At 45.3% G+C, this 71,163-nt stretch overlaps 3 protein-coding genes across 3 annotated transcripts; 1 reads left to right on the forward strand and 2 right to left on the reverse strand.

Annotated features, from left to right (window-relative positions):
• Positions 1 to 8,735: 8,735 nt before the first annotated feature.
• On the reverse strand, positions 8,736 to 27,053 carry EIF4E3 (eukaryotic translation initiation factor 4E family member 3). The gene is made up of 7 exons (XM_030458667.1): positions 26,929 to 27,053; positions 17,246 to 17,318; positions 15,197 to 15,291; positions 13,845 to 13,905; positions 11,770 to 11,836; positions 9,300 to 9,455; positions 8,736 to 8,782 (listed from the first exon to the last, which is right to left on the reverse strand). The coding sequence occupies exons 1-7, from the start codon at positions 27,051 to 27,053 to the stop codon at positions 8,736 to 8,738; spliced, it is 624 nt and encodes a 207-aa protein (XP_030314527.1).
• Positions 27,054 to 40,947: 13,894 nt separating this feature from the next.
• On the forward strand, positions 40,948 to 43,032 carry GPR27 (G protein-coupled receptor 27). The gene has a single exon (XM_008499660.2). The coding sequence runs from the start codon at positions 41,002 to 41,004 to the stop codon at positions 42,142 to 42,144; it is 1,143 nt and encodes a 380-aa protein (XP_008497882.2). The 5' UTR covers positions 40,948 to 41,001; the 3' UTR covers positions 42,145 to 43,032.
• Positions 43,033 to 53,625: 10,593 nt separating this feature from the next.
• PROK2 (prokineticin 2) lies at positions 53,626 to 61,261 on the reverse strand. Its single transcript, XM_030458511.1, has 3 exons — positions 61,174 to 61,261; positions 57,513 to 57,638; positions 53,626 to 54,453 (listed from the first exon to the last, which is right to left on the reverse strand). The coding sequence occupies exons 1-3, from the start codon at positions 61,246 to 61,248 to the stop codon at positions 54,328 to 54,330; spliced, it is 327 nt and encodes a 108-aa protein (XP_030314371.1). The 5' UTR covers positions 61,249 to 61,261; the 3' UTR covers positions 53,626 to 54,327.
• Between the last annotated feature and the right edge of the window lie 9,902 nt (positions 61,262 to 71,163).

Raw genomic sequence — 71,163 nt, forward strand, 5'->3', positions numbered from 1 at the left:
GGTTTTGTGGAGTCAGAAGTAGGAATTTTGTTCCTGAACCCATTCCATGGTCAGGTTCATTGAGGTTTTTTAGTAAAAGAATCTCCTTGAAGAACTTAATCCCATTGATTTCCCTGGACCTCTGTTCATAGGGACCCCCAAGATCTTGCAGATGAGGAGCAGGAATGTCAGGCAGGATGGATTATTAAGAACCAACAGAACATTCAGCAGATTATTAAAAACCAAGGGCAGACACATGTCCTCTAGAAGAAAAGCCATTTTATCTCCTTGTTCCTGGTAAGACCAGGAAGATGTTTCATGGTCATTTTAAGTGTTAGGATTGAATAATATTTGGCTGCATTAATCTGTAGTGCACAGCAGGAAATAAGATAATTTTTCCATCCTTCTGACTATATGTAAAAATTTTATATGAGCTTTTTGTGGATTTGCTTGCAGCAACTTGGGATGCTTCCCAATTTCCTCCTCTCCCAGGACAGTTTTTTTTCTGGATCAGCTGCTAGCAAGCCCTCATGGAACACATGCTACAAAAATATTTGTTGCTTAAAGATTTTAAACAACCTAGAGAGAGAGAGAAGCTCCCACTCTCCTGGCCCTGTGCAGTGGCTTCACTGTCCCTGAGGCCCTTCTTTAACATCTGCTGCAGGGACAGATGTGCAAGGAGACAGACAGACAGACATCCATCCATCCATCCTGCCCTGGCACTCTCCAGCTGACAGCCTTTCAGTTTGGGGAAGGCTGAGAACAGATTTCTGCCCCTCTAACCTGCAGCCCAGGTGAGTCACTTGGTTACTTAAAGGCTGAATTCCTTTATTAGAGGAGATGCTGGAAAATAAGGTTGGCTGCTGCAGACTGCAGTGCCCGATCAATGAGGGACACAGCACTCAATTACCCTTCCACTTTCTGATTGTCCCCAGCAATCAGCCCGGATCAATACCTTCAATCTCAATTGATAGCAGATATCAAATGTGAAATAATTTGTTTCCTTCTTTTGGGACAGGTTGGAGAGGCAGCTGCTGCTGCTGCATTGATTTAACCATTCCTTGCACTTCCAACTGATCCAGGGGATGTGCTCATCCAAATGGCTGGAGCATCCTTGCAGCCCAAGCTCCATCCCTCCAGGCTGAGGGGAAGGAAGCAGCACCTGAAGCTCATTGCCACGGGGCATCTTCAGTGCAGAAGGAGATACCTGAGTGGGAAAGCAAAAAGTTCAGGCTATAGCAGCAGGGCCAAAGCATGAAAATCAGGAAATTAGGTGCTGAAGCAAAGAAGATGGGTCACAAGGTGCTGCTCCATGGCAGAACTGTGTGAGAGGAGAAGCTAGGAGATAGCCTGAGTGGAGCAGCCCCAGCCCTTGCTGTTATCCCAGGTAGGTTTTGGCTTCTCTGTCCCTTGTCCACCACTCCTGTCACCCAGTTACTGCTCCAGCAGCCTCTGGCAGGCACTGGCAGAGCCCTGGGCTTGGCAGGGAGGGTGCTGGAGGAGCAGGAGGTTGGGCTTGCCCTTGTTTCAGGAGAGTTAGCAAAGCTTCCAAATATTTGAAGAAGCACGGTGCCAGGAGCTCTTTCAGAGTTTCCTTTAAAGATGCCAGTTCACACAGGCTTTTGTAATTGAGAAGGATCATTTACATTTGTAATGGTTTAAACAAAAAACCATACCCACCGATGGGGGGGGTGGTGAGCCAGGGCCCTCCTGTGGCTGCAGGGACAGGACTGACAGGGATGGAAACAGTCTGAAGGAAGGGAAAGCTGCTCTGCACTTTTGCCCTCCCATCCAAAAGCCTCGAGGGCTTCAATTTTGGTGTTCCCTGAGCATCCCTGCAACCGCGGGATGCATGGCATCTCTCTGCCTTTGGCACCCATCTATGCCAGACCTATCCTCTTGGTGGCCCTTCCACACCTGACCTTTGTGCAGCGGCATAAGCTGCTCCACAGGATGGTCACAGGGGCCAGAAATCCCCATGCCAACTTCTGGTGCATGGCAGAGGGAACATGCAATGCAGGCAGCTTGGCTGTGGAGCAAAAGATCTCTTGTGTGCAGCAACTGCTCCCCAGGGGTGAATCCCAGCCCCACAACTTGCCACCAGCATGCTGGGGCATCACCAAGCTTCTAGAGGCTTCTCTGCAGGTAAATGGCTTCTTTAAAATACCATGTCCTGAGCTCAGATGGCCAAGAGTCTTTGGCTGCCCCTTAAATAGACTTGGGAGGGGTGGTGAAAACTTAAGAGGGTTACCTGCTGCATCCTTGGAGTCGTGGAGAAAGAGCTTGAAAACAAACTCAGGAGCTCAGGGAGTAGGCAGCAAAAAACTCACCCTCTTAAAAAAACTCCTGGGGTAAGAGGTCTGAGGTGTGGGTCCCACCACCCTCAGCTCCCTGCACCATCAGGAGGTCCCAGCAGATACTTCAGGATGCTTTGCACGAGCAAACACTGCCAGGACTGTGTCTGGCTGCTTGTATGGGAAGGAAGGGAGAAATATTCAATTAATCCATTCACCAGAGGGGAGAAATATTCACTTAATCCATTCACCAGAGGGGTGAGAAGGACACAACTCCAGCACCATCCTGGAGGATGCTCCTCACAGCCCTGTGAGCCCACCCTGCTCTTTACAATCCCTAAATAAAAAACTCCTCCCAGGAAAATTCAGACACTCAGGGCGTTCCCTCAGCCCTTGCAGCCCAGCTCCTGACCTTCCAGCATCCTGCCCTGCTCTCCCCCAGGCCCTACTTGCAGGCTACCATTTTTAGAGAACCACCTAATGAAATAGATCCTGATTAGCTGGCCACGAGTTACTTCATTTCAGTGTCCACATGCAACGGAGGCAGGAGAGCAGTCAGAAGATAAATGGAGATAAAGCATTAGCCAGCATGGCCAGCAGCCAAGGTGCTCCCTTTTTGTGTTAAAACACAATACTTGTTATAAGATTGAATATCCATTTGGGGGCAGAATTCACCTACTTTCCTTCTCGCACTCCCTCCTGAAAGCATTGTAATGCTTTACTTAGTGGCAATTTTATTTTGATGAATAGGCTGCAACTGGTGCAAAAATATCCTGAATGGCATTTAGGAGGCTCAGCCATGTGCCCACTAGCCCATTTGCACTAAGTACCATCAGTCAAAGTTCCTATTCCTTCCAGGAGGCTTAAGCCAGCACATTTTCCTACTGTCCTCTAAAGGTAGTGTTAAGTGTGTTGGAGACTTCTTTGAAGTAGCATAAAAGGGTAATTATCCCCAAAATCCTATTTGAAAAACACCCTGAAACACGAAGTTTTGTGCCTTTGGAGAGGAAAAAAAAAAACCCAACAAAAACCCCACAACAACCAAGCCCCAAAGCTGTTGCCTGCCTGGCTGCTCATCAGAGCAGTGCCCAGAGGAGCCAGCCCAGTGCTGGCTGCTAGGTTGGAAGGAGAAGTGGCCTCAGAAAATACAGAAATGCAGGTATTGGGGACAAGAGACCTTGAAAAGAATGTGGGTCAAGTACAAGAGGCTGCTTTTATTTGCTGCATTTTGTGCAACAGGCAGGAATGACACAGGTCATGGTGCCTGGGAAAAGCAGATCTGAGGCAGCCTTTACAGCACCAAAATCCCTGAGGACAGGTGGATTTCTGTAACCTGCTATAGCCACTATATTCCTTCCCTGCTGACAAGTTCCTGTACTGGGCTACACCTTCCTACAGCCCTTTTCACATCAGGAGCCAAGAAAAATGCAGGTCCCTGGGGTGGGCTGCGTGGGTGCCCCTTGGTGGGTGTCTCAGGGTGGGTGTTTGGGGTGGGTGTTGCTGGGCTGTGTGAGGTGGAGGGGTCTGCCTGGCACCATGGAGCAGGCAGCAGCCTGGGAGAGATGCTGAAGATGTAACCACATTATAAAACATTCATGCAACATGTCTGGCTGCCCACCCAAGCACTGCTGATTCCCCAGGAAGGACAGTAGGTAATTAACACCACCAGCTAATCAGTGTTGTTATGGTTGGAAAAGACCTTTAAGATAACTGGGTCCAACCCTAACTTAACTCCACCAACCATCAACCAAGTGATTAAACCCCATCCCTCAGCACCACATCCAAACAGCTTTTAAACACCTCCAGGGATGGCAATTCAACCACCTCTCTGGGCATCCTGTTCCAAAAATTACCTTTTTGGTGAAGAAGTTTCTTCTAATATCCAATCAAAAACACGAGACCATTCTCCTCTTGGCCTGGAATGAGAATTTAACAGAGAAGCAGGGAAAAATCCCACTGCTATCCCCAGTCACCAAACCCCCAGGTGCCATGGGACAGGAAAAGGGCATCACCACCCTTAGCCCACTCACATGTGGGGTTTGCTGGTTTCTTCCAGAATGGTTCCTGCCCTCATCAGTGCCATGGGGAAGCCATGGAGATGCAGCCTGTTTTACTCACTGATTGCAGAAATGCAGTTGCTGTGCTGCCGTTTACTCTCCAAGAGTCAGAGCATATTTCTCAGTGAGGGAAAAAAGGGGGAGAAAGCTCAGGAAAGGAAAAAAATCTGCTTAGAGAGGCTCCCTCCGTGGTTTAGTGTTCCTAATTAGAATTAATTAGAAATTGGTGCATGCTCCATCCCATGCATTCTGTCTGGCTTGGAGCAAAACTCTTGGCAAAAGGTTTTTTTCAAAAAGAGTGCCTCATTTACAGTGTCAGAGATGTCCCCAGAGTGATGGAGCTTTGGCAGCCAGGGGTTCCAGGGTACTTTATGATGAGGAGGCTGCTTTGCTTCTGCCCTCCAGTTTGCTTTAAACTTTGTGTGGGCTCAAAGCAGTGGAGAAACACCCAACCCTGGTGAGAAGTTAAACCCTGAGGATTTTTTACCTTCAGTTAGAAACTCCTCAGAAATCAAAGACTTTCTGGATTGACCAGCACCAGTTGAAGAAAACCCATTTCCTCACTGCTCTTTATAATTTAGTCTCCCCCCATCCCTCACCCCCTTTGCATTGTTTATCCATGAATTCCTGCAGCATTAGGCACTTCAGGGAAGCAGGAAAAGTCCAGTCCAGACACAGCTCCCCCTGACTAATAGCAGAATTATCCTTACACAAGTCCTTTCTCTTCCTTGGCATTTTATTTCCCCAGCAGGAAGGGTGCTCCCCTGCCCGCCTGCCCGGGATGGGATGGGATGGGAGAAATCCAGCAGATCCCGAGCTTGCTCCATGCTTTGTGTTGCAGTGCCATCTCCTGGCAGCTCCATGCCAACCTTGCACAGGAAATAAATTTTCTACCCACCTTTTCCAGGTATTTTCTTGTCGAGCTGTTAAGGTTTTAGCTTTTGAAGACACACACGAAATTAAATAAGTTTCTAATTGCCAAAAGCTCTAGGTCCGAAACTAAAGAGTCTTCAAAGGGAGCTCCGGGATAGAGCACAATCAGCTAAAAAGATAATTAATTTTCCTAGAAAATGATCAGTTCTCCAGTCCAGACTGCTGCTTTGTAAAGGGTAACCCTACCCAAACATGTGTCCTCCATAGCCCAGACTCCATCTCTAATGGCTCCATCATTTCAACAGGAAAAAAAAAACAAAACACAAAAAACCCACAAGATAAAAAGTGTACCTAAATCTGGAAGCCATTGCAGGCTTTGAACAGTAAAACTATTGCAAATGTTGAACATCCCCTCCCACCTCCTCCTCAGGGCTCTGAGAAGCTTCCAGCAGTAAAAGCCTGGGGGTACCAAACCCCAAGAACAACCCCAGCTCCATCCACACCTTTGGGTGCACAGCAGGAGCAATTCCATCCAGGCAGCTGGGAACAGCAGGAAAAGCAGGATAAGACCACACCAGAATCAGGCTGTTCCCTGCCCTGGGGAATGCCAGCAAGCCCAGCAGATCTGCCAGCAAAGCCACTCTTTGAAAAGCCCTTTTCTTCCAGGGTTCTGCCCACCCTGTGCTTGCAGGAGGATCAGAGGGAGAGCCTAATCCCGAAGGTAAAGGTCTGGGAAGGGTTCTGTTCCTTGGAGCAGCAGCCACGTTGCTCCCCACAGACCTCAGACTGACTCCAGAAATGTGTAGGATTGGGAGAGGGGGATGCTGGTGGGGGGATGAAGGCTGTGAGCAGCTAGAAAAAGGAGAAGGAAGGATGGATGCAAGGGCAATGAGGATGCTCACACCTTGGGCTATTCCTAGAATGAGGAAAATCACCTTGATTGCCTTCAAAAACACCAAGATGAGGCTGCCCCTGGCCCTTCCAGTTGGGTGTCCAGCTGGGAAAATCCTAGGAGAGGTACCTGGTCCCACAGCACAGGGAGAAGGTGGGTGATCCAGGGGACACAAGGCAGAAGACACAAAGGCTGCTGCAGGGTATACAGAGACTGACAAGAGTTGGGTAATACTAAAAGCAAATGAAACAAAGTCTCCAAAAAATACCCCACAGGAAGAAAGAGGGGAAAAAAACCCAGCAGGCCATGACTGCACCACACAATATGGGATCATTTCATATTTTACCTGGCAGACCAGCTTCTCCTTCTACAAGAAAATATTACTTTTAAAGGCTGCTAAGAGCCAGCAGTGTTAATGCATTTGAGTCAGGATTTTCCCTCTCCCAAAACCCCATTTTGTGACCATGACACTCAGAGAAGGAAAAAAAAAAATTAAAAATCCCTTCTACCTTAGATTGCATTTATGATGTGATCCATCCCATGCTTTGGAAGCTGCAGGAGGCAGGAATATCAGATGCCAGGCTGGATGGGAACAGGCTGGCACAATGGGAAGCAATTGGCAGCCCAAGGAGAGCAGAGCATTGCAGAGGTTTCCATGCCCTGTCCATCACTTGCTGACCCTGTTGTTTTCTCTTTCAAACACTTGCATGGACACTTAATTACAAAACATTCCTACAAACTGTTCCCTGATGTGCAAACACAGCTTTGGATGACTTCTCTAGGAAAGAATCCTCACTATTTTATACAAATAGTCTTGCATGTTTATTACACAGGCCCAAGATCCAGAAAGAAGGGGATTCATCCCATGCCTATTTAAAACATCACTCTCCCTTACACACCATGAGCTGGAATATACTCCAGGCTGCCCTGCATGATGAATGACACCTACTTTGCTTTTTCTTTTCAGGATGCTCCAATTTGCTTATTTATGGAGCCTGAGTGCACAGATGCACCAGTGGTCACCAGATGAAGTCCAAGGACACAGGCCCAATGTGGGCAGGTATTAGCCAGGGATGGTCAGTTCTGGTCAGTTCTGGTTGCCTTCTTTCTGATTTAATTAAAAAAAAAAAAATTAAAAAAAAGAATCTGTGAACAAAAGATAGATAACTTCTGAGAAAAAAAAAGTTATACTGAAAAACAGACGTTCAGAAAAGCAGGTCTGCTAACACTTCATCTCAGAAAGCAAGTACAGAAGGCAAGACACTCAGATTTTAGAAAATGTGTTTAATTAATAATGCTAATGAGCTAAATTAAAACCGCAGTTTTAATTTATAAATACAGATAAAATTGTAAAAAGTCACAAACATGCTATTCTTATTTTTAAACTTAATGGCTGCCTCTTAAAGCAAGATGTGGAAAATCAGTGCAACTCAGAGAGTTGCCAAACAAAAAAACCTCTGAATAAAGAAGGAATGCTCAGGGGAGTGCATGTTCCTCTTTACTTTGCAGCTGCTTCTTGTAAAAGGAAGTACAGCAATCTTTGGCAGTCTATTAAACCAAACTAACACCTCAAATAATTCACATAGGCAAATAAAAACTAACAGGTTTTGTGTTGGTATATATGCTGCAACACAAAATATGTATCTGTAGGTTTTGTGGGGGTTTTTTTAAGTAAAAAAAAGGTCATTTAGGAAGTCATGATGGCTTGAAACCACTTTTGATGGGATCTCTTTCCTGGCACTGCAGGCAACAGCAGCTCTGCCACTGATGTTTGTGGGTGCAGGCACTGGCCTGAAGTGCTCACAGGAACAGGAGGGATGGATCCAGTTAGCTCAAGGCATTAGCAATGATTCATGACACTACCATGTACACACAGAAAAATACCAGGAGGATATTTATCACACAACATTTAAAAAAAAAATACCAAAACCATCTCCACTTTAAAAAAAAAAGAGGTGTGGAGGTCTGGAAAAACCTGAGCAAGGGCTCTTTGGTAACCAATATAATTAAACCAGGTTTAAACATCACCCCACAGAGGGTTAGGTCCAATACCAAAGTGTTTTTTTCAGTCACTCATCTAGTGAGCACTTGGCACTTACAGCACGTGTTCTGTTGTCAGTGCAAGACCAGATTACACTGAGTATTAGAATAAATGCAATGCAATTTCTTTCTCTCTTGGGTCAAAACCACTGAATAAGTCTTAACACGATAGGAATGGTTCAAAAATGAAAATTGAAAGCACATTTCACCAAGCCAGGAGTCCTCTGCATGCAGCACATCCAGGGAAAGCAGCAGCACACCCTCTGGGTGCTCACTTGCTTTTAATCCAGTACAGATGAAATGAGAGCCTGTTGCCTCCATGACATAGGAACAACCAGACCCTGATTGAAAAAAAAAAAAAAAAAAGTGGCCAAAATGCCTTTTTAAAGAAAGAAGAATTAAAAAAAAAATAAAATAAAAACACCAACACAACCAACCAAACAAGAAGCAATGAATTTAGTGGTCGTGGTGACTCTTTTTCCTCATTTTCCAGTTTGAAATGTTAGAAACTTGCAAGGGCTTCCCCCATCCTTCTCCTTTTCTTCTCCAGAGCACCTCAAAACTCCAAATAACAAGCAAGGAGCTTGGCAGAGGCTCCACTCAGCATCTCCCCAGTTGGCCTTCAAAAGCATGACGTTCTCTGTGTGCTAAGGAAGAAAGAATTAAAATAAAGACCAAAAAGAACATGTAAACCCTGCCAAAGAGTAGAAAAGATTAAAAAAAATAGATAAGACAGTGATGTATAAAGCAACAGGGCAAACGTGCCATGCCAGTGAGTGATCTTTGGGAATACACTATTCTGATAATACATTTATACAGAGCTAAAGGAAGAGATCCCTTAAAATTCTGACTGCAAATGGTTCCTCTGAATGAATACTTAAATTAAATAGCATGTTGTCTTGAGAGTTACAGAGATTCCTCTCACTCATTTTACACATCAGGCAGATTAAACACCAAATCCAATCCATTCTACAATTCAACTAAAAATATCTCATCTTTTGAATGGTAGCTAACTTTTAGATTGAAGGGCTATAATTTTAACAGTGAGAGATGCTCCATTTCCAGATGGCTAATGATGAATCAGCCCAGTTACTCCCATGGAAATACCCTGCCAGCATTTTGCTGCTCTAATGAAGATGGAAATGAACAGCCCAAACCACTCACATTTATAAAAGACTGCTTTAAAAGGTGTGTGTGGCAGAAGTTGCTGGATCTTTTCTAAAACTTTGGCTTCACTTGCTAAGGAGGCATTCACATTCCAGACTTGCACAGCATCTTCACACTCACGAACGCTGATGCTCACCCCTATGACTTCATCATCTGCACAGAAGAGGAAGCAAGGAAGCAGCATTAAAGGAATACTTACAAAATGAGACATGTCTAATTTAATCCTTACATCTGAGAAAACAGTGCCCAAAAGCTGAACTAACTGATGAAAAAAAAAAGAAAAAAAAGAAAAAAAAAGCAATCTCCGGTGAGGAGAGAACCAAGGTTCAAACCAGACAAAATAGTTACCAGAAAGAAATAAACTCTGTATTTATATTGGGAATATTACCTCATAGTGGTTTTAACAAAATGCCATAGGATTGTGCCTCTTTGCTATTAGCACTCTTATCCTTGATTAGGAAGGAATCACAAGATTCCCTTCAAAGGGAAACTACAAACTACTAAAGGCAATTTACCCACAATAATGTCCAGAAGCAAAACTGGGGGGTGAGGGTGAAAAAACTAAAACCCCAGGAACAGTACCTCGGGGAGATGAGACACCAGCTTTTCCAGCCTTTTCCCTCTTTTTCCTTTCCATATTTCATGTATTTCTTTTTGGTGTGAAATTCTCAGGATGAAGCTTTAGGGAGAGCTCAGCCTAAAGCCATCCCTCTGCCTCCAGCAGTGACCTCCTGGATGCAGCTGCACTGCTAATTCCAGGGAATGGGATCACCAACCTTCATGGAAAGGTGGGGTTCAAGGGCAGGGAGCCAGAGAACCCAAGAAATGTCCTGAACCCAAGAAATGTCTTTCTTTCCTCTGGAATGCTAAAGCAAGGCAGGAACATCATAGAATGATAGAATCACAGAATCATAGAATCATAGGGGTTGGAAGGGACCTCGAAAGATCATCTAGTCCAATCCCCCCTGCCAGAGCAGGGCCACCTAGAGTACATCACATAGGAACGTGTCCAGGCGGGTTTTGAATGTCTCCAGTGAAGGAGACTCCACGACCCCCCTGGGCAGCCTGTTCCAGGGCTCTGTCACCCTTACAGGAAAAAAAATTTTCCGGATATTCAACTTGAACCTCCTGTGCTCCAATTTACACCCATTACCCCTTGTCCTATCACTGGTCACCACTGAGAAAAGCCTAACTCCATCTCCCTGACACTCACCCCTTACATATTTGAAAACATTGATGAGGTCACCCCTCAGTCTCCTTTTCTCCAGACTAAAGAGACCCAGCTCCCTCAGCCTTTCCTCATAAGGGAGATGTTCCACTCCCTTAATCATCTTAGTAGCTCTGCACTGGACTCTTTTAAGCACTTCCTTGTCCTTCTTGAACTGAGGGGCCCAGAACTGGACACAATACTCCAGGTGTGGCCTCACCAATGCAGAATATCCCTAATGGGATATTTACCAGCACTGCAACAGCCAGTTTAATCAGATTTTCACACTTAGGTAAAGGAAATATGGTCCAAAAAATTATAGAAAAGTGCCATTTGGACTGAAAAGTGAGTTCAGTAACACCTTCCCTCCATGTCAATGGATCCTCAGGCTCATTATTTGCTTCACCCAGAAGTAAAAAGCAGTTCTGTAACAAATTAAAAGGCCAGAGACTCATACTTGCTTTTCCTGACTAGGAAGCAGCATTTGCTGATTTATCTTAAGCCAGTGGAGCATTCACACTCCCTTCCCAGAGTCCATTTCCAAATGGAATGGGCAGGCCCAGAGAAGGTATTTATTCTGAAAGCCACTTCATTAAATTATTCCCTCTGACCAAAGTCCCACGTGAGCTTCTGGATGATTCATATCTGTTTTCCAGTAAACCCACAAGGTATTTTAAGATGATTTATGTAAATACAATCACACAAAAGATCACTTTGACCCAAGCAGCACTTCTAAGTGAAAATTAAAATATTGCCTCTGGGTAGAGGTCTAACCTGGGATCCAGGAGAGCCAGGTTTGTGTTATGGGTTTTTTATGTCACCAGAGGGGAATCATACAGATTCCCTTTTTGTCACTGCTTTCCCTGCCAGCTCCTAACCCTGTCAGAGGGACCAGAAGGGACCATGAGGGCTCATGGGGGCTTCCAGCTAATTTATATGCTTCCAACTGTGCTGGTATGAACAATCCAGTATGGAAATGTAATTTGGGGATTCAGAATCCTGGCATGGTAGAACTAATATTAATTATTTAAATGTTGGCTACCAGATAGACATTCAGTAATTAGAAAACCTGCTGGCTTCCCAGGGATGCAAGCTGCTGATCTTGAGTCTTGGGCTAAGACAGTCACAATGCCTTGTCCTCTTCTTAATCAGAAGTATAAATCTGATTTCCAGCCCTGGGCCCTATTTATAGCAGCGTTTCAATGTTCTGCATTCAACTCAGTGTTTGTCATGCCAGCCTCAATCATTTTTTAAAGTTACCTGCAGCACAACAGCCTGCAAACTGCTCTCCAATAGTTGCTAACAGTAGCTCCTTCCAAACTGCAGCCTAAAGAAGGGAAAAAAAAAAAAAGTAACATTTGCATCATTATTTTTTAAGTTAGGTTTGTGAGCTGCTCGGTTTTGAATGCATTTCCTTTCTGAAGTTGTGTAGATAAAAAAGAATATTTTAAGTACACTGTGTTACAGAATTCATTTCTACCATACAGCTGAAGCAAGAATACACATTCACACAGATTTTTCTCTAATAAATACTTTAAATATTTAACGATGAGTTTACCTTCTCTGCTTCTGTGTCCATGACTCATAAATGTAGCAGCTTATGCAAAGCCTGAAAGTTGATTTCTCCTAAGAATTTCCCACGATAAAAGAGCAGAAGGCTCCACTTGTGAGCATTTGTTTTTACAGAAAGGAATTACTATCCACTTTAAGAAAAGTGCCTGAAAAACCCACCAGTAAATTAAATAGACTTAAACATCATCTCTGATTTGCCTCGACTAGGAATTAAGTCCATCTCCCAGCAAATTCAAATGCTCACTGGAGAATTAAAATGGGGAAAAGCTCTCAGCCACTTTTCTTCATCTGTTAGACTAATTACACTGTTATTTGCTTTTAACACTTGTTATCACCTCAGCCAAAACCCAAACAAAACCTGCAAATGTACCTGGACCAGCAGATTCAGGAACGTGCTCCCAGGTGTGGCTTTACAGGGACAGAGTATTTTTATGTATTTATTTCAAAAGAACAAATCAACATGTGTATTTATCCACATCACCATGATTTTTTTCCTATACTTCTTTTAAGGAATGTCTTTTCTGCTTCTTGAATAGGTTGATTTTTAGTAGTATTAAAAGCCTCAACCTCAAAAGTCACCTTTTTGAGTTAGGTCTGCATGTGATGCTGCTTCTTAGCCATGGAGATGTGGTGGGCACAGAAGCCAAAAATCAGAAGCAGGCATATTATTTAGGCTACTTACAGAAGCAGTAAAAAGTGACAGAATTTGACCTAGAATTAAACCTTTCAGAAGTGACCTGGGACATGCAGGATGTAGTTTTGATAGATCAAAAAGTACCTTCCTATCAAAAAAGGGCTTCCTATCATTTAGCCTCTGAAAAATGAGGCCTCTGAGGTCCCTAAATTCACCACCCAATAATGAAAGCTTCCCAAACCACTTGTCACTTCTGACAATCTTCACACCTTGGATTATGAGAGGAAAAAGAAAATTTCACTCTTGTGATCCCTTGGGACTGCAGGGGAGGAAAGCTGCAATTCGCATGCAGGGAAAAAGCCCACAGGCAAAAATCAATTAACTTTTGGCTGAGATTTCAAGTAACATCTTTCAGCATTTAATGCCTTCTGCAAGGCTGTCACATTTTTCTGACACTTCACTTCTCATGTTTAGAGGCCTGATCCAGAACACACTCAGACACATAAACACCACGTGTGACGAGGTCAAGCCCTTCGCTCTGATGGTTCCCAGGAAAAGTTGCTCACGTGCATTTGATTAAGGGCACAAAGAGAAAGCAAAGTGTTTCAGCAAGGCTGGAACAATGGCATGCCTGAATCAATTTTGTCCTTCACATTTTTAAATTAAAAAAAAAAAAAAAAAAAAAAAAAAGAGAGAGAGAGAGGGAGAGAGAGAGAGGAAAAACTGAGCAGCGCTACGGCTTCCCCAAGATACACACAAGGTGATCTGACACTCTTGCCAAAGGGGATGGTACAACTCTGCTTTTCTCCTTTGCCCCCTTAACTCATCAAAAAAATATCCTGGTCATATACTTGAATTAAAAATAGAATAAATAGGAGACTCTTCTGACACCAGAGTGCATTAAGCTGGCTCAAAAAGCAGTCTAGAGAGCACCACAGCCAGTGCAAAAGTTATCGGGAGAAAATGGGCAAGATCTTCCCCTTTTCAGTGGGAGTATAAAAGTTTAAATAGTTTTTGGTTGTTGAATTGGGTTACCTCAGAACTAAAAAGCTTTACAACAGCTCTATTGGATGGAGTTTAAAGAAACCCCCTTAGTGAACAGTCTAAAAATGAAATCAATATAACATACCGTGCTATCTTTAGGGACCTTCATTTTCCATATACCTCCTTTGGCATTGCTTTCTTCTTCCCTGGTTATAGGATAGATCAGGAAAACATTCAAATCCACTTCTAGATAAAGCCATGTTTGTAGTTGAACTTTCCCACCAAAATCCCATTTGGAAGGCAATTACAAACTCCAGGTAGCAGGACCCAGGCTCTGACTTCAGACACCAGAAGCAATTCTTTCACTGTTCATATCAAGTGTCTCTCAACACCTAATCCCTTTCCTAAGTTTTGTGTATTGGAAAATACACTTCCCTGACTACAGACCATCTTTGAAGTGACTGCACACCATAGGGGAACAAGCCACAAAGCAATTTTGTGTTTTACTATGGTAACCTTTTATTTTGGAAAAACTCTGGCATATTTTTACAGAACCAGCTTATTACTCTCAAGTTTATCCAGCTTAACAAAAGAACATGAGAGCACTTCCCTTCAGTTCTGTGACAGCTTGGAATTAATTGCCCTTATTAAAAGAAAGGCTGAAGGTGCCAAGGTCGGGGCAGACAGAACCATTAAATTGCTTCCTAATGATAAAGGCATGATGTAGAAAGCTGTGAGCTTCCAGTTTATTCTGTCACCATTCTTTTTGTAATATTTTAATGAAGAGCTCTAGTTCCCTGTTAACTCTTATTCAGTCACATTCCACACAAATGATGCCAAAAGAAAGATCAAAACTCCTCAGAAAGTGCTGAGGCTCTCTAATAAAAATGTGATGGAACTGCACCTGGAAGAAGGTATGCAAAACTTCTGAAAGGAAACCTCCATTTATACTTTTTTCCATTATTGTCCTACAATCAAGTAGGAATTTTCTGTAATAAAACACTTTTAAATGCTTTAAGTTGGTTTTTATCCAGGGTATATGTGCATTTGTATGCATGAAGCATATTTTACATAGGTGAAGAACAGTTCAAGTCCATCAAGTTCACATCATGATTACACTTTCTATAGTGGGAAGAAAAAAAATTAAAGTTATAATAATTCAAGAACAAGTAACATGTTCTGAGTATTCTTGAACTGAAATTCAGAGTGATGTTTTAATTTCTTAACTTCTACTTCATAATTTAATTTCTCACATTTATGTTCAGAGGGGGACATTTACAGTCCCTGTTTTTAATTAAGATTCCTTAGGGCAAGTCCCTTTTAAGCTTAACAAGATCCTCAGGGTATTTCTTTCTAAGTCTTTGAGTCCAGGCATTTGCAGACAAGAGCAGCAAGACACTGAGGTCTCACATCTGCCTCTTGTCAGGTTGTTTCAGGTTGTTTCTTCAGGTTGTTTCAGTGCCCATTCCCAGAGGGGTCCCATGACAACACACGTACCACAGCGGCCGCCTCTCTCCCCGCATCAGGTGGTAGCTACACCTCAGAGGCAGATTTGTCACAGGAGGAATATTGTTGTAGACACTCCAGAAATCCTTAAAATGAAAAAAAAACACCAAAAAAACTAGCTGCATTAATGCAAGAGAGTAAGTTTAATATAGAGTCTCTTCCTTGTTTGTTGTTTTTTCTTTTTTTTTTAATTGCTACAAAAGCTGTTCCTACAGAACTGGCACCTTCTCCAGGGAAGGAGGAAAGTGTGGTGAAAAGAAATTATTGCAATTTCACATCTACTTTTTTTTTTTTCTTTTCAGATGACATTTCTACAGAAAGCAGAGGTAGAAAGAACTACTTTAGTCCTTAGGAATAGAGAGGAAAAAGTTCATCATAATGACAGTCACACTAAGTATATCCCAAACCCAAACATAAAAGTTTCTTAATAAATTCTGAATTTTTAATAAATAAATGTATAAAATATCCACCTTGGTTGGCTTAAGACTAGGCTAAAGATTGTTATGATTACCTTGAGTTAAATAAAACCACACAAACATCAGTTCTATTCTCCTAACTGCCTATTTATCAATCCACTACTTTTCTAGATCACAGCGAAGTTTCCAGCAGCTGCAAAAAGCCTGGAGATGCTCACATCAACACAGGAATGGGGGAGAAATTAGAATCATCAGATTCTAATTCTTCTGCAAAAGCAGAAGTTTTCATACATGTTTTGGGTGGATAAAAGATACCTAAAAGTTGTGGTGAGCAACAGGGAAGGATGACTGAAAAGACTGCAGCCTCCTTTCTTCTTTATCCAACAACTGTGAATATGAAAGGCTTTTTAAAGGCTTATGTTGCATCAACATGCAATGATGCAATATTAAGCATTAGCACAACTTTTTCAGTATTATCTAATACTTAACCAGTATCATAAATTCAGAAAGATTGCAACACTGCGTGACAAAAAACTGTGGATGAAAAATATTTGGGAAGAAACAGCTCATGCTGTGGAAGAACTTGTGCAGAATTAATGAAAAAGCCTTATTTAAAGCTTCAGCAGATCACTGCAACTGAGCTCCTTCAAAGAGAAGGTTTTTGGCATTCCCTTAGAATTTCAGAGCCTTTGGTGAACTGAAGCAAACTTAGCATCAAAGGTGAAACAAACAGCAATTCACTGCATTTCATGCTGACTGTGGTATTCAAAACAGAAACACAATTTTACTTGCAAGCCCACTGCTCAGCACTGGCAGATGACACAGACTGGCAGAATTTCTCATTGCTGCAAGTACTGCATGATTTAAATTATTTTAATTCAGTGTGCTAGAGTATTTGTTTCTGAAGAAATAAAAAAAAAACCCCTCAAACTGTAATTTTTAGTCTCTCTCCATTATTAAAAATGGAAAAAAGACAGGAAGACTATTTAAAGTACATAATATAAATTATTTATACTATCCATAGAATCATAGAATTGGCTGGGTTGGAAGGGACCTCAGAGATCATCGAGTCCAACCCTTGAACCACCGTTGCGGTTCCCAGCCCATGGCACTGAGTGCCACATCCAGTCTCTTTTGAAATATCTCCAGACACGGAGAATCCACTACTTCCCTGGGCAGCCCATTCCAATGCCTGATCACCCTCTCCAGAAAGAAATTCTTTCTAATCTCCAACCTAAGCCTCCCCTGGCACAACTTGAGACCCTGCCCTCTTGTCTTGCTGAGAGTTGCCTGGGAAAAGAGCCCAACCCCCCCCTGGCTCCAACCTCCTTTCAGGGAGTTGTAGAGAGCAAAATAATATACCCATAATATAAACTATTTAAAATACATGAAGTATAATAATCTAATGGAGGCACAAGTGGGATGGTAAAGAAGAGGGGTTTGCCTGATCAGTCCAGTAGGCTTCCTCATTCCCTGGGCTGGAAAGCCAAATGGAATTGAAACAATGACTGAGTGAAACCACACAAACCCAACAAAACTCAGATTTCTTACCACAGGTAAGCAAAGCCATAAGTGGGACCCATTCATATGAAGAAAACCCAAAGAAGAGGAAAATCCACCTCACCTGCACTGTCTGCACTGTATAAATCTTCTTCAAGTTTGAGGCACATTCAGCTGCTGTCGTCCCAGGGAGTGACCTTGAAAGCAAAGTAGAGAACTGTAAAAATATTGATTTTTATCAAGGCAAGAAAGGGAAAGAGGAGTTGAAATATCAGAGTTGTGCAATGAACTCCACTGCCAATTCCCAGGGATCAGATAGAGACAGGAACTCGCCTGCTTTTACATTTTTGAGCAGCTTAAGATTCAACAGGTGTTCCCTATAATATTTTGATCAGAATTGGGAGATTTAAACCAGGAATAACAGTATTCCTTCCACTGGCCACCCCACACCCTTTCGGGGCACCCAAACACGTTCTTGTGGGGGACCAACACACTCCTACCACGGGCTACTTTTTAAACACACGACCCAGAACCTTCCCTGAGCGTTTTAAGATACTCCTAAGTGTTCCATATCATCAAAAATCCAGTGTTTTCGGGTCGTTTCCCCAGCAGCCGCCGGACGGAGCGGGGGCCACCAGGTGGCAGCGGCGGGCGAGCTGCCGGGGCCAGGGACGGGGCCACCCCCGGCACAGCCTCCGCCGTGTCCCCGGGAGGATGGGACACGGGTTTGGGCTGGGATAGGGTTAATTCTCCTGGCAGCAGTCGGTCTGGGGCTGTGTTGTAGCTTTGTGCTGCAAACAGAGCTGATAAGGCTGGGATGTTTTGGTTACTGCCCAGCGCCGAGGCCTTGGAAGGAGCTGACCCCGAGGGATGTCCCGGGATATGTGATGGGATGCTGAAGGACAGAAGAAGGAAGTGGGGGGAATATTTGGAGTGACGGCATTTGACTTGCCAAGGCACCTGGAGATGGCCAAGCACCTGCAAGCTGATGGCAAGGAGTGGATGAATTGTTTTTGGCTTTTGCTTTACCTGCTGAACCGTCTGCAAGTTGTCCCACTGTCACCCTTCCAATCTAGACTAGATTTAGGCAGATTTAGATTAGATCTGAGGAAGAAATTCTTCAGTGTGAGGGTTATGAGACACCCACCCAGGTTGTCCAAGAAACTAGGGGCTGCTCCAACCCTGGAAGTGCTCAAGGAGAGACTGGAGGGGACTTGGAGCAACACAGTCCGGTTGGAGATGTTCCTGCCCATGCAGGGGGCTTGGAACTAGAGGAGCTTTAGGATCCCATCCAAACCAAACCATTCTAGGATTCTCTCCCCCATTCCATCAGGGAGAAGCTGTGTGGGGCCACGTTGCTGGCTGGGATTAAACCACAAGCAGCACACATATGGGCTGGTCAGAAGACCAAGTCCCCAAGTCCCCTCTTTATGCTGGTGCAGTGATCCATTTAACCCAACATATCCAGCATCCTTGAAGACTTCAGGCAGCTTTTCCTCCACCAGAATTTATTTCTTCAAGCCATGACTACTATGAGCACTTTCCATAAAGCCAAGAGGTCCATGGGCTAGTTTCATTGCCAGACCTCAGTGATACACATCAGGCACAGTTTAGTTTCTGTAACTCCCTCACACTGCCTATTGCCCTTCAGAGCTGCTCCCCTTTTTTGCATCACCTTAAAGGTCTTTTCCAACCTAAGTGGCTGTATGAGTTGTTTTACAGCCTTCATCACAACTCTTCAGGGCACGAGCCATGAGATGGCTGGACATTTACCTGGACAGACTGGAGAGTTGGGCTGATTCCAATGGGATGAGGTTCAACACGGCCAAGTGCCAGGTCCTGCACTTTGGCCACAACAACCCCATGGGGAGCTCCAGGCTGGGCACAGAGTGGCAGAAAGGGACCTGGGAGTCTGGATTGTCAGGAAGCTGAACAGGAGCCAGCAGTGTGCCCAGGTGGCCAAGAAGGCCAATGGCATCCTGGCCTGGATCAGGAACAGCGTGGCCAGCAGGTCCAAGGAAGTGACTCTGCCCCTGTACTCAGCCCTGGTGAGGCCACAGTTTGAGTCCTGTGTCCAGTTCTGGGCCCCTCAGCTCAGGAAGGATATCGAGGTGCTGGAGCAGGTCCAAAGGAGGGCAACCAGGCTGGTGAAGGGACTCGAGCACAGATCCTATGAGGAGAGGCTGAGGGAGCTGGGGGTGTTGAGGCTGGAGAAGAGGAGGCTCAGGGGAGACCTCATCACTCTCTACAACTCCCTGAAAGGAGGTTGGAGCCAGGGGGGGGTTGGGCTCTTTTCCCAGGCAACTCTCAGCAAGACAAGAGGGCAGGGTCTCAAGTTGTGCCAGGGGAGGTTTAGGTTGGAGATTAGAAAGAATTTCTTTACAGAGAGGGTGATCAGACATTGGAATGGGCTGCCCAGGGAAGCAGTGGATTCTCCATGTCTGGAGATATTTCAAAAGAGACTGGATGTGGCACTCAGTGCCATGGTCTAGCAACTGCAACGGTGGTTCAAGGGTTGGACTCGATGATCTCTGAGGTGCCTTCCAACCCAGCCAATTCTATGATTCTATGATTCTATGGTACAGCCACATGCCCAGGCACCACTTGGCTCCTGCCACTACAATAACAGCAGATGGTAACACCCATTGTACAATTCTCAGCACACATCCTCACAGCCACAATCTGGGGGTAATGACATCAAAATTGCTAAGCTATATTTATTAATTTTTTTTAGAGCTGGAAACATTTTTTCCCCCCTTCAGTATCTGATTTCTAAAGAAAAATTAAGATCAAAGACAAAGCAACCTCCCACTGCATCTTGCAAGAGGAAACAAATGTGCAGAATTACTAAATCTGGAAACAGAAAGAGAAATTTTAAGGAAACAAAGGGAAAAAAAAATAGCCGTTGCTCAGGTACCTGCTGAAGAAAGGATAAGAGCAAACCAGATCTCAGACACCTCCCATTAATGTGGCTGTTTGCCCCAAAACATCTCATCAGCATGAAATAAGTCCAGAAAAACAGTGCAGTAACTCAGTTGTTACAGATACAATTCAGGCTCCAGGACAAAAACCAGATACTTGTGTCAAGGAAGAAATTTCCTATGCAAGACCACTGAAACAGCATCACATCTTGGAAACTTCAGTAATAGCTCCAAGGTTTTTTGAAGGCTCCTATCAAAATAAATTACTTTAAAGATCCATAGAAAAACAGCAGAGAAATCCCTCTCAACTTTTTTAGTATATAACAAACTAACATATACTTTACAATCTGCCTGTTCACTAGACATAGGAGTACTCTGCAAAGGTGGATCTGATGAGAAAATCTTACACATTCAAATTGCAAGAATCACACTAACTGAAGGCTTCAAAACCAAACAAAAACGACCAAAAAAAAATCACCAGGATGTGGGTTCTAGCCCTGTAGCTCATGAACTGTGAAAGCTCCCATGGGAAAGCTGATAATGGGAAAACAACAACAAAATAAGCATTCAACAAAACAGACAGATGCATTAAAAAAAGCAACTTAAATCAGACAGAAAACTTCAGAGGTGATTGAACTGTGTGTGTCAGCAGAGAGTAGTGGATTCCCAACAGCTACTTGTTGGTTTTAGCTTCTTGCTGACAGAAATAGCACCCCTCTGTTTAGCTTTTTTTTTCATGTATTACAGAATTCAAACGAGCAAACCTTGAGATAAAATTGCCTTTTGGTCTCCCACACCATTGTCCAAGAAATTTCTTCTCTTGGTCGCTGCTTCTGCCAGTTGCTAACTTAGCTGTTACCAACACATGAGATTAACTTTGATGTCCAGTATTTAGTATCATCCCTCCCTAAATTCACACTGATCCTGCCACAAAGACTCTGGGATAGTCAGGTCTATTCAAATACAAGATTAAAAATCTAATCTCTAATTACAGCCTTCAAAAATTATCTTAATAATCACAGCAACCATTTAGCAAAGTCAAAGCCATTTAAAAGAGCACCTAAAAACAGACAGAATATTCCACTCCTAGGTCATAAAGTGGTTCATTTTGATAGTTGCAGGTAACATTTGCCAGATAAACTATGAGCTGGCACAAAACACCAACTGGCAACAAATTCTGTGTTTTCAAAGTTAAGGTGAGTGGCCATTTATTCCCAGTAATGTCCCTGGCAAGTGCTTCGTGCCCACGAGATCCCACAGCATCTTATTCCAGCCTTTCATCCCCCTTTGGAAAGTGTCATTGATTTATAGGTATGAGCACGAAGCCACAAACTTTTTAATTGAAAAAAAAATGACTGAAGGGCCTGCAAATGAGAAAATGATGATGTGCATCGATTCAAAAGTTCAGGATCATTTGCTGCTGCAATTACACCTGCACAAATTTGCTTTAATGGATAAGGCAGAGATGGTATTTTAATCAGTGCCAGCCAGCCAGAAGGAAAAATCTCAGGATTTCCAGCAAAATTACAAATTCCTGACAAATCTGAACCACAGTGATTCTGCAATAGCCACTCAAACTCAGCAGATAGGCACAAATGGCAACTGAATGGGGTTTGTGCCTTGAAAATCTATGAAATGGAGATTTTTTACTTTTTTTTAACTGAGTACACAGAATAAATTTTGCTGAAGTTCACAGAAATGGCAGATGAATTCCAAGTGAAGGAATCTACAGGAATTCTTGGTTCTGTAACTCTTCCAACTAACACACTGTGAGCCAGGAGTACCAAGACCATTGTATATTTTGCTGACTACACCACACGTGCCACCACGTAAGAGGAACCCTGCAAATACTGATTCTTTTGGATAATTTCACTATCATTAACAATAAAATTAACCCGATTAATTTCTAACAATGAAATTAATTAACTATGAGCCCCATCCAACCTACCAGCCCATTAACAGGAGGGGACAGGGCCTCCCAAATGGGTCACAGCATCTTCCAGGCCTTAGAAATCCGACTTAAGATATTGAAGGGGGGAAAAAATGTTTCCAGTTCTCAAAAAAATTAATATATCTTAGCAATTTTGATGTCATGGGGGATGGACACTCCTGATCTGTCACAACACCTACCAAGGCACATCTAGGTTTCCCTTGGAGGGTCTGCATATAAAATACTCCACAGATTTCCTGGCCCATCTGGTTCTGTACCCTGTGATGCCCCTTTGCTGCATCTTCAGAATCTCTGAGTGCAGTATCAGGAATAATCAAATTCAATCAAAATAACCAAAATAAGCAAATAATCAAAAAAAAGAGCCATCATACCACACCTCACAGTAAACTGTAGGGGCATCAGATAAAACTGGGATGTGGAAGCAGGAATAACTTACACCAACTGGTTTATTTCACTCCTCCATCTGCATCCCAGCACAAATCAAAAGACAAAGGGTACAAAAATAAATTCCATTGTTTTATCCATGAATAAACCTCCAGGTGGTTGTGCTTATGGTAATGTCTGAGGCTGAACTGTAGCTCTTCTGTTTCCCTGGGAAGAATTAAGGATAGAAGGTTTTTCATATGTGCTCACACTGGGCTTTGTTTCCCAGAGGGAATCTCATCCCAGCTTTAGCAGGAGCTTTAAAAGCTGCTGAGCACTTTTGAAAACACTCCTCTAAGTACTTAGCCACAACTGCTTTTGGTATAAATAAGCAAAATATTTACTTAGAAAGCATAAACTCAAAAACATGCTCTGGCAACGAAATAAATCTGGTAATCCATTCGGAATACAAGGACTGATTTCAAGCCATCAAAGCCTGTCAAAATGCATTTACTGAGCTGAACATTCTTATAACATTAACCATCATTTTTCACTGTAAGCCACCTACTCCTGAGCTTTAATAGATTAAATAGATGAGCCTTGTAAATATGATTTTGCTGCAGGGAAGATGAGAAATTATGAAGCTTAGTTTCAAACATCCAGTGTGCTCGGTTATGAAGATTCACAATTACTATGAAAATGGTTCTCTTATCAGAATTTATCTACCAAACCTTATTTATAATGGAACTCATCAGTGTGCAGAGAGAAAAATCAGCACATAAAGATATGTTTATGCAAGAATATTGTTGCTTTCCTGGAACAGACTAATAACTTTGTATTATCTTTGACAATGTTTATTAGCATATTCTTCTCCTCACAAAGACACAGAGGAGTTAAACTATTCTTGCATTAGAAATGACCTTAAAAAACACTTAGAAGTCAAGCAAGAAGACAAGGCAGGCAGGATCCTGCAAGGAGATCCACACTGCTGCACACCCAGGCTCCCATGGATGCAAGAGAATCTTTGACAAGGTTTATCTGGAAATAAAACTTCTGGGCTTTCATGTGACCTGGGCTCAATTTCTGATAGTGCTGATTTGTATAGAGGGGAATTGAGATTTTTTCCCTCCTGTTGACTAAAAGCAGTCTGTCAGCAAGGCTGGCAGCTGAGATGCAGTTAGCTCTGTAAAGGAGGCCTTTTTGCAAGGCCAGGCAACATCTTCATCGCTGTGTCAAGAAGATGACAGAGACAGAAGACTGACAAAACCTCAGGCTTCCCATTGTGAGGCTGAAAAATCAGCTGCTGGTAGGGAAAGGTGGAGCATTAAACATGGGATACAGTGCACAGGTTAAATGACTGTTCTGATTTGTAGGGTTTATGAAGCAGGATGCTTGGATCATGCCTAAACCTAAATCAAAAAGCACAATCAGCTTCACAGACACAAAGATTGCACACATCCCAAATCCCATTTAGGGATGGTTTTAAGGGCCTAACATGGCTTGTTATCCAGGACATCCCTGCCTTTGATGGTCATCTCACTTGACTTCTCCTTTTGTAATCAGTGTTGAATGCACTGTGGTGCATGACTATAGTGACCAGATTTGTAATCAGTGTTTTTAATGCTATCCAGTGATGTGTACTGACACAGTTGTAAAAAACAAATGACTGGACAGTGTACTAGCAAAATCTAGAGAAGCACCTTTCATTTCAAAGCCAGAGGCCATGATAAGCAGGACTCTGCACTCAGTAAGAGCCTCACTGAGTTAGAGGTGAGGCAGAAGAGCCACCAGCCTGGATCACCTTCCCCAGGTGGCACCAAAGGCAAATATATGCAGAAGGCAAATATGCAAAAATACTGTGAATGAGAAATGCAGGGATGGACTGGGAAACTGCAGAATGGGCAAAGGAAACTGCAGCTCTAAAGCCCTGGTTTCAAAACTTTTACCACATGACCTTAGAACTTTTTAAAAGAGGAAATCTCATTTCTCCTAAGAGAAAATACCTGAGAGCTCCCTCTGTCTTCTCCTAGGAAACTGCTGACCTGCAAGTATCTGAAGATCACAGATGAGACCTTATTTGTCAGATTGGTGTCTGACATCCTCCCAAACATTTCCATCATGCTCAATTTCCTAAAGCACACACACAAGGGTAAGACACAGGAGAGTGGCACCAGGGGGTGACTATTTCACACACATACCCAGAACTCCTTAGCACGTAAGGGAAATGCAGATGCCCCGTGACACACATGGGATAATGGCAATGAACCAGAACCTGGGCACAGAATCTCAGGTTCCAGATGTGAAGCCTTTGCCATGGCATTTACAGAAACAAGTGATGATGTAGATAAAGGCATTTCCTCCAAGGCAGGAGATGCATCAAGTGACAGGATGATAAAAGCAAGGTCATGGACCCCAAGGGGATCCCTTGGTAGCATATCACTTGTTGTTATAGAAAGTGCAGCTTAGCTAATAGATATTATTTTAACAGTGTGACTAAATGAAAAGATACATTCTGGAGATGTTAGAATGTATTTCATGGATGTCTCTGCCAGTAAATTAATAGGAAAAAATAACTATATATCCATCTCGACATCTATTTATCCTTAAGCATTACTTCTTCCCAATTTGAAGTCCAAGTAAAATGTGGCAGCAGTCAAAAATCAATACCATCTCACAAGGAAACATCACTGCTCCACACTACATGATCCTGAAGTGATAGTGCCCACACTAATGTCCTATAGAATGTTCACCCTATGTGAGCCTAAACCATAAGCCCTCCATCAAACCTGCCTGGGTGTACCAATAAATGTCACAGCCACTTTTGTGAGACTCAGGAGAAGCCTGAACCTCCTCACACTGCAGTAAATAAAGTTCATGGTTGCATCTCTTGTGTGCTCTTTAATGGCTTAAATGGTTTGCAAGTGTATAATCTGTTTGCTGCCCTTCTTCTCTGCTGCTCTTGTGCCACTTTTGCTGATAAACAAGACAGTGTTTTGAGAATACATGGTCCCACTTTTTTTTTTTTCCTTGGGCATTCACTACTAGGTTTATAAGTGAAGGAACAGCAATGCTGTCTAATTAAATGCACTTATAAGTGATCAGAAAGAAGACAAAAAATGGAATAACTGAATTTTAAGAGGCTTAAGTGGAACCAAGATGGTGTTTTTTAAAAACAGCAGAAAATGCAGCTCAGATCCTGAACCCAACCCTAACTATGCCATGAGTTCAAAAGATCAGCCAGCAATATTTTGTGGGGTTATTTGTAAGAATTGATTTGCAGGACCTGACAATATTTGAGAGCTTTCAACAGTTTCTTGCTATTTCTCTGAAAAGTTAAGAGGGAGACTGGGGGAAGAGGAGAATGTTAGTAATAGTCTGGAGTAGTTTGTTCAGTGGTTTATAAAGGAGAAAACTTTCCTTCTGGGGCAGGGGGAGAGGAGAAACACAGCAGAAAATGGAGAAGAGAGATGTAAAAATTTAAAAACAGGATAGCAGAAAATACACACTAGAAAAACCCGCCTCAAATTCTGGTTTTAAACTTCCTATTTCAGTTTGCTGGTCCTTCTCCCCTCTGTCGCCCTGCAGGCAGGAGAGGTTCAGCTCCCTTTGCCATCAGCCCTCCAGGGCCCAGACAAACACTTCCAGCACATGAAATGCAAACATGCACATGGCATCGAATTAATAAACTGTTCCTAACCCTCCACATCACATCGCTTGGGATTTTAAGGACTGACTATCCACAGGATTCAAACCCGAGATGCACAAACACCGCAGCAGCCAAGCACAACTTTCAGCTTTCTATTCCTGGGGCTGGCAAGAGTCACGGCTAAATTTAGATTTTTTTTGTTTAAACCACTATCGCTGTGGCTCCAAACAATGTGCCAGCTCCCAAACCGAAACCGTTTCCCGGCCGGATCTCACCCGCCGAATCCCAGCAGAAGCCGCGGCTCCCCCGGGGCGGTGCTGCCGCTCCCCGAGCCCCCTTCCCGATTCCTCTTCTCCAACCTGTGCCACGGGGAATCCGAGGAAGCACGAAGACCCTTTCCGCAGACTGACTTTTATATATATATAAATGTATTTTAATTTTTTTTAGAGTCCCCTCCCTCTTTTTTTTTTCTCCCTTTTTTTTTCTTTTTTTTCTCCTTTTTTCCCGTTTTTTTCCTTTTTTTTTTTTCTTTTTGTTTTATTTTTTCTCCTTTCTTTTTTTTTCTTTTTTCTTTTTTTCCTTTTTGTCCTTTTTTTCTTTTATCTTTTTTTCCTTTTCTCCTTTTTTTTTCTTTTTTCCTCCTTTCTTTTCTTTTTTTTTTCTTTTTCTTTTCTCTTTTCTTTTTCCTTTTTCTCCTGTCTTTTTCTTTTTTTCTCCTGTCTTCTTTTTCTTTTTCTCCTTTTTTCTCCTGTCTTTTTCTTTTTCTCCCTTTTTTCCCCCCTCTTTTTCTTTTTCTCCTTTTTTTTTTTCTTTTTTTTTTTTTCTCTTTTTTTTTTTTTTTTCTTTTCTTTTTCTTCTTTTTTTTTCCTGAGCTCCCCACCCGCCTCTCAACATCCCCCTCCTCGCCCCCCCCCGGCCCCACTCACTTGTCCAGCCAGAAGGTCCATGGCGAGTGAAGCCGCAGCCCCCCGGGCTCGGTCGCCCTCCCGCCCCGTTGCCATCCCCCGGTCCCTGCCGCCTCCCGCCCGGGGGGGCTGAGCGCCATGGCCATGACCGTGGGGGGGGGGGGGACAGGGGCGGACCGGGGGCGGGGAGGGGACAGGGAAGGACGGGACAGGGAGCAGGGCAAGGGGAGGGACGCTGGATGAGTGGGACTGAGGGGCGAGGGACATCCTCCGGCGGGGGATGGGATAGGTGGGTGAGAGGGGATGGGTTTAAAGTAAAGAGGGGAGGTTGAGCCGGGATAAAAGGAATAAATTTTTTTATAAATTTTTTTACGCTTTGAATCACTGGCCCCGGTCGCCCAGAGAGGTGGTGGGTGCCCCATCATCCCTGGAAGCATCCAAAGTCAGGTTGGACGGGGCTCTGAGCAACCTGATCTAATCGAAGGTGTCCCGAATCACTGCAGGGGGGTTGGATAAGATGGCCTGGGAAGGTCCATTCCATCCCAAACCACTGCATGACTCCAGGGACAAGGAATCACTGGGATGAAGGAGTGGTGGGAATGCCAGAGGGATGGGTGAGGGGAGGAGCCAATCACAGTTACAATATAACAGTACAATATAAAAGTGTAATATATATTTTTTACATAATTTATCTGTCATCTCATCTTCTTTACAGCCTATTTAATTTACATGCTGGGTTTTATAGGGAGATGTTCCTCATAATCCAGCATGGACATATGCTAAAATGCTCATATTACTTTTATAATAGTATTTTTTAAGTTAAGGTTTCCCCCAGTGGGACTATGCACAGTAGTAAAGTTAAACACCCACATAAGTGACAGCAGGATCAAAGACCATGAATCACATAGGTTTCCTTGCAAGCACATTTAGTAGGATGAATAATTTTTTATATACTTTATCCTAAAAGAAAAATCAATAGAGAGCCACTCCTTTAAAGAAATAAAAATCTAACAGTAAGAAAGGGCAGAGATCACCCATAAAAGGCAGCCTGGATGGTAGCAAGGAAGAAAAAAAAGAATTAACTATTATGCTGTGCAGATGGAAAATGCTAAGTGCTAGGCTAAAATGAGTAAGATCTGCAAAACCAGTTGCACCTCCTCTTGCAATTTAATTTACTCCTCTTTAAATAGAAGGCAAGATAATGACCATTTGGGAGAGCTTGGAATCTAAATATTCATTGGTCTGCCCACTCCAAGCTCTCCCTGCTTTAATGGTGAGCCCACGAAAAATGTTAATCCTGAAAAAAGACAACAAAAAAACCCCCAATAAATGGTTGTATCTAATCACAGACTTTCTCAGAAGGAGGAGGTGAGAAGGATGCTAATTTCTTATGGCCCTAAAGGGCCACATCTTGCCTCTGTGACTGCCCTTGACAGCTCCCACACCTGATAAATTTTTGGTGTCCTCTGAGGAGGTTGCCAACAAAGTATTAATTTCTGGATATGCAGCAGCATTGCTCTGGGACCAAGGCCAAAGCCACTGGAGGAATCACAAAAACTTAACTTTGAACCCAGCACCTGCCCTGATGGGGACCACACGGCTCCAGATTCCATTATTAGAGAGCTGTTCAGCATTTAAAATATAATTAAAATATTAAATTAAATAATTAAAATATTATAGCTCAGGCTGAAAGCAAGTTATTCTGTTATAAACAAGGAACAATACAGAAGTACAACCCCCACACCTCGGAGACACAGAGCAAGTACCAGGCAGCAGAGCTTCTCTCATTATTCCAAATGAGACACCTAAAACCTCCATTTATTTCTTGTTTACATCAGTAAATACCAGGCTACACGGTGGCACACAGCATGTTGGGGGAATCTCAACTAACAATAATTTAATCTGGTTGTGGAGGAAAGGCAATCAGAGGAGTTAGAGCCTTTTTTGCCTACAGGAATTTCTAAGAAGTCGTGACACAGAGGCAGAAATGAATCTCCCGAGATGACTCCCACAAGAAAAAAAAAAAAAATGCTGGTGAGAACAGCCTCCTGATCTGCTCTGCCACCTCACCCTGCCAGTACACCCCAAATAAAATCAGTTCAGAGATTAAAAATCCTGGGAAATGATTAGCATTTTAAAGAGGTATTTATGGAGCTTTAATTAAAAATTTATTTTATTGGTATTTGCTATGTAGCTGGAAGGTTCTTTCTTAAAGAAACCCTGGTGATCACATCCCCTGTGCTTTTATACCTTCTCAAGCAGATTTACCATGAACAAACTGTGCTGTGAGGTGCCTCAAAGGTGAGATGAGTTGATTTAAAGCTCACCCGTGCAGAAGACATATGTGACTCCATCCCTTAATCCCTTCTCCCAGCCTCATCCTCCTTTGGCTTGCAGACTTCTCTGGCTAAACCAGCAATTTTCTGCCAAGTCAGTGAACTGAGTCAGGCCATGAAAAGCTGCTATAAAGCAGAAGTCAAGTGGTAGATTTAGCTCAGCTGATTTCAGATGGGTAACAGCTGAAAGTTTCCCAGGTAACAGCTGGGGGTGTGGGGGAGAGAAGGGGAATGGGAAATGATGTTCTGCCCCATTCTGTGTGCTCTTGGCTCTGCTTCCTGGCCCTGGATCTCAGGCACCTGAGCCTCTTTGCTCCAGAAAAGACCCACTTGGCTCCACACTGGAGCTGAAGCTTCCAGCCAGAGCCACAATGAATACTTCCCAACTCTTTCCATCCCCACTAAATCCATGGTTTAAATCCCTCCTCTCATAATCCTGGCTGATCCCCAAATCCTGAGAGCAGTGGATACATTACATGTGTTTGAAGTGTTATTTGCCTGACCTGCTAGGCTTTCCTGTAGCCCCCACAGGGAATCATTGGGATATAAAGCAAAAAGCAAGGGGAAGATCACCTCTGGAAACCCTCAGGGCCATCCTTCCTCCCACTGCCACTCGGGTACCATCACTGTGGCAACAGCAATACCTGCGTGCAGGAGAAATATTAGGGAAGCATTAAGCTAATTTTAGCTGCATTCTAATGCAATGGAGCACCTGGAAAGGAGGAAGGGAACAAGCACCAGAGGAGCAGTCATGTTCATTTCCACACTGGAAGCATTTCACAGCCATTTCCAAGGCAAGAGGTATGACACCTTAGTAAATATCTCATAGATAACCAGGTTTTGTTTGTTCTGTGCTTTTCCTGATAGGAAATAAACTGTGGGAAATGTTGGACCAGACAAAGCTCCTCTTTTTGATTCTGAGGCAGAATTAGGTGAAGCATCAACCTCCCCAAACTTAAGGGATGGCTTGAGCACAAACCTTGGCTGCTGTGCCCAGATGCTGCCCCATTGCTTCCCAGGCTGAGTCAAGATCCATGAAATAAAATTTCTCAACCAAACACTGATGATATGATCACTTGCTCTTAAAACACTGCCTGGGACTTCAGAAGCACATTAAGCAACACTTCTGAGTTAAGTAACTGCTTCTGAGAGGTTCCCAGAAAGATAAACTGATCAACCAAGAGCCAAAGCCGAGGTAAAGGGATTTGATTTGATATTTGCTTCTGGAGTCTTGAATAAATGTTTTTTAAAACCTAAAACATGATATTAAAGTGTTGAATCCCCAATGCTTTTGGCAAAAGCACCCTCATCTAGGAATGATTTCATATCAGCCAAGCTGTTAAGCAGAGGTTGTCATGGAAACAAGTTCTATTCAAATGATATGGCCAGAGATATACTGTATTTAGTGAGTTCTTCATTTGCTGCATTTGGAACATGTCAGAACTAAATGATATTGCATAACTTTGTTTTGTTAAAGACAAACTGGCTCACTGCCCCTCTCTTGCTGCCAGGCTTGCATCTAGTCCTGCCTAGGACAAAAAAAGTTTTCATGCATGGTACTGAGCATCTCACACAGTTGGTTCCTGCACAGTCCTCATCATAGAAGTCGTCTTCCAAATGCACAAAGCTACCAAAGTCAAACAAGCAGAGGAACCTTGCCTGAGCTCCTACAGTTGAACCATTCATTCATCCAAAAAGAAAAGCATTTCAACTAGAGTCTGTCCTTCTTTACTAAAGAAGTTCCTACATATGCAGTGTGCAAGTATAAAAATATCATAGAATCATAGAATTGGCTGGGTTGGAAGGGACCTCAGAGATCATCAAGTCCAACCCTTGAACCACCATTGCGGTTCCCACCCCATGGCACTCAGTGCCACATCCAGTCTCTTTTTAAATATCTCCAGACACGGAGAATCCACTACTTCCCTGGGCAGCCCATTCCAATGCCTGATCACCCTCTCTGTAAAGAAATTCTTTCTAATATCCAATCTAAACCTCCCCTGGCACAGCTTGAGACCCTGCCCTCTTGTCTTGCTGAGAGTTGCCTGGGAAAAGAGCCCAACCCCCCCTGGCTCCAACCTCCTTTCAGGGAGTTGTAGAGAGTGATGAGGTCTCCCCTGAGCCTCCTCTTCTCCAGCCTCAACACCCCCAGCTCCCTCAGCCTCTCCTCATAGGGTCTGTGCTCGAGTCCCTTCTCCAGCCCAGTTGCCTCCTTTGGACCTGCTCCAGGACCTCGATATCCTTCCTGAGCTGAGGGGCCCAGAACTGGACACAGGACTCAAGCTGTGGCCTCACCAGAGCTGAGCACAGGGGCAGAATCACTTCCCTGGACCTGCTGGCCACGCTGTTCCTGATCCAGGCCAGGATGCCATTGGCCTTCTTGGCCACCTGGGCACACTGCTGGCTCATGTTCAGCTTCCTGGCAATCCAGACTCCCAGGTCCCTTTCTGCCTGTCTGCTCTCCAACCACTCTGTCCCCAGCCTGTAGCGCTGCATGGGGGTTGTAATTATTTTATATAAAGTATATAAAATAATTAAAGGCACATATTGACTCCCATATCCTTTAGATTGACCTTTCTTCTCCTCCAAGAGATTCCTCTTTCTTCTCATTCTGAGAGCACAACTGACTTGACTCCACATCTAATCCAAGCACTGAGTTAGAAGACAAATTCCTTGCTTAGCTTTGGGTATTGGGTTCCTCCTCTCCACCTTCCCATCCACCTCATTTGTAGGGCACCAAAGCTGTTGTGGGTGCTAAAGAAAGAGATGCCCAGCAAAGGGGGGGTTAGGGCCACAAATGCAAGAAACCTGATGGGCTTTAAAGCTGTCAAATGCAGGAAACAAACACCAAAGAGCTTTCCTTTCCTAATTCCCCAGTAAAGTACCTGCAGAGGGTTTCACTTAGGTATCTCTTCCCTGAGCATGGTGATCCCAAAATAGCACCATCCCCAATGCTCTTCTGTGTTACATTAAATCAAAAAGAATGTTATTGGCACCACATCTGGCACTGGCTTTGATGTGGAACATAAGTGTAAATACTGATCTTTTTTTTTTATATTTCTTTTTACAGGCATCTCAGTATACAGGTGAAGGAAACAATGTGCAAGAATCACATCCTACAGAGCAAGCAAAACACATTAACCTCTACTGCAGAGAAAGCCTGGGATGGAAAACAATATTGATATTGTAAAATAGAAATGAATACTAAAATAGAAACATAAACCCACAGAAAATAACATTCTTTCTAGTTTTTATGCTCACCTCTTGCAAATCATGAGTTCAGCTTCAGCTCACAGGGGTCACTCAACTCTCTCCATCACACTCTTAACCAATTTGGGACCTGTTTAAGTCAGGAAAACCAAGGGCCCCTGTGGAAATAAACCACTAGAGGGAGACTGACTTCAGCAATGGAATATCCACAGGGAGAAAATCCTGCACAGCATCGAAAATGGTTGGGATAAAATGTGCTCCCTATGGCTCAGGTCAAAATTACTCTTTGTATTTCTTCTTCACCACTAAAAATGGCTGAAACCAATGGGTCAAGTTTGGCTTTGTTACTGTAAATTAAGGGAGTATGGTGTAAATGGGATCAGGCAGTCACCTATTCTTCTACTCAGCTCTATTAAAAAAAAAAAAAACAATAAAAACAACACACACACACACAAAAAATACTCCAGCCACTGAAAATACTAATAGCTGTATCCTAGCAACATCACGGATTCCATGTGGACTTTGTTCTGGAGTCTACAGCCTTATTTCATCCAAATTATTGACTTTCTCAAAGTCTCTAAACGACCATCAAAAACCAGTTAGTGCCTAAAAAATACAAACATTTAATTAGTCACATTAATAAGAAAAAAAAAGAAAAGCAGCATCGCATGCTACCTCTCCCCTTCTCTGGAGCTTGGTTTTGCTCCCTTTGAAATCAACGTGAAAATTCCCACTGTATTTATTGGTAGCAGAGCTGGGTCCCTCCTTTGAGAAGAAAAGCTTCAAATGGCCCTTACAGAACTTGGCAGATGAGGTTTGATTCCCAGGCTGGGCTCATACTTGTAGGGATGAAATCCATCCAGCCCTCCCTGCTCCTCCAAATCATCACATCCTTATTGTAAAGGTGATCATAAAGGTAATCCAATAGGCACTCAGATGATAGACAGAGGGGTTTCTTTGTTTGTTGTTTGGTTTTTTTTTTTTTGTACTATGCATATAACCAATGTCTTTTTTTTTTCTTTTTTCCCCCAAGCTTTGATTTGTTTAACCACACTATTTTTTTTAAGGAAAAAAAAAAAAATCCTGCTGGATTTTCCCATGGGCTCTGCTCCTCTCAGGTCTGCAGCCAGGCATCACTGAAGTGAACTTCATCAGATAAAATCCAAGAGCAAAAAGCCACATAAATATAAAATGAATCCACAGATCCTCCCAAAGAAAAACCCTGAGCACAAAAGGAACATCCAAGAAAGAAACCTAACCCAACCCCAAACAAATAAGCTGTTTCTTATCCTTAAATAGCTTGCATGATGATCTGAAGAGTCCTGGGGTATTTTGGCATTTAACTCAGGGTTTAGGTAGGCTCAGATTTTGGTCACAATTTCCACTTAGCTCCAAACTGCATCACAGCTTTTCTGACAGTTTTTTATTGGTTATTTCAAGCTCCGCTTTAGTAAGTTAGCAAGACCTTTTCCCAGGGAGAAAGTGCTATTAAAATAATAGATTCCTTTTCATCAGCCTCCCTTAAAAGCTCATGTGAGAGGACAGTCTGGTAAAAAATGCTTTTCACGTTTTACTTAGCCTCCAAAGATGGTTGAGACCCACAAAGGCTTCTAAATGGCAAAACCTTTTTCCTTGCTATTTTTACAGCTGGAGAGTAAGAGATGAGAGAACACCTTTGCTGAAGAAGTAATTTAAATACAGAGGGGTTAGTTAGCCACGATGGCTTGATTTAAATTGCAGACTGAGCTGTCTGTACTGCAGGGCTGGGGGGAGAATCCTGAGCTGACCCCCAAATTGCTGCTTTCCATCCTGGGAATATACTGCTGGGTTATCATCCCTCCCCAACCTGGCTTCAACTAAGCAGACAACACCCATTAAATTAAGAATTTAGCATTCAACTAATATTCATGGACACTCTGATACTGTTCAATCTCACAGGTTTAGTTGCATTGAAGGTTTTTGCATCGCTCATCCTTTCGTTGGAGGGGAAAAGGGGCTGGAGGTAAGGAGGGGACATCCATCTGCACAGAGTGCCAAGATGGGTAAGAGTAGTTCTGGCTTCAGCCTAAACTGTGCAGAGGTATAAACCAACAGGAATGGTAATATATAAGGACAATATAGCAGTAAAGAAATCAGCTTTCAGGTTTTATTTACCTAAGTTAGAGGACAGTATCAGAAAGTACCTCCAGCACCTCAAATAATTCTCCCTGCTGATCAGATTAATTCCAAAATTGCTCCAAGCACAGCAACTACACAAAAAATTTAGAGATTAATATCAAATTACCTTCCAAGTCACACCTCACAAGAGTGCTTTCAGGCTAATTTATACCTGGGTAATATATAAAGGAAGGAAGGAGGAGGAAAATACACAACAAAGATGAAGATGCTATGACTAGCTAAAAAGATTTCATCTGAAGGCTCCGAAGAGCAGCAGCTGCTGTCAGGAAGAGTCCTGCTGACCACTTGCACCAGGATTGCTTTTGGTGGCAGACACTGTAGACAGCAAGAGGAGACCAGCAAGGGCTAAGTTTATACCAAGGAAGTAAAATCTTGATTTCACAATGACTTTGAAGATGAACTTTTAGTTGTACATCACCCTGGTTTTTTTAATCCACTGAATTTCCTAGACAGGCATTCAAGGGAGGTCTAGCTGAGAGCAGAGCAAGGAAAATCAGTTGTTTCTTCACCAAAACAGTCACCTTTTGTCCTGTACCTGCACCTGCTGCCTGGGGTGACTCTGGCATTGGATGCCAAAGGTTTTTTTACCATGAGGAAGGTGATGGGTTTGTCCTGGGCTGATGAGCTGTAGCATCCCCTGGGCAGGGAAGGCAATTTGGGAGGGCTGGAGTCAGCAATGCAGGGAGATGTGACAGCACAGGGTGTAAAGCCTCTTGTCACCTGTTTGTCCCACTGCCAGGTGCCACCTCAGCCCACGGAGAAAGCAGCAATGCATGTGTGTACACAGAATTAGGAACACACATCTATTGGAAGACATTACAACCCTTCCTCCTAGGGAAGAGGGATTTGGGGTCTGAGATGCACCAGAGCAGCAGAGCCAGGAGCTGGCAGTGCTCCTAAAGGCAATAAGCTGCTTATCTCTGGCCTAAGGAGTTTATAGCACCCATGTATCTCCAAAAGCTCATTAGCTCCTCAGTAAGCAGCTGAGACATGAGATGCACAAGCAGAACAGCAGTGGCTTGAGGTTGCTAAAGCACAGATAAAGACTTCTGGGCTTGGCCAGGCTGCAGCAGGCTGGTCCAACAGCCTGGAGCAATCCCATTGATGTATAAACTGGAGAAAGCCTGATCTTGGGAAATGCTCCTCAGTATCTGGCTTTGCTGGTAGAAGACCACATAGGAGAGGTAAAACACAGCCCTGAGCTTGCAAATTGCATCTGCTTCCAGGGCAGAGGGCTGGGAAGCCCAAACAGCCAATTTATCTCATGAGAGGAAAAGAACAGGAAAATCTGTACCTGGGGAGGTTCCCCTGGAGATTTGAGAGGAATGGCTTTTCTTAATTTTTTTTTAAATTTTTTTTTTTTTTTCTGCACGTCTGTGGGACTTGAATGGCAGCTACAAGCTCCTGTGGAAAGCCATAATGTCAGGGATGTTTCCTGTCTCACTGCAGCTATTCCCTGTGTCACAGGGGAGCTCTTCCACAAAAGAGCTGCTTCTGAAGAACAGCATGGCACCAACAATTCAGTGGGGGGAGTGTAGCAGAGTCAGTGATAGAAGTGAGCAGGAAGGAGCTATTCTTTCCCTCTGCTTTTCTTCCCTCTCCATTGAGCAGAGCCTTTAAAGCCAAGCTCCCTTTTGCAGAAGGCTACAGAACTTTTAGCAGGTGGCACACACGGAGGCATTCACAGTCATGACACCTGTGTCTGGTTATTTCCAGTCAAAATAATCTCCTACTCAATTATGGAGAAGAATAGAGGAGCTCGGCCTGACTCACAATCACATGGGGGGGAAAATGAGAGGAGCTGTTCAAGTTCAAACCGTTCAGCTGGCTGTGGAGGAGGATTAGTGCTGCTGTGGAAGGAGGTTTTCTCTCCCTCTGCAACAGCACAGCACTAAGGGATGGAAAAGACCCGAGTCCACTTCCCCACTGTGCCAAATATACTCCTCCATTCTTCTCTCCTCCCTCCCCAAGAGAACATAGCAAGTATTAAACAGCGAGGAAGAAGCCTTTGAAAAATGTGATAGCTGTCAGGTACCTCTCTGACAGAGGGATGCAGAGATGTGACTGTGCCTGCAGATCCTCTGCTGCCATCCAGGAAACCAGGATGGAACACTCACACTGATGCTCACATCCACTTTGGTGTCATCTGCAGGTTCTGCGTGGCTGTGCCAATAATTCTGTGAACAAAACCACATCCAAAATGTTTCTTTAGTGTTTTGTGGAGCACAGATCCAGCCTCTTGCTTGCCTGTGTTCTTCTCAACCCGATGGCAGCTCCCAGCCTGACATCTGGAGCCCTCTGCAAGCCAAAGGTGGGGTGGGGATTTTCCAATGTTGTTTTAAATCTGTCCTCATTTCACTGGCACATCCCATGGCTATGCCCTTGTTACAGAAAGTGTGATACACCCCCCCACCCCCCGTGCAGTTATTTGGGCAGTACTGTAAATTTTGCAGGCTTAAAACTTCTCACAGTTTTCATGTTAGCCAGTGCCCAAACATTCCCTTAATGTGTCATCCTCTGTTCCATCGTTGTCACAGAGCATTCTCATGCTCTCTGGGAACACCCACAAACCTGCCTCATTATCTCCTCACACTCCCTCCTCCCTTTGCAGGGATGAGTGATGGCCACAGTCACACTGATGCCATTCCCTGGGCTGCAGTCTCACTCTTTGCTTGTCCTCCCCCTTCTCTAGGGTTTCTATCAGCTCTCCTGCTCCTCTCACACTTGCATTTTAAGTTCCCATGGAAAAGGGACAGGTTTTTGTTTTTTGTTTTTTTTTTTTTCCTCATGTAGCACCATGATCCCTGACTCACTCCCTTAGCTGCAAAGATAACACAAAATAATGAATGTCACCCTGAGACCTGTCTAGGAATCACAGGAAGCTAGGAAGGAGGATACAAATCTTTCCTGTGCCAGCATCTGACTCAACCCTCTGTTATCCCTTTCTGCTCCAGACTGACCTTTCCACCTCCTGGCTTACTAAGCCTGAAAACTTTTCCTTGCCTGAATTACATGTGATGGCAAAATGGTTTTGCCTGACTGCTGTCACCTCTCCTGCTTCTCAATGGCATCTCTGGCATGCAGGGGCTCTGGGTTTCTCCTTTGGGCATCCCCAGGTATTTCCTGCTTCATCCCTTATGTCACACCAGAGATTTCTACTACAGTAGTTCTAAGGATACAGGACATTTCTTGTCCAGAGAGCATTATGCAGAGCTCCCAGACACAAGAACACAAACAGCATCACCAATAAGAAATGGCTTTGGGAAAACTACCGGTGACTGGTGGAAGGCAAGATGCCACAGTATTTGCTGCAAGAGTCTGTACTTCAGCTGTCTTTCCTGTTGGAGGCAGGGAGTGCAGACTGAAGAGGCAGCCAATTCAAGAAAAACACACTGAAAGGTCAGAGGAATCCATCTAACTTGTGCAGCACCATTTTGTAAGCATAGAATTACTCTTGGTTAAACTTGTCTTGTGAAAACGATTGAAGGGAGGAACTTGGTTGAGCCTGAACGTTCTGATACAAAGAGAAGGGTCTGATGCACCTCAAGATGCAGACCTGGATGCCTGGGACAAGAAGGACTTTATCCCCCTGGCAGGAAGATGAGAACAAGGGCTGGGATGTAACTAACAGGCAGAGCTACCCTGGTGGGTCCAACCCCACGTCAGCCCCTTAGGCAGGAGAGGAACCTGCTCATACAAAGACTGTCAACATCCCACCTGCCCTTTGTTTTCCAGAACCTGGTCCTTCAGCGTGGCATCTCTCAGCCAGCCCCAGATTCCTGGCTCACACCACCTATAGCACTCTCCAGCAGCCCCATCAGGGGAGCAGGGCTGGGAAGAGGGATGAAATGCTATTCCTTGCCTGTTCTCCCCTCACTATAGGTGGGAGAAAGATGAGCTAGCACCATGCTGCTGGCCTGGCAAGATAGCAGTGAATTACAGCAGCTCCTGAGCCAGCCCAGCTGTGCTGGGGAGCGTTCAGACAGATCAAAAACCCTGCCCGTGGGCACCAAGGAGGGAAGCAGGTGTGGTTTTGCCTTTTGCTCACTTGATGGCCAAGATGACAGAGCTAACATGGGCCACAAGGTCTCCTCCAAAGAGCCACATGCCCTCCCAGGATAGCTGATCCTCCTACTCCTGCTTGGCAAAGCGTTTTGGCTGCTGGCACCCTGCCTGGGAGAGTCCCTGAACACGGATTCATCTTGCACTGGGGGCAGGCGAGGTCCCTGCTCCTGATCCTGGGGACAGTGCCACCAATGGGCTCGAGTCACTGCAGGGAATGTGAGGAAAGCTTTGGAAATTGCACAAAGCACTGAACAGCCTGTGGGCAATTCTCTGTCACAGGAAAACTTCAGCTGAAATGAGAAACCTAAAACAAAACAAAACAAAAAAAACCAGCTCAGAGGTACTGGGAGGAAGCAAAAAGCAGCCTCAGTTATCTGACACTGGTTTTTATTATTATTATTTTTCCTGACTGGCCGCAGATTTTTGGGTGATAAAGTCCTGTGTGTGGTACAGATTGCCCTCAACACATCTCTGGGTCAAAGTCTGGCTTTGTTTCCACCACTGCATAAATGCCAGGAGTTCAGCAGAGCAGCTCTGGGTGGCTGGTGGCACAACCAAGGTCAGTGCCTGGTCCTGCCACAAAGAGTGAGACTTCTTGGAACCAGACAGAAAAAAATCTGCTCAAAAAACTCTTCCACTGACATCCACTTTGGGGGCCGATGCAGATGATTTAATTGCTATAGCTTCTGGAATAACTTTGAATTTACTGATGGCTTTTCACAGAATGCTCAAACAGGATTTCAGACGTGTCCTTCACAAGAGGCCATGAAGGAAACCCCGTAATAGTAGGATAATTGCATTAGCATCTCCAGGGCCACACGCTGGTGCTTGCCTTACATGGCACACGGAGAGGCCTTGCCCTACATACACAAAGATGGCAAAGTGGGAGAGAGAGGACAAGGATCTGTGTCTCACTAGACCACATCATTAAACTGCCCATTACAACCCTGCACCAACAGTATGGGTGTGCCAGATGCTCTGTGCTACCCAGGCCAAAAATGTTTCGCTCAGCTCACAAAAACCTGCCCAGCCCTCCATGGATCCCATGTAACTGAGCCTGGGAGCTGGAAGGTGCCTGCACGAAGCAAAAAGCATCAATGAGGACATTTTGCTGTCCCCTTTCCCCTTCTGTCTTCTTAGGAATCCCAGCCTGACCTCAAATGTTCGGTTTCTCTGCTTGCAGAGGCAGCTTTTCCATGATGGTCACAAACCTTCCCCTGCAAACCTCCCTGCCTAGCAAGGTACAGCACCCCCAGACACGGCTGCAACAGGCACCAGTGGATTCAGCTCCCCTGTGTGCAGAGTTAAACGGTGTTTTAGCACGGCTACACCTGGCAAAAACACACGGGTGGGTGTGACACGGGTGTATCCCTAAGGTATGGATATACATAGGATGGATACACGCGTGCAGTGGGCAGTCCCTATGTATGAACACGGACACACCTGTGCTGGGCACACACATCCATCACCTCCAGAAGCTGATGGCTTCACCCTCCCGGTTCCAGAAGGCGAACGTGGGGCTCCCGGAGCCCACGCGGCTGCGGGGTGACAGCAGTGGGTGTCACCCACTCCGTTCCACCCCACCCCGGGGTGGGGATACCCGCGCTCCCCCCCGGCTGCCTCCCAGCTCCACCTCGGCACCCACCCCCGCCGCTGCATCCCCGCCCCCGGTTCCGCGCCTCTCCGCGCCCAGCCCCGCTGCGGCAGCGGGACCTCCGCACCGCTCCGCGCCGCTGCGCGCCTGCCTCAGCCCCTTCGCTCCGCAAGGGCCGGGCTGCGCGGGGGGCGGAGGCAAGGCGGGGGAAAGAAGGAGGAGGAGGAGGAGGGAAAGAAGGGAGGAAGAAGGGAGGGGGATTTACCCCATTGTCCTCGGCGGGAGCTGGGCAGAGCCACCGCCGCTGTGCGCAGGCTCGGCCGGCCCCTCGCCCGGCGCGGAGGAGCAGCTCGCCGGCGGTAAGCGGGTGGGTGGCTCCGCGCCGCTCCGCGGCTCTCCCCCTCCCCTTTCCCCACATCCCCCTCAGCGCATCCCCCATCCCCAATGGGGGGGCGGCGGCGGCGGCGGGCGCGGCCCTAGCGCGGCCGCGGTGCGGGGGGACCCGCATGGCCCCCGGCGGCTGCGCCCCGCGGCGCCGGAGCGGCGGCGGGAGGAGGAGGAGGAGGAGGAGGGCGGCGGCGGGGACGGGGTCGCCGGGCAGCGCGGCCCTCGGGCCCGGTGCGCTGCCGCGGCGCTGAGCCCCCCGGCCCTGCCTGCGCGGAGCCGCCGAGGAGGAGAAGGAGGAAGAGGAGGAGGAGGAGGAAGGACCCGATGGCGAACAGCAGCGAGCTGGGGAGCAGCAGCAGCCCGCACCTGCCGAGCGCCGGCGGCCTGCTGAGCGCCTCCGGGCTGAAATTGGCCACCTTGGGCTTGATCCTTTGCGTCAGCCTGGCGGGCAACGTGCTCTTCGCCTGGCTCATCCTCAAGGACCGGCACCTGCACCGCGCCCCGTACTACCTGCTGCTGGACCTCTGCCTGGCCGACGGGCTCCGCTCCCTGGCCTGCTTCCCCTTCGTCATGCTGTCGGTTCGCAGCGGGGCCGCCTGGCCCCACGGGCCCCTCAGCTGCAAGGTGCTGGCTTTCCTGGCCGTGCTTTTCTGCTTCCACGCCGCCTTCCTGCTCTTCTGCGTGGGGGTGACTCGCTACATGGCCATCGCCCACCACCGCTTCTACGCCAAGCGTATGACGGGCTGGACCTGCCTGGCTGTGGTGTGCATGGTGTGGACCCTCTCCATGGCCATGGCTTTCCCCCCCGTCTTCGACGTGGGCACCTACAAGTTCATCCGGGAGGAGGAGCAGTGCATCTTCGAGCACCGCTACGTCAAGGCCAACGACACGCTGGGCTTCATGCTCATGCTGGCGGCTGTCATCGCTGCCACCCACCTGGTCTACATCAAGCTGCTCTTCTTCATCCACGGCCACCGTAAGATGAAGCCGGCCCAACTGGTCCCAGCTATCAGCCAGAACTGGACTTTCCACGGCCCGGGTGCCACCGGCCAAGCAGCCGCCAACTGGACGGCCGGTTTTGGCAGGGGGCCCACGCCACCCACCCTGGTGGGCATAAGGCAGGCCACCCACAGCCAGATCAAGAGGCTGCTGGTGCTGGAGGAGTTTAAGATGGAGAAAAGGCTCTGCAAGATGTTCTACATGATCACCTTGCTCTTCCTGCTGCTCTGGTCCCCTTACATTGTGGCCTGCTACCTGCGGGTCTTCATTAAGGCCAGCTCCATCCCCCAAGTCTACCTGACCACCTCCGTCTGGATGACGTTTGCCCAGGCAGGGGTCAACCCCATCCTCTGCTTCATCTTCAACAAGGAGCTCAGGGTCTGTCTCCGAGCCCACTTCCCATGCTGCCAAAGCATCCAGAGCACCCAGGGCACCATCCTTTGCGATCTCAAGAGCTTTGGGATGTAGGGGGGGCTTTTCTCTTTCTGAAAAAAAGAAAGATGGATATAATTTTCCATGTTTCTGCATATGATCTCAAGAGAGAGCGTGACCTGTGGGGGACAAACTAAACCACCACCCAGCACCCAAACCTTAGGCTGTAAGAAGCTATTTTATTTATTTTTCTATATTTTGCGTATGCTCTCTTCAGAACATAAAAAGGTTGCTGTCTATGGGAACAGGTACTTGAGCAGAACAACCCCAAACCTTAGGCAGTAAGAAGCTGTTTTTCTTTGTGATTGTGTGGTTTTTAAAAAAAAAAAGAACAAAAAACAGGGCTCGAGTTTCTGGTCTTGCTTCTAACCTTTCTAGACATGATTCCAACAGATACGGATTAAGGCCATGACATTTTGTTTCGTTTTGTTATTCCTGTCTGTTTTGATAAAGGCTTAACAATTTTACTCATGTAATATTTGATAAGGGCCAAGACAATTTTATACTAAAGTTATTTTTTATGACCTCAAGAGGTGTTGTTTTATTATTATTATTTGATTTTCAGTGAAGAACAAGAAGAGGATGTTCCTGATGTGGTCAGAAATCAGTTTTTGGTGGGAGCTGTTGGGTTCATTCATTCTCAAATGGTTTTGAGTATTTGGAGCAGTTACTTTTAACTTTTGCTTGACATGCAGTCAGTGTAGAACTAATTTAAATTTTCTTGTTGCACTATTCATTTGGTAATATTTCAGAACTCTTTGTGAAATGTGATTTTAAACTATCAACTTTAAAAATAATCAACGAAGCAGTTTTTAAAACCTAGATTGAAATTCATATTTTACTGCCTTTATAGGAAGTTATCTACAAACCTGGGTAATACTTGTACATTTTGACTGTTTTCTTTAATAAAATATTGAAAACCTTTACTGTATGTAATTGTTTCAGAATGGCAGCATTCTGCTTTGCTGACAAATAACTTGTGTATTGGAAGGTTGTTATGTCTTGTGTCTGAGTAGATTTCACAGCTGAGGTTATTATGGACAAGCACAATCCTTATTTGCTGTTAGATCTCAATTTAGGTGTTTATACTAATAAAAGTGACTAAAGCTATTTTTAAGAAGACTTAAGTTCATGATGGGTGCAACAGGTCTAAATAGTGCCATTTTTTTGTGTGTCTACTGAAACCAAAGTTCTCTCTTAGCTAATGGCTCCTCCATTAATGATAGAAGAGAATGCATAATTGTGCATCACTAATTTAAGTTGGCAAAGCAGGATTTTAGCAGGGTGGCTCGGTGAGCACTGCACTCACTGATTAACTGTGTTCTTAGTGGGTAATTTACATTTTTTAAGCATGGCATTTTAACCTGCTGTATTCTGCAAAAACTTCTCTGGAAGTACTTAAACTGTCAGCCTGCTGGCAGGATCCTGACACAAGCATTTAACCATCCCAGAGGAAGCTGTCCCTGATGTGCTTGCTTTCTGAGGCATCACCTAACATTTAACAGTAAAAAAAAAAACAAAACTTGAGGAGTGCTGAAGTGCCACCCAAAGTGACAGCGAGAAGCTCAGTCCCTGTGAAGAAACCTTCATCTGTGCTAAGAGTATTTCTGTAGAGAGCAGTCCAAAGTTGTTAGACATCAGCTGAGAAATAGCTGTCCTGACTGTGAAGTGAGCACAGAAGAGATGCCTGTGACAGTTGGATCAGAAGAGGGCCGAGGTGGCAGCTCCAGATTTAGGGAGGGAAGGAAACTAGGAGGAGGCTTCTGGTTTGCTTTTCTGTCTTGCTTTCCAACCCCAATTTGGATCTGAACAGCAGAAAGGCAACAATTCTCCAAGTGCACACGGAGAAGTTTGGAATTTGAGCTGTTGGTGTAGCCACGGAGAAAGGGAGGAGGCAGGAGGAGGATGGAGCTGTACTGATGCTGCAAGAATTGGGCTGAGAAGTGACACCAGGGATGGAGTCTCTTGAAAGCAAAACAAGAATTAATGATCATTTCCAAAACTTCTTGGAAATGCATCTGGGTAGAGAAGGAAAGTAAAAAAAAAGTGGATTACAGCAGAAGCTGGTTCTGGTGCTAGTTAAATATTCATCCTGGAATATCAGCTCATTGCTTAGTGAACTGTGGAGAGTAATGGGGTGGAGCTGTGTTACTGGGATTTGGGGGGAGTTATATTCCAAGGATACCTTATGTGCCTGGTTTACTGTTAGGTCTTTGTATTTCCTTACAACTTCTGCAATGTAGGGCCCAAAACTGTGGCCTCTAACTCAAATCTTGCCTTCTTTTGCCTAATCCTGCTGGTAGCCAATGTTTTCTTTCTCTTACTCTATTAAAAATTCCTGATATTTTGGCATCCTCTCTCTTCCAGGCTATAAGTAGTACAGTTTTGATTCTATTTAAACCTCAGAGATGGGCAAATAAGTTATTTTAAAACCTCTTGAAAGGCTGCAAGGAATGGATTTTTCACTTGTAGAAGAATTTGGTTATGTAGTCTATTTTATATGTGGGGGATGAAAAAAAAAAGTCACCTTTGAGTGACCTGATCCTTTTATTTAGACTTAGCTCATTAAGCCATGCTGCTGTAATGAATTCTGGTCTCTGAGCATCCCCCATCTCAGAGATGCCCTTGCTAGGTGGCTGACTCTGGTTCTTACTCACTGGAGTGGTACCAAGACCCTACCTTGCTACAGCAAAAGGGTACAAAATATTTAAAATAAATGCCTGGATACCATTCCTTTTGCTTGCATGTGCTTCCAGGGCTGTCTCAGGACTTCTGAAATACACAGAGGGTGGAATCAGTACTATTTGAAGTTAATTTCATGTTTGAAGTACTGGTAATATCAGGCAGATTATTATCCTGGCCATGCTGGCACAGAAGAGAAGAAACTCCAGTAGATTTAATTCAGGGTTTAGATGGCTGGAGCTTCATTCCAGAAAATGTGAAACTAAATATCAAGGACAAATGCATGGCAGAAAAGGAAAAGAGTGCTATGTGCTGACACACCAACAAACACCACTATCCTGCTGGCTCAGAGTACACCAAGAAAGTATGAAAAAACAGAAAGTGCTGGAAAGGCACCAGGGGATAAATGTGCCTTCTAAAATATGAGAAGAAAAAAAAAGATTAAAAAGTTGGAGAAAAAAAAACAACCCTAGCTTTTCCAAAGCACAGCATTAACATGTTCTCACAGCATCCTTCAGTGTGCCCATGGGGAAAGTGGGTCACTGAGATTAAATGCTTTGACCAAGATCAGAGAAGGGATGTCAGGGAGGATGAAAACCTGCTCCAAATAACAAAAGTAGACAAATAATATTAAAAGAATGGGCTGAGCACAGGGAGACATCCCTCATGTTGTCGGGACCTCTGAGGAACAGCCCAAAGCCTCCATGTCCTCAGCTGCCCATCCAAAAACCAAAGTTCTGCTGCTCTGGCTCAGAAGTACCAAGGGCTGAGAGCTGAGTGGTAATAATCACCTCCCACGTCCACGTGAGAGGTTCTTGCAGCTTGTTGTGCAAGTCCTGGCCTCACTTACAAAAATTCAGATGGTCTGAAACCCCTCTCCCTACACCTCTGGCCAAAACTCCAAAGTACTTGGGCGGTTTGGGGAGTTGGGGGGCACTGGAGCTTTCCCACCTCCACTCTTCCATCTTCACTTGACCAGAATATAGACTTGAGTCCTTTCTGTACCCCTCCAGGCAGTTGTGTGATAGTTTTTCATATTCTGGGCAAGATGAGTGCTGAGTATCACAGGAAATACCAATATCATCTCCCCCAGAGCTTCTCCACAGTCTGGCTCAGAGGTCACAGAGTGCTTGGTTTTGCATATCTGTGGTGAAGAATTGCAGATGCAGCAAGAACTGCTGCTGCTCTGGAGAAATCTCAATTGCTGCTGGCATCTTCACTCACTCACCAGGTATTTAACACATTCCTTGAAATTGTCCCCAGTCCAAACCTTGCTATACTGAAGGCAGTGGTGGGTTTTTTTAGCATAAACTTACAGGTCAGACCAGCCTGAAAAAATGGCACTGGTCTGAAACCTCAAGTGTCTGTGGCCATCTCTGCTTTGCTACACTCAAAGGTTGGAGTTCTGGGGGGTGCTGCAGGCTCAGCTATCAGATTTGGAAAGAAATTGCTAGGAAAGGGACTGAAATATGTGGCCCCAGCCAAATTTTATTGAGGGGTAAGGGTCTTATTCCATGGTCACACTAGAGGTGAAGGATGGGCAGGGGCCCAAAACCTGTTATCATTTGCCTTCCCAGCACCAGGGGAGACAAAGCTGCCTCCCAAGATGCTGTAAAGTCAATAGCCTGGAGAAGAAGGGCAGGAAATTTGGATTTTTCTAAGAGCAACCATCCTCTCCTGGAGCTCTACCTGGATGTGGTCCAGCTACACCTCCAGAAAGCTGTGGGACTGCCCTGGGACACGTGCTAAGCTTCGAGAGCAAAGCTGATGTTTTCCCCTCCCTTCCCAGCAAAAGATGGGTGGAATTTGGCTGGAGATTTGCCATGTGCCCCCCAGGATGAACTCAGTCACCTTGCTCCTGTGCAGCACTTGCCAACAACTCTGGCAACCCCCAGAAGAGTGGCTCCAGGCAGAGTAACAGCCACATATTGGCAGAACGTGATGTTAAGGATCTCCAGGCACTTCATTAACTTAGGCTGCAGATTAGATGATTCTCTGACATACCCAGAATACTCCAGAAACTCTATTAGGTAGCTGTGCTGCAAATACAATTATTAGAAACACAGCAGGAGGGCTGTTTTCTTACAGAGGGCTTCTAAAATCCTCAGTCTTAGCACAGCTTCCTTCCTAGCTGCTGAAAACACTGCACAGGCTACAATTAACTTGGCTGGGATTGCCAACCAGGAAGCAACTCCCATGCTGGGGAGTTGGTAAGCTTCACAAGGTTGTAAAGTACACAACGAGTAAAAAGAAATGGAGCCATCAGAGAAAAAACAGACAATGAAAATAGCCTCTTAAAAGCTGGGGCAGAGTCACACTGGGCTGAGGCTGTGCTACCCCGAGCCTCCTTTTATGTATTCATGAAGAACCTATACAGTAGGGTAAATCTTTACTCACCTGTTGGTTGTAGAACTGGTGTCCAAGAGCTGGTTTTTCATCATGCCTGCTGTCTGCAGCACTGATTTTCCACAGAGCTGATGATGTTGGGCATCTCCAAGCCAGTTTTCACTCGGTACAAGTCATTAACTGCCCCACACCTCGGTACCTTACCTGAAAAATGATTAATTATTCTTACCTCTAAAGCCCAGAGCAACTGATGGCAAGAGCAGAGCATTATCATGGGTGAACAATTGCTGACTGCAGAAGCTTTCATCACTTAACTTTAAAGTCAAGCTAAGCCTTTAGTGCAAGCTGTTGCATTTCTGTATTTCTATTCATGTTTAATGACCTCAGTCCTCACGCTCTGCCTTTGATCTTGTGAGTCACTCATGGTTGTACTGGGGATGTATTTATCAAAAAGTCACTTTATTCAGTGCCACATTTTTCACCTCTGCTGTGACCAGGCTGGTCATGCCAAACACTTTGTGTAGGAGGCTTTCAAGTTCAAAGCCAGTCCTGCAAGGGCACAGGGAAGCTGTGAAGTCCCAGTTAATATTAGGCAGCCATTCAGCACTAACAGGGTAGGCAGAAATCAAGAGATTGCCCAGTGAGGAGAAAGCCTGTCCTGAAGTTTCTGAATGTTATTTACTGGTGTGTCATTAAACAAAAAATGATCCTGTGCTTGTGTGAGGATGATTAACCATTGGAACAAATCAGCCAGGGGGGAAAAGAAGGAAAAAAAAAAAAAAAAAGGATGCTCCATCTGTGAGATGTGTGGTGTGAGCCTGTGTGCCTGCCCACAGCACACCTGCCCAGGGTCCTTGCAAGGGCCTCTGGGGCTCAGCCCCAGGAAAAGAAATCAGAAACCCCAATAAACAGCATCAGAACCCTCCCTGTCTCACTATGATTCACTCCTTCCCTTTGCTAACTGCTTCACAACACCCATTTTATCAGACCTTCTGAATACCAGTGCTCACATCTCTCAGCTCCTCTAGCAGAGGTAGAGCTGAAATGGCTTTGTCATTAAGAAGAAAAAAAAAAAAAAAAAAAAAAAAAAAAAAAAAAAAAAAAAAATCCACAGAATGAAACACAGGAAGATTCAGAAGGAAGGGTCTGGGTGCTTTCTGCAGTGAGAGAAAGAGGAATGATTTAGTGGAATATTACCTCCCTCCATCGAACCGCTCAATCTGTCCCCATCTGTCACTGAGCACTTGCAGGAGGGTGATGGAAAGGAAACTGTTGAGTAGCTTGATAGGCAAGTAAATCAAAGAGGCTTTTTTTTTTTTCCTTTTCCTCCCTGATTAGGCCCTACACACACTACACAGCAGGTCCCTCAACATGCTGCACCCAGGGAGGAGAGGGGACACCCCCGAGGGTGCCACAGGGCTGCAGTGGCTCCAGGACAGAGGGAGCATCTCTGGGTGCCCATGGGGCTGAGCTGCCCCAGGGAATCAGCTCTGGTGGAGCCCCAGGAGGTACATCTGGGTCTGGAGGAAGGTGGATGAGTGTGCAGTATGTTCAGCCAAGCGGCAGTGTAACTGAAGGGGGAGAACACGGGCACCAGAGCCAAGGAGATGGCAGAATCAGAGGCAGAGCCTGGAGCCAGGGGGGAGAGCAAGGAGGGACAGAGGCTGAGAATCCCCTGTGTGCTTCCCACCAAGGCAGGGAAGGACACTATGGAAACCAGGCCCTGCAGGATCTGTTGGAGAGGATGGAGGTCCCAGCCCTATTTCCTCCCTGCCCCAAGATGCCAAACTCTCAGGCAGAGAGACTTTTCCTTATTCTATGTTTGTGCAATCTCTGGCTGATGTACACCAGACCCAGCTAATTGAAGGCTCTGATGCAATGTCTAAAAGATGCCTTCATGATTTTGGCAAGTTTAATGAATCCAGGGTGGGGAGGGAGGTGAAATTCCAACACCACTGCGATCAGAAGGTTTTGCCATCCAACCTGAAGGGATGGTGGAATCTTCCTGCCAAGGTTGAGCCCAAGTGAAAGAAGAAATTGGGGAGGAAAAAAAAAAATTGGTAAGAGTGAGCATGTCTGCAGCTGCATCACCAGTGCCTCTCCCTGAGCTGCTCTTTCTGGCAGGTCCCATCAAAGTGGTTAGAGATGTGCTCTGCTCCAGTTTAGCCTGGAGGGGTAAATCAAGGGTGGGCATAACTTTGTGCCCCTTGAAATTAAGAGCAGCTTTGCTGCCTTGTGAAGTTTTTGCAGCAAGAGCTGGGGCTGCTGAAAGAGCCCATAAATATCTGCATGGGATGACAGAAGTGCACTCATGTGTGCAAGAGGAAAAAGTCAATAAAGAAGGCTCAGCCCTACTTGCTTGGCTGAAACCAGTCCATCTTTTCAGCCTGCTTCTGAGCTGTGTGACAGCCTTGGGACTTACAAAGGCCACATTACATTTAAACCCAGATTTAATTCCTCCCAAGTGTTGTGATGTGGCAGCAGAGGCAGAGCACTGGGGTTCTGGGTAGGATTCCCAGCCTGAGAAGGGCTGTGGTGCAATGCAGAACCTCAGGGATGTCCTGGGCTCCTGTCTCTGGGTGCTGGCAGGGGCACAGCTACATCCTCATCCTTCCCATACCCCAGCACAGGAGCAGTTGTGCAGCCCAGAATGGCTCAGGCTGCAGCCAGGAGCTGTGTACAGCTCAGACAAATGTTTTATCTGGTCTAGGAGATCCAGAACCTTCTGAGGACAGGCACGTGCCTGTAACACATTGATATCTGGTGTACAAAGCAGGGATGCTCTGGGTGCTCATTAACCTGCACCCAGTTTCCCAAGCAAATTGGGGGTTGCAGGGGAGACTTTCAATCATTTGTACATTGTGCATGCATTTTTTATTATTATTTCTCCCCCTTACTAACCTATCTCATACTCAGACCTTTGGGAAACTCCTGCTATGGGGGTGTTCACAAATGTGCTACACAGCTATACTCCTCACTCCTCCTTTCCTGCACACTTAGCTGGTTCCCTGTGCTGTATTCCAGCCTTTCCCAGCCCTGATGACCAGAAAGAGTGGCTCAAGGGCTACCACCAAGCTTGGAGGCAGATGGATCCCACAGAACAAGCTGCTCTCCCAAATCCTTGAGCTGTATCTACTGCACTGGGGCCTCACCCAGCTGTGACTGTCCTTGAGAAGTGACAGGTGATTTGCTGCATGTTTGATGTGCATAAAACTCATCCCCATCCCTGTGCTCAGAATCATTGATCAGCCTAACAGCTGTACCCCCCCTTATTCAGCATTTCATATCTATACAACAGGAAAAGGCACATTAATTTTGCTGTTATCAAAATCCTCTTGTATTTGCTCAGTCTTTTCCCTTCCTCCAACTCTCTGATTCCTTCTGAAAAACATGCTGCACATTGTCAAGATCAAAATCCTGAGACATCTTGTTTAAATCAAGGGATTCTTTGCACCTTCTGTTTCTTTTGAATACCCATCTGTGCAGTAATAACAAATCAGAGAGCTGCTGGGGTGAGGGGAGGCAGCAGTGGGGACCTCACTCTGTGGTCATGTTTGCTCTTACCATCCAGCACCATGCCCCATGATGCTGATGAGGCACATTAGCAAAGTCTATCATCTTCAAAGACACTTTTACAGCTTCTAACATACTAATTCTCAGGCAAGAACAAGCTTAACATTTCAGCCTACCTATACCAGTCCATCCCCAACCAGTCCTCTCACTTACCTTAGACTGCAGCACACAAACAGGACCAGCTCCACATTTTTCCACCAGCAAGCAGCATTTCCTTACCTTAGAAGGTCTTCTCCCTCCATTTAGGTTCTGCTCATATAACCCCTGGGTTGTGGTTAGGGTTACCTGGGAGCACCCATGCAGGTCTGTGTCCCTTTTGCCACACAACCCAGAGAATGTGTTTTATGTCACTCCCCTTGCTCAAAGATTTTATAACCTTTTTTTTTCCTCTTAAGTGACAAAACATCTCCATGGGAATTATGGGCAGCAGGATGAGTTTCAGCTGAGTTTTCCCCAGCTCAGCAGCAGCCAGCCCTTTCCCTCCAGCCCCCAAGGCTTCCAGGTGCTGGCTGAGCCAGCTGTGCACCCACAGCCCCTCAGTGCCTTGCTCCACCTCTCCTAATGAGCTTGTCATCAAATTAAGGCAGCAACTCATTATATGTGGGGGTGTCTTTTCCTGAAATGGCTCTTTGCTAACCCCCCAAAAATGATAAACATGGAAATGCAGTATTCTACAGCGTATCTGTAGTATCAATATTAATGTAATATTAAAAATTAATGCACACATCTGCATTAATAATTCACAATATTGCCTCAATATTAATAAAATTAAACCAGATATTGGCACAGAACTCCTAAGTGGAAAGAATAAAGGAAGAGCAGAGGTGTACACATGGCTGTTTACATTTTGAAATACTTCTTCTGCTCACTGGTTTACCTACTATCACTAAAGCAAAGGTAAAGGGCTTTTTTCCCCCCTTCCACTGCAGAAATGAGTTCAAGTAACTTTGCAGGTGTTCTTGGGTTAGGGAATCTCCCCTAGGATGGCAGAAAAGATAACTGATTAGGCCAGAGTTCAGGAAATTAGGATGCCAAATCTTACTCTTCCTTCCTAAATGATTTCTCAAAGCAACCAACCTTCCTCATGAGCATCAGTTAATGAGAAATAAACTCCTAAAAGGGTAATAATGACTGCCAAGTGAGTAGAGTGAGGGTGTAGGACAGTTTGGGGTTGTGACACCTGTAGGATCACATCTCTCCCCAGGAAGCACCTTCCTAATGTCCTGTCCAGGAGCACCTGCAGGACTTTGCCCTCCCATAGAGGGTGTGAATTTGAACCCAAGTAATTGGGGCTGTTCTCATTACCCAGATAAATGCCTAATCCCAGGAGGTAACTGGCACAAATTACAACTGCAAAGCTGCTCTGCTCTTGTCTGATAAACTCTCCTAGGAGTTCTGTTTGGCAGATCTCAGGCAGTCATCAGATGTCAGTTTCCCCTCACTGGTGGGGATATAAACCAGGATTATTCCCTTCAGTGGGGTCACTGGTGGGGATATAAACCAGGATTATTCCCTTCAGTGGGGTCACTGGTGGGTTATGGCAGTGGGAGATGAGGAGCAGTGTTCTCTGCTCTGGTTTGTTGTTTTGAGCATCGTGACAACAATTTTTGGTAAAAATGAATGATGCAAGAGATGGGTCACAGATTTTGGCTGCTTCTCTTCTCCTTTGAGTGCAGATTGAAGCCCAAGGTATTCAGCTCATTTTTCCTTGATAGACATGGACAGAAAAGCAACCCCAAAGCTGCCATTGCCCTCCCTCTCTGCAGACTGGCTGGGAGTGCTTGGGAAGGGGCAGGATCAGGTTTGGGGTTTGTTTTTAAACCCAGGTTACTGGAATTTTTGCAGTGCTCCCAGGTCACTGTATTAGCACAGGAATAAGCTGATTTTTCACAGCACAATCCAGCCCTTGGGTTGGAGGTGAGTCCCCTTTAAGCCTTCAGACCCAATATAGGCACTGATCCTATTAATACAAACCACATGTAAATTTACTGTTTGGTCACACCTCAGACTTTCCTTATTTGAGTGTGGCTTGATTTTGGTTTGTTCCCTATAAAACCGAAGTCTTTTGCCACCTGGAGAGCTGCTGAATCACCAGTGCAAAGGGTGAAGCAAAATAGAGCAGAAACCCTGGGTTTGGGTTGTTGGGAGTTGGGAGGATGCAATCCTATCTCTTGAGACATCTTTTTTTCTAGCATGTGCAGAATCCACAAGGATCTGGCAAAATGGAAAAGCCAGTCATTCCTGGAAGGTACCTGGTAAACTCACTGGGACATTTCTCCTCTAAGTAATACAGGTGGTTGCTTTAATACAGCCATGCTGACTTCTCTCAAACCCCTCCTTGTCATCAGCAGCAAAAAGCACTGATTGTTGGAAGATGAATGACTTCACTTTTCCAGCTCCAGCAGATGTTTGCATGTCTGAGAGCAAGAAATGTGTGAAACTCACATAAACTCTTGGAATTCCAGCTGCAGGGACCCACAAGCAAACATGAAGTTGCAGAGTATTTCATGGAAAACTCACAAATTTTAGGTTTCAGGGCCTAAAGTTGATCCTCTGATGCATGTGCCAAGGAAAACTCCTCATATTAGCAACACAAAGATTCTTCCATTCTCCAAGACTATAGATTGGTTGAGGAGTTCATGCTTTGGAAACTGCTGAGTTTCCTTAAATTTCCTTAAAAGCAGCCAAAGGCCCTTGGTCTTTTGCTAAGCTGTTCATAAGGAGCTCTGCTAGCTTAAGGGAATCTAGTGGGTGATAATGAATCACACTGGAAAAAGAAAAATAAAAAAAAAAAAAAGGAAAACCACAATGACAAAATAATGTTATAATATTAAAATAAATCAAATCATATACTGGCATTATTCTGATACAGAATTTTTACACAGCAAATTTGATACATATACAAGAGGTCAGGCAGTGCATTACAATAAACTTCAGGGTTCCTTTTTTAATACAAACTAAATCTTAATACAGAGTTTGAGATGATCAGGTAGTTTTACACCAACTCAAGTAACAACAACTTCCTCTCAGAATACTAAAATAACACAATTTTTTTAATGCTTTGAATACTGGAATGCTTTGGTTCCACCTGCCACTTTTTAAAAGTGGGAAAACTACATCTACTGGTTAAACTTTTACCCTAGAGATGTACATAACTTATAAATACAGTTATATTAATAAAGATATGAAATGCAATGTAAATACAGGGGGGGGTTGGGCTTCACACTAGGTGATTATTCACCTCTCAGTTCGATTCAGGCATTCCCAAGTGTAAAAACATGGGCAAAAAATTTCCCCAAACTGACAATAGTCTTGACTGGTTTCATTCTGGGGTTCAGCTGGAACCACGAGGATCCCATGAAGGATCAGAAAGCATTAAGCTCCTGCCCTCAGAAAGCAGCATCACCTTAGCAAACCTCTTTTTTTGCTTACCCCAAAATGAAAGCAGGAGTCCCTCCTGAAAGCCTTGGCCACTACAGCACAGAATCTCATCCTCAGGTTTCATGTCAGTGAGGCAGGAGGTGTGGGAAAGGGCTTCCCCTGGCAAGTACCTTGTTTGTCACGACAACAAGAATAAGAAGACATCGAGTGGCTCTGTCTGATGCAGAACAGGTCCTGCTAAAAAAAGACATCTTCTTTTCTGAAGTCTGGTAAACATCTGAATTTAGTGGGAGAAGTCCTTAGGCAGGCCAGGCCGGGGAGACAGGGACAGGTGTGATGCATCCTCCTCCCAGGGAAGGGAACCTGGGGACAGAAAGCATGGACATCAGGGACAGGGAGCAGAGGGGATGGATTAGGATGAGCAGTGGGGATATGGGGAATGCCACTCTCCTCCTTCTGTGGCAGGAGATCCCTGAGAACCACAGCACAGCAGATGGCAAAGCCAACCCCATCATAATTCCCTGTCAAGCCACACTTAAGAGCAAAATTTAAAATTAATGTGCAATTCTACATCTGTGGCACATGTTCTCCTGTGGTAGTGTTTCCTGCACAGGGGTTTCTGTTTGCCCCAACCCAGGTGGCATGGAGCAGCCTTCCAGCCATAGAGCAGCACCCAGGAACCAGAGGATCCCGTGGTAATTCCAGCTGGAAGGCATCTCCATGGGTCACCTCTCCTGACCTGCCTTCCAGCAGGATTCCCTTACCACAGGGCAGAGGTTCCCCATGTCATCCCACCCTCCTCCAGCCAGGCTGGGACCACACACATGGAATGCACTAAAGAAATCCACTTGTGCCACCACATGCACGTGCACCACCACTTTTTACCAGTTCCATCACCAGGAGCCCTGCATGAGCTGAGCCAGGTGGGACAGCCTGGTGGGACAGTGTGATTGGGAGCATCTGATGGGATAGAGCAAGGGAAGCACATCCTATATGGATTCTGGCTATAAAGCCACCATTGTCAGCCCGATAGGCAGCCCTAATTCCCTCATTTCCTGATTTCTGGGTGTTTTAAGCCTGCAGTTTTAATATTCTGAGATTGCTTGGTGTCAGTGTGCAAGTTTTCTCTTTAAGAAAGTTGGAGGGAGAAAGTCCCACGTGGATCACACCCTGAGACACCCTGCCAGGAACAGGGAGGTTCCTGGGGGCCCACATCACCTGAGGTGCCCTGGGCCAGCACCACCTGAAGAGCAAGGGATGCTGTGGGCATCCCCACCATCCACCATGGCCCTGGGAGCTGAGAGGCCACGGACTGTGGGTGCTGGGGACTCCCCACGGGAATCACACCTTTCGGGTGCCCACGCACAGCACTGCAGAAAAAAAAACCCTAAAATCTGAGCTCAGGGGCTGAGTCAGAGGTATCTCTCAGCCCTCTGACAGCTCCAACGATTTCTTCAAAGCATTACATTCCCTCAAGGAAATGTTCCTTCCAGCAGGACTCCCACGCTGGAGATGTTGCTTTGATACTGCAGCCTCCTGGGGACAGGCAGCAGGTGACAGCTCTGCAGGGTGGGCACTGTGCCCAGGGGCCTGGGGCTGGCACTGGTGATACTGGGGCAGGCTTTGCCACACCTCATGCCCAGCACCAGGTTGTTTGGAGGTGACAAAGAAACAAGGGAGAGAGGTGGGGGTGATGTGCAAGGTGCACAGAGGCAGCAAAGCCACCCCCGTGCTGCCAGCTGAAGCCACCAAACTGCTGAGCCACCAACCCTCACCTGCCAGGCCCTGCCTCTGCAATGCCAGCTGAGATTGCCAGGAGAGTTGCTGGGAAGGAAACTAGGAGGTGGAAACTCCCACCACCAGCCAGCTCCTCTAAGGCTTCTCCAGAGGTCCCCAAGGTGGTGGCACAGCCATGGTGCTGTTGGGTTTGGACCTGAGCTGCAGGCAGATGAAAAGGTTTGGTGCCCAGGGCAAGTGGTCTCCCAGCTGTCCCCTACTCAGATTTTATGGGGAGAAGAGGCCTTGAGCAAACTCTCCAGCCTTAAAAATCCCTGTTTTTCACATTTTCAGGTTGCTTTCTCTTTGTCATGAAGAGCAGTGGGGTAAGGAATCTACATCTAAAATTAAAATCATGTAAAACCTCAGTGGCTATGACTGTAAGTCAGGGGTGGACAGGCATCTTCTCTGACTGTGACTATGCAGGCAATTATCTTAAAAAAACCAGACAGAATAAATTATTGCCCAGTAGCAATACACTCATAAAAAAACCCCCTAGAAGACAATTTCTCTTATCCTTAAGAGTCCCATTAAAAGCCCTTACAAGAAAAAAAAACAAATCTTGTTACATTACATAGTAAAAATGAGATTTTGGTCCCCAATACCATAGCAGAAGATTTAAAAAAAAATTAATAATATAGGATTTTGTATTTTTGTAATAGAATAGAGCCTTGAACTTCCTCACACTGAGAGAATATATCATAGATTCTGAGCTGAGAAGCCAGGCATAAGACAGTGAGAAAGGCAGTGAACTGCTACACATTTACAAACTAAATTGATCACCTTCCTATCTTCCATGTGTGACAACTCTTGGGCTATATTCTTCCATGAGGATGGCTCTGAATACCATTAAGCTCCCAGCTAACACCCCACTAAGTCTTTTGTATTACTTATAAAGAAACAGCCTTTTTTATAGTACATAATATACATAACTACATATCCTTAAATCAATGTATTTAATATTTTTGTATCAATAATAGTGCCTCATAATGAGCTAATATGCAACTAGTGTTGTACATATCTGTGTATATATGTAAACATACATATATATTGAAAATTAAGAGGTAGAATAGAAGCAAAGACCTCCTGGGGTGAGTTTCTCAAGCCCAAGTGTGTGCCCACACCTTCCCAGTGGCTTTTGAAGGCACCAGGAGCCCTCAGTCTCTGGGGTGTGATGGGGACACTGCTGTTTGAGGGCAGACACCGTGCTGCAGCAGTGTCCCAGCTGTGTCCCAGCACTGTCTGGGGACACAGTTGTGCTTGTGAAGGGATCTTGTCCAGTGGCACCGAGGTCAGTGGGATTTGCCACGCTCCTGCAGGGATCAGCAGGGAGAGGCTGGGAAGTGCTGATGCTGATTCAGATCATGCAACAAACTGATCAGCAAACAAACTGGAAAGCCTGTATTCCTTTCAGCCCTGGATTCTTTTCAGCAGAATTCCGACACTAACCTATTTCCTCAACGTCGGTACCTTCAGCTCTGCTCCATAGGGATGCAGAAGGCTGGGAACTGTCAGGCACGGGATGCTTCCCCTCATTTCCACCACAGAGAGGTTTTTTTATGCCATGTGATGTGCAGCCCAGGATAGGGCTGCTTCTCTCTGCCCTGCCAGCTGGGGTCCCAGAGCTCCCCCTGTGCACTACTCACTCGGTGACTCAAAGGATGGCATTCTTCTCCCAGATTTCCCATCGGTGTGCACATTCGGAGGCTGCGGATCCAGAGGCTGACGGCGCAGCACATCCCTCCCCCGCACTGCTGGTCCCGGTCACAGGCCTGGAGTTCAATACAGGAAAAAAAAAAAAAAAAAAAAAAAAAATCAATCAATGGATATTTATTCCAGAAATCAAGAGCTGTCTTGAACACCCCACAAGTTACCCTGGCTCGTTAAGGCTGAATAACAAGATTTAAGGATGATCCGGAATGATTCTATCTCCTGGGAATCTGGACACGAGGCTCCTGGCAGGGTTCAGAGTGGAACCCAAGGGGTTTAAAGCCACCACCACCCAGGGAGCTGCTCAGGGCTGATTCCAGGGATCTCAGTGATTTACAGAGCCAGCTCCTGAGCACTGATGGGCTGTGGCACATCCCACTCTCCCTTCCCAGATCCCAGCCTGGTCTGAGCTCAGGCAGGTGCAAGGACCGAGTCCACCAAATCACTCAGGAGTTGTCTTCCAGAGAAGCTCAGATAGGAAATTATCTACTAATTTAAAGACTTTTGAGTGACCATTCCTTTTAGTTTCTTATGATAATATCTTAGGGTTGAGTGCCTTCAAAAATGCGTGATAGTTTTATTAGAGAAATACAAGTAGGAAAAAAATACAAGTTTAAATAGGGATTCTATGGTTCTAATTATTTAGAATGACATGTAACTAAATGAGACCTTAAGTGTGTAATAGAAAAAGCTTTGCCTAAGTGTCTACATGCACGAAAATGTTACTGTGGTGGCACTCCCCCTGCAAGGAAATATATTTCAGTCTCTTACTCAATACAGCTTAGATAAGCAAAACCAAAACGCAAACTATTGGGTATGTTTTTAAAAACAGAAACCATGAAGAACAATTTTGGGGTTTGGAAACAAGTTACTGCACGTTTCTTGCCTTTTTTTTTTATTTTTCTTTTTTTTTAAACAAATCTTATCAGGGTTTTTATTATATGAATTTAATGCAAGACTCAGTCTCCCTTCTCCATTGAGAAATTCCATTAGTTAAGGACCTGTTTATGCCCCAAAGGTAAGCTTAATTAACAGACTTCTCTTTTAATGTCTGTCAGCAGGACTAATAGGCTAAAGACACTGGTCAGCAGTACATAAACTGGCAACTTGTAAAAATGTACATAAAAGATGATAATGGCTCTGGGGAAGCCAAATTATCAGAGCAAACATTCACTTGAGGGAAAAAATCTTACAGACCTTACCTTGGGATTTACATGACAAATGCCATCAGACTGTACTCTTCTGGGCAAATATTACACTAGTTCACCCAGCAGAAGCCAGATCAAAATACTGCTTTATAGGACAGCCAGGAATTTAGGGGAAAAGCTGTTGCATTAGGGTCAAGCCATTAAACCGTGTGGAAGAGCCAAATAGCAAATGCTCTTCCTAAACACACGTGTGATGAAGCAGAGAGCTGCTACAGGTGAGCCCAAACACACAGGGTATTTACTTAAAAGACTTATACGAATGGAAAACTACCCCTACAGTCTGCCAGGGAGATGATGTTTACCTTCTAACCTCTCTTTCTCTCTCAGACAAAAAGAATCTGGAGTCACAGGCTCTGCTGTCCCTTACCAGTCAGCTCCTGACCCCCTTTTCATCTCAGTTGTATCTCAAACCCCATCCATCTCTGTGGGACTGATCAAGAACCACTCAGCTACAAAACATGTCTGAGGATGTCCTAGCAAGCAAAGCTACCTAAAACACGCTCTGGACAACTCCTTTTTAAAGCTCTCAGACACATATATACATCTGGCAGAACTTTTAAGGCTCTGTTTCCACAATGTATGAGAAATTTTTAAAATACTCATCCCGAATGCTCTTGCCCCCACTTCATCTCCAATGTGTAATTCATACCAATATTCCTAATAGCCACAAGCATACCAATTCATACAATTCATACCAATATTCCTAATAGGACACAAGCAGGAAAGCCATTCCTCTCCAGCACCCCATTTAAACAGAGCTGTAAGGAAGACTCAGGCTAAGGAAATAGTCCCAGGTGAAATACCAGCTCCAAAGCCAACTGAAGGCAGCACATGAACCACCACTGAAGTGAGGAAGGTTTGAATCAAGCCCTTAACTTGCAAAGGCAAAGAACCTTCCAGGTTCTGAGGATGGGGACAGGAACACCTACATCAGCCCTCACCTGAGATTTACCCATTCATTAGAAGCCAAAAATGCACCAAACTGATTTAAGCAGAAAAGCAGTGCAATAGGTAATAAAGTAACATTTACTAGTCTGAATCTATTTTTACTTTTTGAATCTGCTTTTTCCTTGATCTAGGATTTGCTGTTGCTTCCTTTAATGGATTAATTTTTCTGTAAAGGTGTAGCCACAACTCTCATAACAGACTTATATAAACTGGTCCTGCATTGCTGGGAATATTTCTACTCAAAAGGAACCTGAAATTCACAAATATTGGAAAATTCCTTCACACTCTCTGCTCTGAAAAGTAATCAGTTCTGGAAACCAATCTGACATTCAGAGAAACGTCTACAAAACGTTTCATGGACTTCAGTGAAGTCCAGATAGCCATGGAGTAATCTGCTGCTGAGAGTACAACTTGTGATGGTTACAAAAGACACGTAAAGTCCTGAAGGAATGCAAGTGTTGGGTTGTTAATCCAAAGGAAACAAAACAAAACAAAAAATCATTTTACTTAAGAGTGATGCAATGCTTTGAGTTAAATAACGTCCTTAGAAAAAAAAAATAATATTTTCACAACTGAAGTAAATCTCAAGCCTAAAAACAAAAACAGAGGACTCATTTGCAATGGGTGGCTATGGGGCGGGGGGGGGGGGGGGGGGGAAAAGAAGCACAGTCATACTCGACAACAACAACAAAAAAGCAGCAGTGTTTTGTGCTGATTGTGATACCGGTGCCTGCCCTGGGAGCAGTGGGACTGCAGGAACTCGGGGTGCAGGTTTGGGTGGCACGGTGTGGAACTTCCAGCCCTGGAGAAGCAGGGGAAGCCCCTGCACCTTTCACGGACCAGCCTGGGGACAACCCCTGCCGATCCAGGCATCCCTCACCCCAAAAGGACAGAGCCCAGACCGTGGCATCCCTCACCGCAGGGACCTGCAAATCCTGACATCAACTACCGAGGAGAGACCCCTCCGTATCGCGACATCACTCACCCGACAGAGCCCCCCAAGCTCTAGTACCACTTAGTCCAGAGAGACCCTCAGTTCAGAGCATCCCTCATCCCGGAGAGACCCCACACCCTGATATCTCTCGTCCCAGGCAGAACCCCAAGCTCTGGCACCCCTCATCTCCCATCTTCCCTCCCTGTCCCGGTTATCACTTATCCCAGAGCCACCCCCGCTCCGGGCAGCCCCCGACTACCCGAGTCCGCTTCGTCCTGACACCTCTCACCCCGGACCCCCCCGTGTCCCGGCACTGCCCACCCCCCACAGAGACCCCCAGTTCCGGGCACCTCTCCCACCACAACCCACCCTCGGTCCCCCCTCCATCCTTCACCGCAGACCGCAATTCCCATCTCCGAACCCCCGACACCGAACCCCCTTTTCCGCTGCCTGGCACGGCGGGCGGGACCCGTCGGTGCCATCCGGACCGCGCGGTGCGGTTCTCACCCCGGTGATGACGGCTCCGTGCCCCGCTGCCAGCAGCAGCCCCAGCAGAACCAGCACCGTCGGAACCCTCCGCATGCTGTCGTCCCGCGGCCGCGGTCCCTGCGCTCCCCGCCCCGGCCGTTATAAAGCCGCGGGCTGCGGCTGGCGGCGGCGTGAGTCACCCCCGCCCCGGCACCAGCGCGGCCGCGGACCGACGCGCGTAACCACCGCGCCCAGGTGCGCGGCTGCGGGGGGAGAGGGAGGAGGCAGCCGACGGAGGGTTTGACGGGGAGACCAAAAGAAGGGAGGGGGGATGTCCTAGGGGTGGTCGAGGGGTACCCCGCAAATGTCGGGGGCAGCCTTCGAGTGGGTGAGGGGATATCCCCCGGGATTTTGGGGGTATCCCTCAGTGGGTCTTGGAGAGGGGGGATGACATCCCACAGAAGGTCTGGGGGTATGACGCATGGTAGGTCTTGGGGTACATCCCAGGGGTGGCTGGGGGACATCCAGCAGCAGTCCAGGGGACATCCCAGGGATGGTCAGGGAGCATCCCAGAAATGTAGGGATAGAAATCCCAGCTTTCAGGGATTATCACAGGGATGGTCAGGGAGCATCTCAGAAATGTAGGGATAGAAATCCCAGTTTGCAGGGGTCATTCCAGGGCTGGCTGGGGGACATCCCACAGCAGGTCCAGGACAGCACAGAGCAGGTCCAGAGGGGATCCCACAGCAGGTTAGAACACATCCCACAGTGGGTCAGTGGTAGCCCACAGCTGCTGGAGCCAGCCTGGAGGCTTCCCTCTGCTGCAGCATCCACATCCCTTCTGCTTGTGCTCCTCAAGATCGCTGGCCTGCAGCAGCCTCAGCAATTCTCCTGCCAACCCCACTCAGTGTTCCCCCCACAGCCCTCCATGAACAGGAAATCCAAGGTTTAATGACTGGTGGTGCTTCCTTTTGGCACCTCCATCTCCTGTGGAGAGAGGACATCAGAGCCCAGTGACAGTCAGTAAAACACATGCAGAGTTTCTTTCCCTGCTTAGCTCGCTCTTTTTCCTCTCTATTTTCTTTCCCTTACTTTTCCAGCTTTTTATACAAGTTACCTCTCCCTCCTAATTCTTTCTCTGTCCCTTTTCCTACCTCACCATCCCCACATCCATCCATCCATCCAGTCCCCCCGTGCTGCCCCCCTGCTCTCACACGTGGGTCTCTGTTCTCTAAGATTTTTCAACTCTTTTTTTTTTTTTTTTTTTTTTTTTTTTTTTTTTTTTTTTTTTTTACCAAACAGGAAGGCTGAGCCTTTGCAGATCCCACATTTCCATGAGGCCTCAAACAGTCTCATTCTTCAGCTGAGGCAAGTTGAAGCTCAGCTGAAGGGGAGCTTATGAACACACCCAGTGTCTCCACACACTCCCACTCAGCTCAGTCCCAGCCAGGAGCTGTCAAATCGATTCATTAGCAGCATCCCCTTGGGGGTCCATCTGTCTGGAGGTGTTTTCATTACAAATGTGGCCTTTTTAGGTGCTTTTGGCTATTTGGTAAAAGCACACTCAAGATCAATATGGGCTTAGTAAATTGAGCTTTAGTCCAAGGATGCTTTACAAATAAATTGGGATAACCAATTTTGATGGGGAAGTATTAAAAATAACCAGGATGGATCCTGAGCTGTGATGAAGCTGAATTGTCACTCATTTAAACCAGAGGAAGGTATTATCTTTTTTAACTTTTACTTGTATCCTAGAAACTAAAAATGAAAAGATGACTGGTTGGTTTTCTTAATCCCAGGTGCCCAAAACTTTAAAAAAACCCAAACAAACAAAACCAAACCAAATAATTTTCAGCTCTAAAACTCCCAGTCCTTCAAACAGAAATAAAAAGGGGGAAGGTAAGAATTTTGTGTAGTTTTCTGCAGACTCAGTCATTTCTTGCAAAAGCCATTTCACACAAAAGGCATCATTTATGAAAAGCTGCCAGTCCTCAGCTTGGCATTATACATTAAGATAAGTATGCTATAGACTTACTAACATCCACCCTAATGCAAGTATTCTTACTACCAGGTTGCACTAGAGATGGTTTACTATGAGGTCATCTGCATCTACATGGCCTTTAGGTGATTAAAAATTGTCACAAAATATAAATTAAATTCAGTCAAATCTTTGCTGTTTATAAAGAAAGTGAAACTCAAGGATGTGAATCTCTGAATTTCAGTGTCATTACCTCCTAAACAGTTGTTCAGCTACAAAAGTAGTGAAAAGTCAGTGTCTGGAATATAAATCTTCATATTGCCTACCTCAAAAAGACACCAGGATTTCAGAAGTCCTTTTTTGATCAACTTCCCAGGATAGCCTGATGTTACTTTCCTCAGTTTCAACATCCTTTTGCATAACTGGATTTCTACAGAACCAATTCATTCTGAAACAGGGAACATTTCTCTTAGTATTCCTTTCTTTGCTGGTACAATACCAAAAATTCCCTGGAGTGGGGATGTGATGACAGATGTGGCATTCAGCTCAGTGCAGGAGCAGCTTTCCAGCTTCTCTCTTACATTGTCACATTTACAGAAGAAGAGAATCTACATGGGTAGGGTGGGAAGAGACCTTAAAAATAATCTAGTTCACACAGGTATCTCCATTTCTCCACGTACTTTTCCAACTGACATCTGTTATATGGTCCCAGTGTATATGAATCTACCTCCTAAGGACACTTTTCCTTCTGTAGGGAAGCACCCAGCAGTGGGATGCAGTGCAGTCACCCTGTGGGAAAAACTGCAGCTTTGGCTGTGCTTGGGATGGGTTGGGAAAAACCTTTTTCCCCAAGAGGGAACCCAAGAAATCCCATTTTCAAATCACCTTCACAAACCCACTACACTCTACCATAAAACCCTCTAACATCTGAAGTAAGGAACATAGCTCCAAATTAAACACGATCCTTTAGATTTGACACAGTGCACTGATGACCATCCAAAAGTCCTCAGTTGCTTTAAGAACCCAGACTGAAATACCCATTTTTAGCTTTCATTGCAGTTGGCAGCTCCCAGGTGCTTCTCAAAGCCTCAATTTGCCTGAAAGCTGACTATGAGTAGGCATTCATATAATTTTTTGGCCTATTGAAGTGATAAAGCACTACAGAGTTTACAGATTTCTGAAGACTAAGACTGAATACATCAGCTATTTAAAAGGACAATTTTCTCATAAAAGAAATGAGAAAAAGCGCTTAATGTGAGACAGGGGAATTAACTTTTTACCTTAAAACTCTTGTAATAATGACAGTATCTAATTTGTTTCATCTTTCACACTGTGCATCCAACAATGGTCTGAATTCAGCAAAGTGGTGCAAGTTTGCTGACTCTTGCACAGGAAGAATACACTCATCTATACAGAGATAATACAGAGATACTACACTCATCAGACACAGATTTACAGTCCAGGTGTGGACATTCACCCAAGGGCTTCAAGACCTCATATCACTTGCCTGGGATAACCTAACCACACCATTCATGCAAGAATATCCCAATTTCTCAGCTGTAACCTGGGCTGAAATGCCACCTCTCTCCCACCAACAGTTCTGCTTTATGGCAATAAATGGCACCCAGTGAAGAAGAGGGCAGCCCAGGCCACCCCCCTCACAGGTGATGAGCTTAGGACCCTTCTTGATCTTTCATCCTTTGTCTTGGGAATGGTTAGAGAAGGCAGAAGAGGCCCTTTCTGCTTGCATTTACATTAATTTGGGTCCCCAGCATTCACACCATCTGCAGTTTTTTAGGTTGCAAGGTTTTTTATGAATTACTTCTAAGTTTTCTGCCCTGATGGGGCTGAAGTTGGCCAGTGTCTTCAGAAGTCACCAGCACCCAGTTGGCTAAGAAATGGAGGCTTCATACCTGCAATCTCACCAAGATGGTAAAACCCAGCTGGGATTTGAGCTGTAAAGGGTTTAGCAAGTCTGGGCACCCCCCAGGATGATTCCAGATCATGTTGCCAGCAGCCTGCGTAGTTGTGTAACGTAAAGAAAATGAAAAGTAATTTAGACTTCTCCATGCAAGTCTCACACTTGTTGCCTTTTGGAGATGTCCACGAGACTGCTGCTTGTGGGAACTTGTAGGATAGAGGGAGAGGTCAGCACATCTCTGCCTGGTGTGGGCAAGGAGGAGAAAGGCAGCAGCACGTCCACCCCATGGATGAGAAAGCAGGAACCACTTCCCATGAAGCCACAATGGTCACTTGTCCTGATGGCCACACCTCAGGCTCACATCTGGCATCTTCTGACATCAAGCAAACTGATTTTTAAAAAGTCTGAAGAGACCTCAGTAGTAGAAAGGGCACTGTAGCCTGAATTCCTACTAAATCAAGGCATAAATTTCATTCGGGAATCCTAAATATAGAGAGATAAGTTGGGGTTTTTTTGAACCAGAACATATCTCAAGAGAAATCAAGCATGGACTCAAAACAATGAAGAATTCACTGCTTCTCTCAGAAAACAGCTCCCACACTTGAAACCTCCTTTGAATTTTACTTACTTGGACCAGCAGATGGTATTGAGCTCTCTAAGATCAGGAATTTTTACATCCTGCCTGTAATTCTTGAGCCCTCTTACACTCTCTCTACAAAGCAACATTTTTGCCACCATCAAATTATTTGGTAGCTTGTCCCCAAGCCCTTTCAAACAGATCAACAAACTTTATGAAGTTTCTGGCATGATTTCAGGAATATTCTCACCCCACACCATCAGCCATGGAGCTCTATTCTTAGTCATATATTCTTGCAGAACTCTCAGCATGCAAACAGAAAGAGCCTTGTGAGTACACCAATAAAGGGGGTCACAAAGATCTCCAGAAGCAAAAGGAAAACAGAAAAAAAAAAAAAAAAAGGAGCATCTCAAAGTGGTTTTATTTCTGAGGCCAGCTAAGAATAGTTGTAAGGAGCTGCTGTTCTAGTGGTGTGTCCTTAGTGCTGCTGTTGTCATAGGAGTCCATGAAGAACCTTAAGGAAGATGATGGCTCTACAGGATGTTAAAAAAGAGCATTTAACAGCTAAGTGCTAATGTTCTGGATTAGGGAGCCTTAGTCCCTTGTTCTGCACTGCATCATGTAACCCCATGAATCATTTTCATTGCCAAGTTAAGATTCTCCTGGCAGCTCAGGGGAACTGGAGTGGAATATTACTGAGGCTGCTCATGAAGCAGTGGCAGCAGTAGAACAAGCTGCAAATATCCATCAAAACCCAACAGTTTCTGGTTGATCATGAAAATTTACTCCTTCGGGTTGTACATGGGTTTTTCCTGAGGTTTCTACACATCCCTGTGCCTGTGTTTGCACAGTCCAGGGCAGCACAATCCTGAAGCATCCAAGAGGAACTTTGTGTAATGGGCAAGAAGTCAGTACCTTTCTGTAATTTTCAGATATGTCTTTAAAAAAATGTAGATATTTTGCCAAGCAGATGCAATCTCGCTTTAGGGAGTTATCTGGATTTCAGGGAAACATTCTTCCAACCTTTATTCATCCTACTGATTCCTTTGGTAGGAAACACACCAAAATGAGTAGAGAGATACAAGCCTAGGGCAGGGAAATGGCTGGTGGAACCATTCTCTTTCTTTAGACACTTAAACCTACAGAGTGAGGGGGGTTTTCATTGAAATGGGACCTACTGGGCCATGGTGGGAGGCAATGGAAATGCTTTCCCTAGCCATAGAAACCTACCAAATGCCAGAACTGCAGGTGGGTTAGTCAGGAGGGCATAATTCTAGCTCTGATACAAGGCAAACAGGTCATTTATCATGTGCCTCAGTGGGAGCCAGCCAGACCCATGCCAAGCAGATTTGTAAGCTCATATTTAATAAAAAAAAAAGCAACAACTTTCCTCAGTCCCTGCCAGTTCTGTCTGTACCCACATGGGTTCATGCCTGCACTCCCCAGGCAGTGCTTCCCCTGCCTCCTGCACCTTCCCAAGCTCCACATGAGTCTCCTCTGTGCCCCCCATCCTGGAAACCAGACATAGGACTATGAATGCTGCCAACACCTGACTTCCCACCATCTCCAAAAGGACCAAGAAGGGGTCATTTGTTCACTGTTCATTTACTGTGCTGCACACGTGCTGCACAGCTTCCTTGGATTGCTTGCAGCAAGCAGGCAGCAATTTTATTTTTTTTTTCTCCTTAGCACACAGATTAGTTTCTGTTTTGGTTGCTTTGCTTTTCCAGTCCTTTGCTAGAATATTTTCCAGTTCTTTCCTGGAAACATTTTCCAGTCCTTGACTGGAGGGCAGGATATAGGGCAGGTTGTACTCTTGCCCCTATTTTAGCAAATCAGGGCAGGAAAGAATTACCCTTGGAGGCAACAGCCAGAAATAACCATTGGTGGTTTGGTTTTGACACCATGGGTGTTGCATATTCTCAGAATCAAATGGGAATTTCACCCCTAGCAGCCTTTCCCCTGCTGCCTTCATGAGGGGCCTGATGGATGTTGCTTTGCTCTTGTTAATTTGGGGCATTTATGGCAGGTTTGAGGCATGGGATCTGCAGGCAGGGAATCAGAGGCAATAGTGTAGCTGGGACCATGTTTCTGTACATCCCACTGGATGGGGCATTCATCACAGCAGCTTCATGGCTTTCCAGCCTTCCCTGACCTTCTGCTCATCCAAGGCAGATGAGAAGAATCTCATCCACTTTTTGATATGTCTGTGCCTCCAAGTCACCCATGAGGTTTTTTTTCTCTTACTTTCCTGTTAGTCTTTTTCTCTCTCCCCTGGACTTTGTGCTGTTTCAGCTTTCAGAGCCACAAAAAGGTGACTATTCCCAGCAGAGCACAGCTCAGGTGCCTCCAGGGTTTGGAGTACCACAGAATTCCTCTATCTCCTTTCACGAGATTGCTCAGAAAGGTGAAAACTCCAGTGAAAATGGCATGTTAGCAAAAAGCATGCATTAAAAACCCCGTGGGGATGGCTGTAAAATGCTTCCCCTCACTAGAGCCACCTCCGACATGGAAACCTCACTTACTACTCTCCTAAGTATGAGCTTAGAAAATTGTAACGTCTCTCTGGTGACTTACACTTCTGAGAATCCCAAAGCACTTAGTAAATCACATTCTCCTGACTTACTTCAGCTGTGGCTGGGGTACAACCAGAGCTGGGGTGACAACCCTGGTCACTGGCAACCACGTAACGTCACATGCCCACATGAAAGAACAAGTCTGGACAAGAAAAGAAAAAGAACCCCACCCCATGGCTTCTGGTTTATGTTTTGTTTTGGTTTTTTAGGATGCAGAAAATAAATTGCTAATGTGAAGCTTAGATCTATTTGGGTGATCCTCAGGAAAAGCCATGGAGTCTTCAGCATCACCAGCAAGTCATCATTTTGTCTTGATCTTCTGGCCAAACACGAGGGATGCTGGCAAACAGCAGTCGCCAAGTGGAGTCATTCCCTGGGCTGCAGACACTTTAACCACTGCCTGGGCTGGGTCATTCTGACTGAGAGGTTCACAAAAACCCTGGAGTGAAGGCAGGAGGAGGTGACTGAGGGCAGGGAAGCCCTGGCTGCCCCTGCAGCTCCACGCAGCCTCCAAGCCCCGGCATTCGAGGGATGAGCGTGAGCTACTGCGTCACCTCCCAAAGATGACAAATTACCCACCTCACCCTCCTACTCCCTGCTCTCATCTTCTGCCAGCTCACATTTCAAGAGTCACTAGTGCAAAGGGCAGCTAATTATTCCAGGAATTCAAATTGGTTGCTTTTATGGGAAAGATCAAACAAAACCAAACCCCCAGCAATGCTGGCTGGGGTTGGCTGCCTCTGCGGCCAGCTGAGTGCTGGGAAGATGCTTTTTATCCTCCCAACAGCTCCTTATCTGGGCAGTAGCTAGACCACAGATGGAGAAGAGAAGAGGGAGAGGACGACGAGGATAGCAGGAGGCTGAGGGGAAGGAAAAGCCTAAAGGAGCTTGGTTGGGGTGTGAGAGGAGAAAGATGTCACTGAGGTCAACCAGCACCCTTAGCAGCAGCTCTGCCATCTCCAGACTTTGCTAGAGGCTTCATATTGTCTTAATTCTGTCTCCTGGGTCCACATGGGGTATGGCAGACTCGTGTTGGGCTCATTTCTCCCTACCCCAAAACTTCCTTGTTAACCAAACTCCCCATGCTTAGCACATGGACCCACACCACCTCTTTCTCTGCCCAGGATCACACAGTGTTTTTTCCCCTTCTACTGACTGTGTCTAAAGCAAAGCCAGCCCAGGGACAGGTGGCAATGATATTTCCCCAGAATCCAACATCTCCTGTCCCTACTGTGACCAGGTTCCCACCAGCACAGTTTTGCTTGAGGGTAACGTGGCTGTGATGAATGGCTGGATATATAATGTTATTTCTTGTTGCCTTGACAATACACCAGAGCTCAAAAGATCTACTATTGGAGTAGCACCAGCTGATGAAACCCTGCTGGAAACAAAGTAAGGCACTAGACTCACAAAACCAAGCTTTCACACGTGGGGTAGGATCATTAGGATAAGTGGGATTTTGCCCCCACACAGTTTACCCCAGAAGACTCTCCAGCCTCTCACACTACAGGCTGGATTTTCAAGTACTATACAGCAAGACCCTCCTCATTACACTGCTATTTTTTTTAATAGGGCTTGAAAGCATAAAAAGAATCCCATATGTTCAGAACATTCATGTTCTTTAACTAGAGCCTAGTGCAAAATCTGCTGAGTCTGAAGATGACCTGCAGCCAACTCCCACGGGCTCCAGGGCTGTAAAACCAGCAGGTTGTTGCTTACAGAGAGCTATCATTCATATTTTGCAGGCTGCTGTATCTTTTACATTGCTATTAATTCAAATCATGGCACATCTAATTTAGGAATTCCTTGGTGACCAATACATTTCAGTGCCAGGAGAACATTGTGCAGCAGGGAGAAACCAGTTCTAAATGGTTTCCTAAGCACAGTCCTTCAGGTGCTCTCTGGGGAACCCCACCATTTCCTAAAGTGACCCTTCCCTTGAACATTCTATGTAGCAGCTCCATGAATAAATCAGAAATGGGCTTTCTTACGACCAGAATTTCCCAGCCAGGATTGTCCCACAGTGCTGAGAGTCCTGTTTCTGAGAAGCATTGAGACATCTGCTCAAGGTCCCCCAGCACAAGGAACAACCAAGTGTCTTCAGACCTGCCAGATGCACTGAAAGTGGAACAGGCAGGTACTGCTCCAGCTCTTTCTAAATCCAGCTCTTTCTAAATCCACTTACTCAACTTCCTGCAGAAGGCAGAGAGGTTACACTATGGATGATGAAATATTTCCTTCAGTTTACCCTAAATAACAGGGAGTGATGTAACCATCAATCCCTTAGCTGAGCATCACCCCGTGTGGTGGAGATCAGGAATGAATCAATTCTTGATGGACCACTTGGGTCTTTAAAACCCCTCAGTAGAAATTTTGGCCTGTGCTACTTATTTCAGTTCCTTTTCATATTTGCCTTACACACTTCATCCTGCCAAGGTTCACAGTCAGAGCTGGGACACTTCCAGCTCATTTCATTGTCTTGTCTGAGGTGACATTTAAGCAGCAAGTGCTTCATGTTTAACTGGCACGATGTCAAGTCACTTACCTCTCATAGCCAATGCTGAGAGCTCCTTTAGTCAGAAAGCTGCTAAATGGCTCCTTCATGTAATTGCAATAATTGCCTAGGAGAAAAGAGAGAGGAGTGTGTCTTCCATTGAAGAAAATGTGCAAGTGTTAGCCTAGGCTGACCTTTTCCTGCTGCTTCCTTCTCCTGTGTGAATGAATGTTATTAGCATTAATTTCCCCGTCTCTGCTCCTTGTCCTGCCCTCCCTGATCACAGTTTGGTGTGGCATGGCCAGCAATTTGCATGGATTTTTTAAAAAGAAAGGGCAATTTCCACGGATATACTTTTCCTTAACTGCATAAACAGTATATTCTGCTGAAAATAAGGCTAAATGGAGCAACATATTCAGTCGTGCACGTAATTTTCTCCAAATGAATAGTCCTGGTTTTTTTGTAACGTTAAACACGAACTGA

Source organism: Calypte anna, chromosome 12 (assembly GCF_003957555.1).
Source record: "Calypte anna isolate BGI_N300 chromosome 12, bCalAnn1_v1.p, whole genome shotgun sequence".
Lineage (NCBI taxonomy): Eukaryota > Metazoa > Chordata > Aves > Apodiformes > Trochilidae > Calypte > Calypte anna.

Coding starts and splice junctions, on each gene's coding strand:
- EIF4E3 (XM_030458667.1), bottom strand. CDS start 27,053: ATGGCCATGGCGCTCAGCCCCCCCGGGCGGGAGGCGGCAGGGACCGGG. Junction 13,906..15,196: donor GGAGAGAGGCGGCCGCTGTG/GTACGTGTGTTG, acceptor TCCTATAACCAG/GGAAGAAGAAAGCAATGCCA. Junction 8,783..9,299: donor TAAAGCAGTCTTTTATAAAT/GTGAGTGGTTTG, acceptor TTTCTTCCTTAG/CACACAGAGAACGTCATGCT.
- GPR27 (XM_008499660.2), top strand. CDS start 41,002: ATGGCGAACAGCAGCGAGCTGGGGAGCAGCAGCAGCCCGCACCTGCCG.
- PROK2 (XM_030458511.1), bottom strand. CDS start 61,248: ATGCGGAGGGTTCCGACGGTGCTGGTTCTGCTGGGGCTGCTGCTGGCA. Junction 57,639..61,173: donor ACGGAGCCGTCATCACCGGG/GTGAGAACCGCA, acceptor ATTGAACTCCAG/GCCTGTGACCGGGACCAGCA. Junction 54,454..57,512: donor GCCATCCTTTGAGTCACCGA/GTGAGTAGTGCA, acceptor TTCTGTCCCCAG/GTTCCCTTCCCTGGGAGGAG.